General features: G+C 37.4%; 1 protein-coding gene across 1 annotated transcript; it reads right to left on the bottom strand.

Moving 5' to 3' along the window:
* Window positions 1–48747: 48747 nt before the first annotated feature.
* On the bottom strand, window positions 48748–71815 carry ppm1ab (protein phosphatase, Mg2+/Mn2+ dependent, 1Ab). Its single transcript, XM_048206283.1, is given in 4 exon segments — window positions 48748–52465; window positions 53508–53957; window positions 53959–54381; window positions 71731–71815. Coding segments are annotated over 4 exon segments (1029 nt in total). The 5' UTR covers window positions 71743–71815; the 3' UTR covers window positions 48748–52321.
* Between the last annotated feature and the right edge of the window lie 274 nt (window positions 71816–72089).

Here is a 72089-nt window from a genome sequence, read left to right as displayed (position 1 = left end):
TATTTTTTCAAAATAGTGCAGCAGTTTTAGTTATAATATCCAAGCAGTGCTGTCGGATTTTGATATCCTCCCGCCATTGTCATTGTAGTAAATCTCACAACCAAGACTTTCAGCCAATGCCACGATCCAACAAAGTGTGTTCTCTTCCGCATGCATGCACATCTACACAGACACACATCAGTCTCGAATATTATGCAGCAAGCCATATTTTATAATTGTATAAAATAATCGAGAACAAATACGGCTGAGATGCCAAATTCAGCGGCTGGAATTAGCTGAGGTAAAGTGACGGCTCACAGACAGCAGCGGCATCTACCTGTCACTCAAGTGACCACGCCCTTAATTATGCAGAACTTTAAGGCTTAATATAATTTAAACGAATGAGTTAGAAAAAAATTCACCCCCCTCACAGCTGTCATGAAGGGCAACATTAGCAGTATAGACCAAAACCACAATTTGAACCAACTTGTAAACATGTTTTTTTCTGCTATAAACTTGGCCAATTTAACATGGGACTCAGTGAGATTCTGCTCTCTTTTGGAGCCTGTCCCTAGCGGAAGTCACTTCCGTATTGGCTTCACGAGAGACTGGGGGAGGTTGCCGCTTGGTTGTGACACAAAAATAGGGTGAAGTACTTGAATTCCTGCTAGATTCTAGCAAAAATTGATTTCAACATTAAGAAATGTATGTACCTGCTATATCATATTCCTCAACATTTTTTTGGAATCTGCAGAAGCTGTATTTTACTTCAGTCTTATATTTTTAAGGGTTAGTTCCACCCAAAAATGAAAATTTCAGTTATTAAGTACTCACCCTCATGTCGTTCCTAAACCTGTAAGGAATTTGTTCATGTCTTCAGAACACAAATTAAGATATTTGATGAAATCCAAGGGTACTCAGTGAGGCCACACATTAGGCAGCAATATAATTGACACTTTTGCATGCACTTTTGAGGTCCAGAAAGGTAGTAAAGACATTGTTAAAACCGGTAACGTGACTACAGTGATTCAACCTTAAAGGTCCCGTTCTTTAGTGATCACCATGTTTCAAACTTTAGTTAGTGTGTAATGTTGTTGTTAGAGTATAAATAAAATCTGTAAAATTTTAAAGCTCAAAGTTCAATGCCAAGCGAGATATTTTATTTAACAGAAGTCGTTCCATACCATCGTAACGGCCAGTTTCGTTCATTCCTCTACTTCCTTCTTTAATGACGTCACTAAAACAGTTTTTTGACTAACCTCCGCCCACAGGAATACACAAGAGTTGCGTTTGTAGAGTGTGTTTGTCGCCATGTCGCCAAAACGCTGTTATTTTCATCCCGCAGTCCAATCACCGGATCTGATTCCGGCTCAGATTGATAGGGTAAAATCAAAGACATGTTTACAATAACACTGAGCGCGTGCATCTCCACATTATGGTAAGAGGCGTGACTTTTCCGGGCACGGTGCGCTCAGAGCTGTCGAATCACAACACAGGAACCGCTGGCACAATCAGAACTCGTTACGTATTTCTGAAGGAGGGACTTCATAGAACAAGGAAGTCATCAGCCCGTTTTTATGACAGTGGAAACAGCGGTATACAGATTAAGTAAATTATGTGAAAAATACTGTGTTTTTTTTACACGCGAAACATGAACACATGTTATATTGCACACTATAAACACAATCGAAGCTTCAAAAAACCAACGAAAAACGGGACCTTTAATGTTATGAAGCGACGAGAATACTTTTTGTGTGGCAAAAAACAAAATAAGGACTTTATTCAACAATATCTAGTGATGGCCGATTTCAAAACACCACTTCATGAAGGCTTCGAAGCTTTATGGAACTTTTGTTTCAAAAAGAAGTATTCTTCGTTGCTTCATAACATTAAGGTTGAAACACTGTAGTCACATTAACTATTTTAAATACGTCTTTAGTAGCTTTCTGGGCATTGAAAGTGTTAATTGTCTTGCTGGCAATGCAGGCCTCACTGAGCGATCGGATTTTAGGTGAACGAAGGTCTTACGGGTGTGGAACAACATGAGGGTGAGTAATTAATGACAGAAATTTCATTTTTGGGTGAACTAACCCTTTAACATACATATATATATAATAGAAATGTAATACAAAATAATAAAAATAAAAAATCAACACTACTCTTGCAGTGGCCAAGAAAGTGTTTAATCAGTTGTTTTGAGTAGCTGGCTGCCCTTCTGTTAAAGCTGTACAGATTGACCTCATGTGTGACACATGTCCAGGCAGCCTAGAGTAATGCCATCTTAGTACTGCTGAGCCTCTTATAAACTCATAAAGTTCAATCCAATGGGGAGCAGGGAATCAGGAAGGAAACTGGTAATCCACACCATGACCATTTAAAAATATGGTTAAAACCCTGGACATGGTTATATCACCCCACAATTCAGTTCAACAAAAAAACAAAACAAACAAACAATTAAAATAAAATATGCACATTAAGAAGAAATATATATATATATATATAAAAATTGTTGTTTTTAGCCTGCAATTTATGTGGTGGCCTTTAATTGTGCATATGGCTATGATGGATTACATCTACAAAACATATGCTTTTCTTCAAATTGGACTGGCAACTGTCACTTTAACATGGTGTGTACATGGGAAACATGGCTTAAGCCGCGCACACACTTAACGATTGTAAGGCCGATTATGAATGTAAATTGATACTTATGACTGATCGCGCTCAAACGCGTCCAGTCAGAGCCAGTTGCGTTCAGTCTGCGATTACAGTCGGTGTTCAAATTCCATGTGTGAGCATATAAATCGGCTCCAGTCGAAGGAAACAATCGATATGTGTGTTCAGTTCAGTCTTAGAATGTTTCAGCTAATTGTTAGGTGTGTCCCCGGCTTTAAGGATTGATTGTAAGGAAGGAGTGGAGACTTTGCTTGCTAATATGATCAGTGGTTCTTAAGCAGATGCACGAGTAGCTTGAAGCATAAGCCCATAAACGGAGCATCATTGCCTAATCACTTCTGAAATACCTGGGCAAGAAGGCTAAAAGCAAACCACTCACAACCTCATTGTAAATGTGTTGTATATAGTAGTATCAGAGACTTTTATTTTGTGAGTTTTCTCCAAAAAGTTAGCCTAGCACACATCTGCAGAGATCTGCAGAGACATCTGCAGAGAGAGCAATCTGCAGAGACATCTGCAGAGAGAGCAATATATGTGCTAAGCAAATGGAGGTTGACTAGTCAACCCTGATATACCTGGTATGTTGAGAGTTTCCATAGTGTCTATTTAAAGGCCAATTCACACTGCCTGACATACGCAGACCAAGGGCGACAGTCACCAGATTACAGCACTTCACTTCTCAGGCATTCTAATTCCAATTCAGCATGTTCAATTGGCGAAAACATGCTCCAAACAGAAACCAAAAGACTCCAACAGGGGTAACACACTTATCCAACAAAACCCGACAGAGTGTCTGTTGCAATCTGTCGGTGCAGTGTGAATTGGCTTTAAGTTGGACCACTCTAGAAACTCTTCAATTTCTAGACTCGCTGTGATCACTGGTGTGCAGATTGTGATTCTGTGCAGATTTTGCTAATCTCAAACAAACCTAATGCTTAACAATGAACTCTGTTAGAGAGCTACTTTCAAGATTTAGCATTCCCCATGTCAACCTTTCTCGATCGTTGTGACAACTAACTTCTGCCACTCCCAAACCATACATGCATCTGTCACAATGCTGTGTTGTTAGAACATACACAAACATGACAATGAAGATATAAGGCAGTCTTTAATAAGTCTGCTGGCAGATAAATCCAAACAGAGAGAATGGCTTTTAACACATGTAACACAGACAAGACTCAACAACAAATGAATAAACACAGAGGACTTAAATACACATACAAACAAGGATAATTAAATACACACACCTGAACTAAATGACAACTCTAATCAGAAACCATGACAACTAACTCAACAATGGGAAATGGATGCAAACTGAAAACAAAGTCCAAACTAAGTGAGATTGTGACAGTATGCCCCCTACTGGAAGACGCGTTCACACACCATTGAGGAGGGGGATGATGATGAGGCGAAGGGATGGAAAAAGGGGCTGGCAAAAGGCATCGCACAAACAGGCAGGAGGAGCCTGAGGGTGGGCGGAGCTAGCTGAAGCCGAAGGGGTGGAGGGCTGGAGGGCAACGAATGGCAAGTCCATGGTGAAGGTGGTGCGATGTCCGAACAAGGTGGAGTCGATGTACAGAGGGAGCCTGGTGAGGCCAAATGACCAGTGGTCACTGCTGACATTGAAGGTGGAAGGAGCATATGCGTAGGAAGCCAGGGCGATGGGTCGAGGTGGAATGGAGCACACAGAAGTGGAAGGTGAAGCTATGGGCTCCCCACACCCAGGAGGAGATGGCTCCCAGCAGTTCTGAGGTTGTAACCACACCACTGAGAGGAGGCTGAAGTTGGAACTGAGGGAGCTGATGGGAGGCAGCAATGACTGGGTGGCAGAAATGGTTGGGGACTAAAGAGGAGCTTGAAGGGCAATAAAAAAAGCCAATAAAAAATAAAGCAGACTCAATAGCTTCATGGGGAGGTGGTGGGAGAGGGAGGTTGGGCTGGACCAGAGAGTTTGGGACATAACCGACAGATTCAAATGATGGTAAAGGGCCCAAAAAATTAACTTCTCCAAAATCAAAACAGTTCTCTGGTGCAGAGACCAAAAACTCACTCTCAGTGACGGAAGGGTGTGCCCTCCATGCCCACAAATTACATGAGTACTCCCTCGGCAATGGATGGTGCCGACTCGCACACCTGATCAGACACGCATTGTTCAGGCTCCGTGGCGATGTTCAGCTTGGTTGCTCCCGTTGGCGCTGGCTCAAATGTTGCGGTGGAAGTCTCTCACGCTACCTGCGGTGGTGGTCTTGCTGAAAATTATCGCAGTCTGGGTGGTTTTGGCTTGCACTGGGATGCAAGTGAGGCTGGACATTGACGGGTCCAACGGTAAGTAGTGATCCACAAGACGCCAGCACCCACTCCACAAAGTTGGCAAAGCTCTCCTGAGGACCTTCCCTGGACAACTGCTCCTTGGTAGCAGTGTTCAGGATGGTATACAGAAACATGCAGAGGCAATTGTCCGGGAAGCTGGATAGGTTGGTCAGAAAAAATTAATTCTACCAAGTGTTCCTCAAGGGAGCAGTTTTCTTGTTCAAGGCAAAACACTATACTATAGTGATGAAACACTATAGACTGAACATGTAATACGCATGTGCATGTTTTCATAGATTCACGTTTTGTTGTTTACACGGAAACCGTTTTCAAAAACTTGCACTTTGAAACCCGTTTTCAAAAATTTAGCATTTTCAGGCCACCAAAACGCCATTGTCGCGTAAATGAACGGCCAAAAGGCATAAAAAGTTTTCTGTTTTTATTTGAAAACGGTGTTGTGTAAACAGCCCCTAAGTGAGACTGTGACAGCATCACGGTAGCCAGAGCTAAATTTCTCTATTTATGGATATGATGAGACACACACTGGCCAGTGACACATGTATGCAATTTCCCATAAAAAACATCCTGACAGGTCTAAAATATGATTGTACATTTGTTTGTTGAAACTAAACCAAAAAGTGCAATCTTTTATTTATTTAGATTTTTTATTTTTTAGATGTTTTTTATTTTATATTATTGATTTATTAATTAATTTAAATATTCACTGCATTTTGTTATGGTTAGAAGAGCCAAAGAGGGCATGTTCATGAATTGTGTAAGATTTTACAAGCTTAACAGTGGAGGAAAATGATGAAATATGTGTTAAAGCGCCTCTTACAGTGGGCAGGGATTTTCTGGTCACGGCAAGGACAGATGTCATAGCAGTCTACATCATATCAGGTCACTTATAGGCACCGGTCCAGTCTTGTGTTGCTGGCTGGCACGTCAAGGTTGATTTTGCTGGTCAGATGCTTGCTGTCACCAGACCGGGATGGAGGAGCTTAGAGTCCCTCTGGAACCTGTCTTAACGTGGATGTGTAACAGTAAGTGGAGCCAGTGGCGAGCACTGCTGTCCGCATGCAGATATGGAGACTTGAAGACTGTGATGCACGAGACCTAGGGGGAATCATTCTGACCTCTGTGATCATCCATGCCCTGCACACTAAATCCGTAACCCCACACATTATCCTTGTATCCCCAGGATGTTACATCCTATTGCATGTTATAGTGTGATTTGTCTTAAAATTATGTCTGATTTAAGCACTGGGTGGACTGGATAGAATTGGTGCACTGTTTATGACAGTGGTGCTCTGAGACCTCAAACAATGCAAGCCTCAAGATTGTGATATCATGCCATGAGCTCGGAGACGGCTCCACGCTGAAGACTGTGATGTCATCCAACTAGCAACAACAGAAGCTGTTTCTTTTTTTTTCAGGGTAAGGATATGTCAAAAATCATGTTCAGTGAAATGTGCTGGAAAATGAGAGCTGCAATTGCTTGACCTTTAATCAGAACTCAATGTCAGATTTGCAATCAAAGCATGCAAAAGACAAGCATTCTTATTTAATTGTGCAGAGACTTTACAGAAACATGAACCCTTGTTTAATCTGACAGTATTAAACCTTAAACATCTTTACAACTCAAAAAAAAAATAAATAAATAATAATAATCAAATTTTCCAGATATCAGATATTCAGTTCTATGCAAAATCACTATTTTTTTCTACAATAGAGTTCAACTATTGATAAAGCCAAATAATCAAGTAAAATAATAAAATACTGATACCATGTGGTTAAACAACAACAACAAAAAAAAACTTAAGACAAAAACAAACCTTGCAATTTGTGACACAGAAATGTAGAAAATATTTATTTACTCATTCATGCATTCATTTTTCGTATATATAATATACGACATCATAAATCATCATCATACATTTTTTGGACCATATGATTCAGAGGAAATTTTCTCTTGCCATTTTCATCAATAAGTGAACGAATTGAATGAATTTTAGAATAATATAAGAATAGTCAGAAAATGGACCAAATATTTTTGAAAATATTACATAGAAAGTGAAAAGCATATTATTATAATAAATTGAAATATTGATTTTACAAATATACAACTCAAGAAAAATGGTTCTAAACAGTACCATATTAGGGTTCTTCGGCGTCATGCGATGCTATCAGCAGAACCCTTTAAATAGAACCCTTTTTATAAGGTTCCATAAAGAACCATGCTTTGAAAGTGCTATATGACCTCAATAGTGTGATAAAGGTGATTGGTAGGAAACCAGTTACAATTTGAAAGTTACAATTTGTAGACATTTTAAGAAAGAAATTATTTACCTGCTGAGAGTGTGTTGACAGTCTATGTAATTGAATGGCTAAGCTCCAGAAAACCAGTAATGATGTGGCTTTGACAGTTACAGATTTGAAAAACAAAAAGGCGGGAAAAAAGAACCCTAAACTCTGAAGCCGTGGTCACACTAGACTTTGAAATTTCATTGGATGCTGAAACGGTTGTGATCTACAGCGTCTTTTTTTATATAAACATGAATTCAACATATAACATATAGTAATACATTCAAAATATAAAAATATACAACCTAATCGACTTTACTGCAAAAATATCATTCTTTTGATTCAGCCAAGAGGTAATGTTGTGACGAATCATTCATCTACTGGTCGCACATCTTCACGAATTCGCAGGTCAGAGTTCACCAAACTTGAAATCTGGAATGCAGCGAAATGTGAAACTTTTCGCATGAGCTTGCGTTTCCGGTCTGACGCATTTGCATGCGTTTGAATGGAAGTCAATGGAACGAACAGTGCAGTGTGACCGCACCTTAACACGAACCATTTCAGCATAAAAATTGTTCTTCAGGGTCGTGCGGTTTAAAATAGAGAATACGAATCTGACGTCACGCCGCGTTGAGTTCTGGGTAACTTCTTTGTTTACACGCCATATTGACAGGATCGCGCAGCCTTTCCGTCATTGAGTTTAGTGCAGTAATTTGTTTTCTGTCATGAATGTGAAAAATGTCACCATTGTATGTCATTAATGCTGCATTGATAATGGCGATGGTAACTCTGATAATCGTTCTGAGAGAAAACTGGACAACGAACAACGTTTTTTGCCTTTTCTACGTGTAAAAACAGCAAGGGAAGCAGGTTGAGGAGATGACAAGAAGACGCCGGATGGCAAATCTTTTAGTAATGGCACTGATTAAACCCACTGTATATCACTCAATAAAAGAATCACATTGCTAAGTGTTTTTTTTTTTGTTTGTTTGTTTTTTTTGTTTTTTGACATTTTGGGTTAATAATTAACATTACCTTTTGCCAGTCTGACTCACACTCCGCTGGTGAATTAGTAGAACTTGAATGGGGAGATTCAAATGCTTTTAAGAAGAAGAAACGCTTAATGCACCGAGACAAACACAAAATTCTGTACATATTTATTAAAGCATACCGTGTGGAGAACGCGCTGCGTTCAGGGCTCGTCTGCACATCTTTTAATATAATGTTATCATAATACACTAAGCCAGCGTTTTTAAAAGGTGCCCTTGCAAGGACGCACTACTAAACTGTTGACAAGCTCCTAGGGTTTTGATTTTGTTTGTCATTTGTTGAAATAAATATAAAAATACAGTGTGTTCGTGTCCGTCTGTCCGCTGACTGACCCATAATCTCTGATTCTCTGGGATCGTGGAAAGGAATATTTACAGTGACAACAGTTGTAGGCCTACTCAATATGCTCGTTTAAGCATCATTTAAACGTTTCCAAAAAATAAATGAATCGACTCTCAGCGTGTTGAACACATACTTTTATTTGGATATTCATATGATGGCTGAAGCAGCTGCGAGCGTCCAGCGTGCGACACAGTAAACAGATGAACATTGTAAACGAAATTCTACAAAACTTCAGTGAAAAAATAAATAAAATTATCATGCGATGCTATAAAATAGCTTCTGTTCCCTGCAAACGATACCATTAAAAATGTGAATGTTCCACTTAATGGCAGAAACAAAACAAAAGGTAAGCAAGTATCTATTCATTTCAGTGCAAGTAGTAGGGGGCGATCCTGTCAAAATGGCGGCGCCGCCCCGGCATGCAACGCGGCATGACGCCGGTTCGTATTCTCTATAGAACTGTTACTACGTGTAAAGAACCTTCAAAGAACCATCTTTTTTTAGAGTGTACATACATGTAAGTTATACAGTGTTGTGCAGCGTTTCCATTCATTAAACTAATATTTTAATATAGACCAAAGATTTAAAAAATAAATAACTAAAAGATTGTGATTGTGTCATTTTCTGATGACAATAATGAATACAAAAACTATAACCAGTAGGATATAGTGAATATATAATGACAACATTAGCAAATAATAGCCTAAACACACAGTTTCTACAAGTGTTTGGTGCTTGATTGTTCTGAAATATAGCATTCTATTAGTTGGCCTGTATAGACAGAGTTTTTGTTCAATAGCTTTTTGAGAATCACTCTATAGGGCACAAATAGCGCAAGACATTTTCCCCCCTCGCTGGAAAGTCTTTATTTCAGAGTAAGTGGCACAGTATAAGGACAGGATACGGTAAGGAAGAGGGGGGAGAAAAAGCAATCTGACTATCTGGGAGCAGAACGGAGAATTGAACAACGAATAAAGGAGAAGAAAAAGACGGACACGCAACGGTTGTTAGTCACCTAGCAACAAGTCTTCCATCAAACACCCCCCTCATTCCCTCAGCCTCTCTTCCAAAGTCTTCCCACTGTGCTTCTTAATTCAGCAAATGTGCTACGGATGTACTCTACCTCCTCCCCTCGCCTCCTGCTTCCCCTTACCCCGACAAAGCACGTTCCGAGGTGCGCTGAAGGACGCGAGCCTCCACCTCACACACAACCACTCATCCACCCCATTGACCGCTGAGGCCTTTCTCCCGGAGCACAAAGGGGCAAGGCACAAAGCCCTGAAAAGAGGGGCAGGCCCAACAGGGAAAACATTTGCTTCTAATTGTGATTGACTGCATAATTAAAATGATGTTCTTTTTTTGTGGGGGGGCTCTAAATGCTGAGGAGGGGCAGAAGGATGCTTGTTAAAGCCAGCACTTTGTCAGCAAGTAATGAGGAGAAAGCATTCCTGCTGGGTAGAGTGGGCAAATATTGAGATTGCGCCTGGAACAACTCAGAGCGCCTCTTCAAGTGTCTGCACAATGAGAACAGAAAAGCGCTGGGGTCTCACACATGTGCACCACTATTAGACCCATCTTTAAGTAGTCAGTTGCATAGAAATATGAATGCTCGCATAGAAAATTCAAAGATAAACAATATTTTAGCTCTGCTCTGAAAAATTAAGGTTCCAAACTAAGGTTTTTACAGCGATGCCATAGAAGAACCAATTTTGCTTCCCCAAAGAACCTTTCAATGAACAGTTCTTAAAAGAACCATTCTTAATTATGTTTTATTAACGTAGTTCAGGAGGAACAAGTCAAATAAGCTACCCAATCATTACGTCATCTCATTACGTCATCTCAACCAGCTGTCAACAATCTGTAATCAACGTATCTACCCAATCGGCATGAGTTCAGGCCTGTATATAATCACAGTCAAAACTCACCCATGGATCCTCGACAGTTTTCAGAATCCCTCCACCACCCCATCTCCTCACACTCTCTGGGTTACTTCATATAATCTAAAAAAGGGGGGGGGGTACTCTGTGTTCGGGCCGATTACCGAGCTCGGAGCCCTCTCCCCGGACAGCATGCCAAATACGTTTACCAATTTATTTACCTGACTTATTTGTAAGTGTGAACTCGTGAAACTATAAAGGTTTTTCATTGGAATATATGGTTCCATACAGAACCTTTAACATCCATGTTGTTCACACTAAGAAAAAAAAATGGTTCTTTTAAAGGGATAGTTCACCCAAAAATTAAAATTATCCCATGATTTACTCACCCTCAAACCATCCTAGGTGTATATGACTATGGTCACCGTGATTTTGCCAAGTAAGACATGTTCCTGGATCAACATATTTTGTTCATCCTGGAACAACATTCCTATCTGAAAATTTAGTCCTAACCTTTTCCCAACCCCTAAACCTAACCCTACCAATAACTTATCCCTAAAATCAGAGGGAAATGATAGTTGAATAACACTGTTGTGGAAGCACCTAATCCAGGTTGTAAGCCTAAACTTGACATAAATGGTAAACTTGTCCCTCAAATCTGATTGGTTGATTGGAATGTTATACTTGGTGAAATCACATTCACCATATGACTATATTCTTTCAGACGAACACAATCAGAGATATATTTAAAAATATCTTGGCTTTTCCAAGCTTTACAATGGTAGTGAATGGGGCTCGAGATTTTGAAGCCCACAAAAATGCATCCATCCATCATAAAAATAATCCATACAGTTCCAGGGGGTTAATAAAGACCTTCTGAAGTGAAGCGAAAGGCCTTCTGAAGACGGCCGTGCACATCGATTTGCAGCAGAAGAGTAACCCCTGACACATGATGCAATGAAGAACGTGGAAGAGCAGAAAATAGAGCAAAACTCTATTAATTAGAATTAGAAGTCTAAAACGAGAAATCTTCAAGAGAAATGTTGGAGGATTTCGATATAAGATTTTGATATATATTTTGGGAGCTTGAGTTTGTTGCACAGCCCTATTTGTTTAAACCGCGAGAGGCGTCTAAACTTGCGATACTCCTATGTCCTACGTCATACATCACGTCAGGGTTACTCCTGTGGTGCAAGTCTACTTGTAGTTATTTGTAGTTAGCTAGATATTTTAGTTTAGAAAGTTTTAAATATGGATATTTTTTTTACAAAAACCCATCGCTTCGCTTCAGAAGGCCTTTATTAACCCCCTGGAGCCGTGAGGATTATTTTTATGATGGATGGATGCATTTTGGGCTTCAAAATCTCGACCCCCATTCACTCCCATTATAAAGCTTGGAAGAGCCAGGATATTTTTAAATATATCTCTGATTGTGTTCGTCTGAAAGAAGATAGTCTTATACAACTAGGATAGCTTGAGGATGAGTGAATCATGGGATAATTTTCATTTTTGGGTGAACTACCCTTTTAAGAACTAATGGAAAACTGTTCTTCTATGGCATCACTACAAAGCCACCCCAACACCCCCAAATTGAAACCTTTATTTTATAGTCTGAAGAACAATTTAATAATCTAAAGAGCCTTTTTCCAGAACCATTTTTTGTAATGGAAAGGTTCCATCGATGTTAAAGGTTTATCATGAAACTATGTTGATATAGAGCTTTTATTTTAAGAGTGTAGGGAGAAAAAATACCTGAAAGCATAGCAAAATTTGTTGATACTGAATGTGTGGCAAGTAGTATGTTGTTAATGCAGCAAAATACAAGACGGTTTCTGTCATCAGAAAAGCCACATTGCAATTCAGACTTCTACACAAGCAAATTGCAGGGCATTTGCCATCAGAGGTCCCACCCGGGGTGCCACAATAGAGACAGTCAAACACAACCCCCAAAGGTCAACTTGTTTTCACTGCTTTTAAATTTCAGAATCACCTTGGTGACCATTCTCCCCTCACCTCCATCAGTTGCTTGCCTGCACTGTCTCTTCCCTTTGTCTCCTGCCTCAGCGGGTACATGCAGGGTCATGCGCTGTAAAAAGAAACAGACAGGAGGGTGGCAAACATGTGGGAGTCTAATAAGGAATCATTCAGAATGTGTACAGTAAAGCAGATAGATACTGTACATATTGGGCTCCTAATTTTACTTATATTAAATGTTTATTTTTTGCATGCTTCTGAAGAGATGCTATCTATGCTTTCTAGATGAAACAACTTGAGTTGTAAATGGGGAAATGAGCACCAACCAAACATACTCAAAGCAGTAAGAGCTGTGAAAAGAAAGACCTCGGGGAACAATGAAAAGATTGTGAAATCTATTATTGCTCTGGTTTTCCTCAAGCCCTATATGTCCCTGAGCATACTGAGATTGAAATATGTGCTTCTTTGTGCAGTGCTTTAGAGTACACATGAAAGAAACCATATGTGACCAGCTGGTTATAACTTTGAGTCTTACAATACTGAATGCACAAATTTATATTTTACGTATATTAATGGTTTCATTTGAAGGGTAATTGCCATGACAGATAGGTCTCAAGAGTCAAAGAAAAGGAAGGTGTAAATATTTAGGTCATTCTAAATAGATGGTGCCATTTGTACCAGAATTTTCTTTTTTAATTATTTAATTTAATAAGGTTACTGAGCTTTTAATCAATTCTTGGCAGCAAAAAATAAAATTAAATTAAATTAAATTAAATTAAAAATAATTCCTTGACCTTTGATCACCTTCTTTGCCAAGAACATTATTTTTACCTTTTCTGTGAAAAATCAGATTTCCCAAAACAAAGTTGAATTTACAAAGGGAAAAATAGGTGTAATGATAATAAAATATTAATTTAAAATTAATGTAAAAGAAACTTTCCTCTGTTTGTAAAGAAAATTATGTCATTCTCAATATTATGTCAGAAAGATCAAAGCATTATTTTAAGGAGGAGGGATTTTAACAGTATAAGGAGGTTGAAAATGAAAATGAAAATGAGGGGCAAAGTGCATTTCAGAAAAAGTAACATTATGTGAAAGCATGATATTGTTATAAAAAGCAAACAAGGTAGAAATAAGGCAAAATGAGGTAGAATTCAAATTTGTTTAATCTAAAAGACTATTTGCTGATATTCAAAACACACAAACATTTAAAAAAAAATACAAATCATATTTTTATATATTTTTCTTTAAATAAATATAATTTATGATTTTTTTTCCCCCCTTTAGCACTAAACAGGCAAATCTCTCAAATAAAGTCAATGAGCTGCAGTGTCCTGTTAATGTGTATTAATTGAAAGTCATGACACAAACATGAAAATTATCTCATGATTTACTCACCCTCAAGACATCCTTGGTGTATATGACTATCTTCTTTCAGATGAACGCAATCGGAGATATATTTAAAAATATCCTTAGTCCTCCAAGGTTTATAATGGTAGTGAATGGTAACCCAAATTCTGAAGACAAAAAAAATTGAAAATGAATCAATATGACTCCAGGGGGTTAATAAAGGCCTTCTGAAGCGAATCGATGCATTTGTAAAATAACGAGTTTCCGGCGGAACAGCCATATGTATTTGATGTACGTTCAAAAAGCGTTAACTTCCGCAACGTGTCGAACGTCATGGAACGTCTTGTTATTTTACTTTTATTAACCCTCTGGAGTCGTATGGATTAATTTTTTTATGGATGGATGCTTTTTTTGGTTTTGTTTTCAGAATTTGGGCTACCATTCACAACCATTATAAACCTTGGAGGACTAAGGATATTTATTAAATATATCTCTGATTGTGTTTGTCTGAAAGAAGACACCTAGGATGGCTTGAGGGTGAGTAAATCATGAAATAATTTTCATTTTTTTGGTGATCTATCCCTTTTTGGGATTGTTGTCTATTGTGACTGTAAATTATGTCTTGAAATAATGAGCTTGAGTTTGAGTATGACTGCGTTTTCCAACACAGCATAGAAGTGAATTCCCAGACAATTCACAATTCACGTCACCTTTAATTTTTAAATTATTTGACAAAGAGCAGGGACTTATCATTAAAGGCAAATTCAAGGAAGGAAGGTCACGAAGACTGGATGTCCTCCCAGAGCTCCTCGATGTGTCTCTTGGCTGCAGAGACTTCTAAGCTGACACCAATTAAAGAGATTACATCTCAGTTTACAAGGAAAGCTGAAGTCCTCCATGCTGGTGATCTTATCTGACAAGGTTACCAGATGCCAGGCAGGGAGGGCATGACCTCCAAGGCTTTCAAGTGGCCTCTTAAGAGTGTTTTCACCACTCAAAACATCAGTACCCACAGGCCAGTGTCTGAATTACGTCTGAGACACAGAAATTTTTGCATGTGTGAATGTCGCTCGTAGTGGTATACATTTATTTTCTGTCACATGAAACCAGCATCAAAATACATTGTCGTGTTGATGGTAAATAATATAATCAACAGAAATCTACAAAAATTTGAAGGAAAATAAAGTGTCTTGAAAAAGTCTTAAGACCCTTAATCATTCCTTTCATTTGGAAATTGGTTTTCTGTGATATGATTCATCTGAAGTTTTCTGTAAGGAAAATAACTGAAATATACAATTTACATTGATACGCTGTGGGTGTCACACTTCAAATCAAGCATTATGAAGAGCTCTTGATTGGTTCACCTTCATTCTCAGCCAGTGAACTCTGGGCTTATTCAGAGTGATTCTTCACCTCTCTGTGGCCTCGCTCAGTCAGCTTGAGAGAGTTTTGAGGGACCAGCTTTCAAAGGAAGTGTCTGCATGGTATTAGGTTCCACTTCATGATACTTTTGATGTTCATGAACATGTTGTTCCAACTCCATATTATTATATTTTCTTCCACTTTACACAGAATGTCCAAGATTATTCCAGTACACTGTAAAAAATAAATCCATAAAATAACAGAAAAAGAACTGGCACCTCATTTTCCGGATAATATCCAGTAATTTGTACAGACATTTCTGTTAACCCTAAAACGTAACGGAATGAAGTGCAAAGTTCTAAATACAGGTAAAACACCTGTAAAAAATAAATACGGAAAATTCTGTTAAATTAATACAGTACATTGTGCCCTATTTTTACAGATTGTTTTTAGAGCTAGGGCATTCTGTTTAAGGTCTTATTTTTTCAAATTTTTTGTCAAATTTGACAAATTTTCCATTTTGAGTGAACTATTCCATTAGCTATCCAATAGTTATCCAATGTAAAAGTTGTTTTAATCTTGTACAAGGCCAATTATAAGGCAACTGAATACTTTTTTTTAGATGGTTTGGTATGTACAAGTTTTTGCGTCAGTAAATCACTAAGGCGAGATGTCACTTTTTATTCAAGTGAATATTCTAATCAGTTACACTGTAAAAAAAAAAAAAAAAAATCCTGATTTGTTATCACTACATTTTTTCTTTGGTCAAATCAACTAGATAATTAATGTAGTTCAGATAACATAATATTTTGAGTTTCCGTTGATTAAACCAATCACCTTCTTTGTATTAACTAAAATTTTTAATTTCAATGAACTCAAAATTTTAAGGCAACCAGGTAAGCTTACTTTTTAAAGTTAAACCTACAAATTCTTTTTTACAGTGATACTGTACACTCTAAAAAATAAAACATTGGTTCAACAAAAAAAAAATATGTTAACGTTTTCCACTAGAATTTTTAACTTAAGCCAATTGGGAGAATTACATTAATTCAAAGCAATATTTTGAGTTTATCCAATATAATGTTTTAAGTAAGGTGAAGACGTTTTTTTGCCACGATAAAAACACATTTCTAAGTAACATGAACTTAATAATTGTCAACATGAATGCAGCTATTTAAGTTGATCCAACATAATGTTTTAAGCAAGGTGAAGACATTTTTTTGCCACAATAAAACGCATTTCTAAGTAACATGAACCTAAAAATTGTCAACATGAATGCAACTATTTAAGTTGATCCAACATAATGTTTTAAGTAAGGTGAATACGTTTTTTTTTTTTGCCACAATAAAACACATTTCTAAGTAACATGAACTTCAAAATTGTCAACATGAATGCAGCTATTTAAGTTGATCCAACATAATGTTTTAAGTAAGGTGAAGACGCTTTTTGGAGACAATAAAACGCATTTAAATTGAACTTACCAAGCACCGCTTGTCACCATGATAGTAAATCTCCAAAAACCCACATTAACAGAAACTCTTCTAAATTAGCATGACAAAACATTAATTACTGCTAAATCTCCCTTACCATTAATCTTGTGCAAAAAACATTATATAACACTTAATTTTAGCATTTACTCTCCCTTTCAAGTGCCATGGGCAAAGCATGATGGGAAATATAAATCCCAGCCCAGTTTCACTTAACTTAAGTTCATCTAAATTAAAAGAAGTGTTCATACAACTCAAAACAGTGAAACACGTTTACACGTCATCAGATTGTATTTTACATTAACAGAACTTAAAATTAAATACATTTTTGATTAACTGAAAATGTTAAACTATGACAAGTCATGATAGTAGATTGAATCAATAGGCATAATTTGTGTGTCATCCAAGCTCAATAAAATAACAATTACAAGTAAAAAGTCTAACAGCATTTCAGGACTTGATTTTTTATTTCACAACAATATATATATATATATATATATATATATATATATATATATATATATATATATATATATATATATATATATAAATAAAGACTAAAGGTCCCCTGAATTAGTTAGAGTGTATAGGCATATACCTTGAAATTCTGACTACAAAAACAATTATGGACATTTCAACAAATATAAAAGATAACTTACAAAATATCTAACTATTGGTTTTTGGAACAAATTTTGCACATATTTATTACAATTAAAATATATGTGACAATCATATATGAAAAATTAACGCCTTTACTATGAGACAACTAGACCCCATCTCCCCTATTTAAAACAAAAAGTGAAAACTACATCAAAAACAGATATATGGCAAATGATGTATATGATAGTAACATTAACTTGTATGCAAAACAAGGTTAAGTTGCATATTTGATATCTGATTTTTCTTTAGAGGGGGATTTTTTTTTTTTTTACTCCATTTTCAACTCAGATAAAGGTCAGTGTGTCTTTATTTATTTATTTATTTATTTAAGTACCATAGTTCTGTCAGATTCAGTCATACTAGTGTCATTTTGCCAAATTGAAACCCACAGCAGAGGCTAATAAAAGATTTTATGGCAAGGGTTTTGTCAGAGGAATGTCATACACCTTTTTAATGATTTTAAAAAGAGGTCAATAAGTTCCAAAAATCAGGAACCAAGGGTGAATAAAATAGTCTGTGAAAACCCGATGCTTTAGTTGAAAAAACAGCAAAGACTTCCAGTCTGTATTGTTCTACATGAGAATTCAAAGGATGCTGTTGATTTGTCTGGCTGTTTGAAGCATCTCAGCTCTTTGTCTGTCTTGCTGCCCTTCACTGAAGAGTAACTGACCAGCTGCAGAAGTCAAGCCCACCCACCAACCACTTTTCCCCAATCATAGAGTGAAGCGTTTTTCTGCTATACCACCGGAATCATCACGATGCCCACAACACATGAGAAGCAGGTGCAGAGGAGGTTTGTGTTTGTGTGTGTGTGTGTGTATGTGTGAGGAACAGGTGCAGAGGAACTCGTGTTTGGGGGTGGGGGGGTTTGCTTTCACAGTAGCCTACTGACTTGATGTCTCTATGAAATAGGTTGAGGGTTACCTATTCTAAAAAAAAGCTGCATTTGTGCAGGCTTAAATATTGCTTTGTTTGTGGGATTGTAATTTCTCCCAGAAATTGAGTTGCACAACTCAACTCAAAACTGGTGGAAGTATGTGTGAGTATTCAATAGTCTATTATTTCCTTTCCTCTTAGAAATTTGACGGAAGACGTAGGATGACTGAAGTTGGCCCTTTGCCGATCTCAAAATAAGCAACCAACAGTCATTATGATTTAAGTAGACTTCATTCCAGTGGTTGGAATTGAAATCAAAGTCAAGATGAAAACATTTTGCAATCAAATAGTGATAACCAGTGATAATCAAAACAAAATTATGCTTGTTTATGTCACTTGAGCTTAGTGTCAATCCTCTGTTGTATTGTGAATTAGTGCATTAATTTCTCTCACCATAATGTGATTATTAATGATAATGAAATCACTATTAAGATATGGAATATTATTATTAATATTATTCAGTTTATTGTTCCTAAGGCTGTTTGATGTAATTAATTTTAAGATTAATTAAAAATTTACATTCATAAAATAACTTCTACTGACAGTTTACTAAAATAGAAAAATAAAAATTTCAAAACATAATAAAATATACAAATACAAATACAAATTTTAAAAATTATACAAAATATTTCTTCAATCACTAACGTATTTGGGCATATTATAATACAGTTGTCAATGTGAGAAAACAAGTAGGCTGTATGTTTGGAGGTTTTTACATTCAACCTAACAAGAATCATGTCTATTAAATAAGATCATGGTAATTTGGTTTATTTGTACATCCAAGGTCACAGAGTGTGTAAGAATCACAGCTGAGGCAAATATTTGAGTCTCGTCCAATACATAGTGCAGAAAAGAAAAGGTAGTAAACATTACTGACCTTGCTGCACCAACATGAAAGGAATCACATCACATTAATTTGGTTACTTTTTAGTCACCCATGAAAATGGTTTGGAAAAATTTTATTGTTCATATTTTACTTTCTTCTTTTTTTAAAGTAATCTCATTAATGCTTTCGGTGACCTTTGCCAAAATAGCAGTGATTTTCCACAAATACAGCAAGAGTCTGTCCAATCAGCCAGTCACTTTAACTCCCATTGTGGTTTTAATGGAACATTCACCATGGCTTTGCTTCCAAACACTGTTTTTTTTTCTTCTTCTTCTTCTTTTTTCCCCCGTCTGAACAAGACTGAATGGGAACACACTCTTGCACAGCTGTGTCTCTGTTCTGTTAGTGTGCGTGTATATATGTGTGTGTGTGTGTGTATATATATATATATATATATATATATATATAGCATCTCATGTTAGGATATGGTCTTTGTCACATATATGCCAACTTTGAAGAACTTTTGAGATTTAATCTATTAAAAAAATCATTGTTCAGTGGCTATAGTGTCATCTTTATCTCTTTTAGATTTTAGGCATTTAGACATCACTCGTATTGTCACATAGCGGTTACATATTCCCTCATATCTAAAGAAAGGAACAAAATAAAAGCTTTGAAAGCAAGGGATGTGAAGACACATTTTAGGACCTTGAGAGAAAAAGTACCTCTGTTGAAACGGAACTTTCAATACAACCATGGAACAAAGACTTTGTACTTATAGTACAGATATCTATATCTATATCTATATCTATATATATATATATATATATATATATATAGGTTGGTGTGGGTGTGTGTGTGTGTGTGGGGGGGGGGGGTCAGCTTTTAAAAAAAACAAAGTGGAATGACAGAGACAATCTAATTGTTGAAAAGAATCAATTGCAAAAGCCATTCCAGCAGAAATCAAAAGTGATGTATGATACATAAAGAAAAGAAAGAAATTGAGTGGCAGGAAATTTTCCGCTCACAGTCACATTCTGACAAAGACAGCATTCAAACTCCATCAAAAGAATCCAGTGACATGGTCCAATTCAAGGACAATGTACATTTATCATGTATCTGTTGATGATTGTTAGTTTTGAAATAAATTAACAACATATGTCCCCAGGGCTTGACATTAACACCCGCCAACCCGCCAAATACGGGTAGATTTCAGCTGTGGCGGGTAAGACAGCCACTCCCACTAGCGACTTTGGCGGGTTGAATAAAATTTCAGCCTACAGCCAAATGAAAAGTAGCCAAGCTCGTCGTACCACAAAATTACAATTCAGTCACAATTCTTTATCGATTAACTTGCGGTTAGTGAAGGTGGGATAGGCGGAATCGCGCTAAATGACAACAGAAGCGTCGCGCGCACGATTCAGTTCTCCTTGCGCCTGAATACACGCACACACAGATGTCAAAATGCATCGTGTGGAGTATCTCGCGTGAATACAATCGGCTATGGCTTACGGCTAAGTGGACGTAAACAGGTGGGTAAAAACTGGATATGTGTCAGTATATGACGTCCATGCATTCAGCAGCCCCCAAATAAATAACCCTCTGTCATTAATGTTAATCAAACATCAAAAAATTTTAAATACATGTATAGGCCTACATGTAGGCTATGCTAAATAAACATATGTATCTGAAAAATATATATTTTTTAAATTACTATTTGTAATTTGCTTCTTTGTTCTTTTTATATAGCCTAACAAAAATAACTACATACTTGATATATACAATGTAGTTGTAACGAAGCGGGACTCAGGCAGAGATCCATGTGCAAGCTTTTATTCAAAGTGAGCATAGTCGTACAGGCTGGGTCGATCAGGGGCAAACAGGAACAGCAAGGAACAGGCAGAGTCGTAGTCAGAGTACAGGCAGAAGATCGAGGACAGGCAGATATCATTCACAGGACGGTAGACAAGGCAAGGGTCAGGACAGGCAGCAACGGGTCAGTAACAGGGAACAGACAGTAACGGCAACAGACAGGCAGACAGGATATAAACGCTCAGAAATGACACCAGAGTAAGCAAGACTTCGCGATTAGATGGTGTGAGTGAGAGTCCTTTTATAGTCCAGGTAACAAGCTGCAGCTGGGTGTGGTGATTAGTGAGGAGTGTGTGCATGGCTGTATGTGGCGACAGGTGATTGGTGTGGAGTGAACATGTGACTGACAAGGAGAATTGTGGGAAGTGTAGTCCGGGGAGTGACAGGAACAGACTGTGATCGTGACATAACGCCCCCCTCCCGGAAGGCGCGTCCTCGCGGCGTAGATGACACCAATAGGGAGGGGGGGGGGTGCATTGGAGCTCTAGTAGCGGACAGGAACGGATTCTCCAATGCAGGTTCCAGGACCGCCATGGCGGGTCAGGTGCTACGGGCGGCCATGGCGGGTCAGGTGCCACGGGCGGCCACGGCGGGTCAGGTGCCACGGGCGGCCATGGCGGGTCAGGTGCCACGGGCGGCCACGGCGGGTCAGGTGCCACGGGCAGCCACGGCAGGTCAGGTGACTCAGGCAGCCACGGCAGGTCAGGTGGCTTGGGCAGCCATGGCGAGACAGAGTCCGTGAATGACCACGGCGGGTCAGAGTTCATTAATGGCCAAAATAGTTCAAAGGCCGATGACGGCAGTGGCCGAGCAGGGTCCCCACCACAAGCTTCCCACCCCTAGGTATACTGCCCCCCCCCACAAGCTTCCCACCCCTAGGTATACTGCCCCCCCCAAAAAAGTTCTTGGGGAAATCCACAGAGGCCCTGGCGGGTTCATGGGCAAGGAGCTCGGGTGGCGCTGGCAGGGTAAGGAGCTTGGGTGGTGCTGGCAGAGCAAGGAGTTCAGGTGGCGCCGGCAGAGCAAGGCGTTTGGGCGGCGCTGGCAAGGCAAGAAGCACAGGTGGCGCAGGCAGGGCAAGAAGCACAGGTGGCGCAGGCAGGGCAAGGAGCACAGGTGGCGCCGGCAGGGCAAGAAGCACAGGTGGCGCCGGCAGGGAAAGAAGCACAGGTGGCGCAGGCAGGGCAAGGAGCACAGGTGGCGCAGGCAGGGCAAGGAGCACAGGTGGTGCAGGCAGGGCAAGGAGCACAGGTGGCGCCGGCAGGGCAAGGAGCACAGATGGCGCCGGCAGGGGCGGAGCAGGAGAGACCTCTGGAGTGGTCTCCAGGCCCACAGCGGCCTCTTGAAGGGCGTCCGCATCTTGAGGAGAGAAGGATGCCTTTCTCCTCCTCCTCCTCCTCCTTTTCTGAGGGTGAGGCGATGGTTCACTGGTTGGAGCGGGTTCTGGAGCGGACTCAGTGGCTGGAACCTCCCCTGCATCCTTACGCACCGCAGGGGCGGCCATCTTGCCCGTGAGCACTGGCAAAGCAGCCCTTTTGTCCTTCGCGTCCAGGGCGTCTGAGTGCGTCGCAACCAGTGAACATGAGTCCATAGTAACCGGCGAAGTTGAGAGCGTTGAAACAGACGAAGTTGAGAGCGTTGAAACAGACGAAGTTGAGAGCGTTGAAACAGACGAAGTTGAGAGCGTTGAAACAGACGAAGTTGAGAGCGTTGAAACAGACGAAGTTGAGAGTGTAGCGGCCGCCGGGCTTAAGTGCGAAGCGACCGCCGGGCTTGAGTGCGAAGCGGCCACCGGGCTTGAGAGCGAAGCGGCCGGCTGACTTGAGTGCGAAGCGGCCACCGGGCTTGAGAGCGAAGTGGCCAGCTGACTTGAGTGCGAAGCGGCCACCGGGCTTGAGAGCGAAGCGGCCGGCTGACTTGAGTGTGAAGCGGCCGGCTGGCTTGAGAGCGAAGCGGCCGGCTGGCTTGAGAGTTTCGGAATGCCAGCTGCTCGTGCTGTAGTCAGTGGAGGATCATTCGTGCTGGATCGCAATCCTCTCCGCTCTCGGGCAGGACCAGCGACATGACGTGATTCTGGGCTATCAGCGGAGACGTGACGTGACTCTGGGCGATCAGCGGAGACGTGACGTGACTCTGGGCGATCAGCGGAGACGTGACGTGACTCTGGGCGATCAGCGGAGACGTGACGTGACTCTGGGCGATCAGCGGAGACGTGACGTTGCTCTGGGCGATCAGCGGAGACGTGACGTTGCTCTGGGCGATCAGCGGAGACGTTGACTGGTGTTGCTGTTATGGGAGCCGCCATCTTGTGAGTGTCCTTTGGCGCGGCAGCCATTACATGATTAAGCGAGGTGTCGCATTCCTCCGCGACACCCACAGTAAACAGAGAGCCAACAGTCAATAAAGCATAGTCTATGAAGCTGCTAAGTGACAAACGCGGTCCCTCTCGTCTTAATTTATTCTGGAGAGGCTGGTTGACGCCATCACAAAAAAAGTCAATCAGTGCACAGTCCGGAAGATCAGAGAGGTAAGCAATGTCTAGATATTCCTGCACATATTCCTCTAACGAACGCGTGCCCTGCGTACTCCATAATAATAGTTGCATAATGTCCATACCGTGCAAATGCTCTCTGGGAAAGCTGCTGGATCGTGGTGGCGGCGAAGTCTTCTGTAACGAAGCGGGACTCAGGCAGAGATCCATGTGCAAGCTTTTATTCAAAGTGAGCATAGTCGTACAGGCTGGGTCGATCAGGGGCAAACAGGAACAGCAAGGAACAGGCAGAGTCGTAGTCAGAGTACAGGCAGAAGATCGAGGACAGGCAGATATCATTCACAGGACGGTAGACAAGGCAAGGGTCAGGACAGGCAGCAACGGGTCAGTAACAGGGAACAGACAGTAACGGGAACAGACAGGCAGACAGGATATAAACGCTCAGAAATGACACCAGAGTAAGCAAGACTTCGCGATTAGATGGTGTGAGTGAGAGTCCTTTTATAGTCCAGGTAACAAGCTGCAGCTGGGTGTGGTGATTAGTGAGGAGTGTGTGCATGGCTGTATGTGGCGACAGGTGATTGGTGTGGAGTGAACATGTGACTGACAAGGAGAATTGTGGGAAGTGTAGTCCGGGGAGTGACAGGAACAGACTGTGATCGTGACAGTAGTCTTAATTTGGGTGGTCAATCTGCATTTGTAAGTTTGAAAGGGTTTTAAATCTTGTAAATCAAGTAAAATGACTCAAAATCAAGTAATTTAAGCATGCCAGAGTCAACTTTAATCATATAAGATGTAATTTCCCAACAGCAAAATTGTGGCCAGTGAAAATGCTGAGTGGCTAGTAACTTTGGAAAACCACTAGCCACATTGGGCTGGTGAGCAAAAAAGTTAATGTCAAGCCCTGTATGTCCCAAACATTTGTCATTTGTACTACAAATGAACATTTATTACACATCTATAAATAAGTAAATGTGGCTATAAAAATATAAATTGGGTTGAAATTAATTTTTATAATCTTACCTGTATCTTAAAGTTGGCATGAAACAGAAGTTGAAACAGAAGTATTTTCTTCTCTGTTTGGATGTACATCTGAGGGAATCAGATTCTCGAACAAGAAAAATGTAGGGCGGGACTTGATTTTGTCCATTGGGAATTGATTGGATTATTGGGTGGTTGTGATTTGCTATTGCTGTGATTGACAGGTTGTCCCACCCTCACACCATTAAACACATCATCAGAGAAGAGAAGAGATGTTGCTGCAAGAGTGAGAGGAAGTTATTTTGATTACAGATTACGAAGACACATGAAGAAAAATGAAAAGATGTGCACGGATAAATCACTTATAATAAATACTGCAATATTGCATAAAAATTTGAATTGTCGTTTTTGAATTCATGCTGACATTAAAGGGTTAGTTCACCCAAAAATGAAAATAATGTTATTTATTACTCACCCTCATGTTGTTCTACATCCGTTAGACATTCTTTCATCTTCGGAACACAAATTAAGATATATATTTTAATATATCTTTTGTTTCGAATTAGTGATTCGGATCTCCATTCACAACTAAACTGCTGAAATCACGTGACTTTGGCACTCAGATTCACTGATTCGATTCTTAAAACTCTGAAGCAGTGTTTTGAACTCTGCCCATATAGATATTGTTGAAAAGTCGTTATTTTGTTTTTTGGCGCACAAAAATATTCTTGTCGATTTATGATATTAAAATAGAACCAGTGAACTCACATGAACTGTTTCAAATATGTTTTTAGTACCTTTATGGATCTTGAGAGGTGCAGTAACATTGCTGGCAATGGAGGCTTCACTGAGCCATCGGATTTCATCAACAATATCTTAATGTGTTCCGAAGATGAACGAAGGTCTTACAGGTGAGGAACGACATGAGGGTGAGAAATAAATCCTTTAAAGCCTCCACAGCAACAGTTTTTGTTATAAGAACATTCTCCAAATATTCAGTGTTGGTTCTGGGAACATGAAAATAGTTTTGCTTACTTTTGGTCTTTGAAGCATTTTTTTTTTTTTTTAGAAGAAAAGTAATAAGTCAACTGATTTGACAAAAATCATTTGTAACACTGAAGTGATTTGTGTAAAATTGTCCAAAACTATTTGAAGGTTAAGAAGTTAAGACACATTTAGACATCAACAAAAACCTCAACAATGGTGACAATCAAAAAATAATTTAGCTGCATGATTTATTCATGCCACAATGCATGCTGGGATCCATGAATGTGTTTTGTATGCTGGCATGAAGCATGTCACCATTGTTGTGTATTATATGCCGAATGTTGATGTCTGTGAGTGTATAATGGTCACAAAACATGTTTTAAACAGAAAGTCAACAATGACAGTGTTATTTATACACTCACAGACACCAACATTCAGCATCTGAAACAAAACAATGGTGTTACAAATGATCATGATCACATCAGCTGAGTTTAATACTTTATAATAATGCTTCAATTCTGTAAGTCAGCAATTACAGAAAAAGCTTTAAACCACTTTAATGCAGTCATTTGACTGTTAAACAGACATGTTGATCTGCTTTATCAATGCAGAAATGTTTTCTGAAAACCCCTGCAATTACTGAAAAATAAGCAACTTAACAAATGTCAAGGGTCAAGAGCCCAACTAAAGCAAATACTGATCACCATGATGGTGAACTCAAACTAAACATTTTCAACCAAACATCAACATCTAAACCTTTGTTAATTCTCAATAAGAACTGCTGTAGACATCAGACAGAAATAAAGTCAATCTGGTTAGTAATAAGTGAAGCTGGTAATGCTGTTTGTGGAATTGTTTAATCCTCCTCTGCTGAGATCTTCAGAGATTTGGGGCCCTATTTTAACGATCTAAGTGCAGGGTCTAAAGCGCATGGCACAAGTGCACTTAGGGCGTGTCCGAATCCACTTTTTCTAGTTTAACAATGGGAAAAATGTTTGGTGCGCCTGGTGCATGGTCTAAAAGGGTTGTCCCTATTCTCTTAATGAGTAACGGGTGTATTTTGGGTGTAACGTGCAATCTCTCCCATTCCTTTTAAAAGCCAGTTGCACTCGCGCCATGGCGGATTTGTTATTTACATGGCAGAATTCGCAAGCGGAAAGACTGAACACTTCTCCAGAGAGGAAACGGATCTGCTTGTGCATGAGCAGACCATCTACTCTATAATACATTGCATAAACAAAGTTCACACAGCTAATATAACCCTCAAAATGGATCTTTGCAAAGTGTTCGTCATGCAGCATATCAGATCATGTAAGTATAGTATTTATTTGGATGTTTACATTTGATTCTGAATGAGTTTGATAGTGCTCTGTGGCTAACGGGGCTAAAGCTAACATTACACACTGTTGGAGAGATTTATAAAGAATGAAGTTGTGTTTATGTTTTTGCTAGTGTTTAATAATGAAAATAACGACAGGTTTATGTTTATGCTAGTGTTTAATAATGAAAATAACGACAGGTCTCCGTGAATACAGTAAGAAACGATGGTAACTTTAACCACATTTAACAGTACATTAGCAACATGCTAATGAAACATTTAGAAAGACAATTTACAAATATCACTAAAAATATCATGATATCATGGATCATGTCAGTTAGTATTGCTCCATCTGCCATTTTTCGCTATTGACCTTGCTTGCTTACCTGCATAAAGTCTGTTGATTTGGCTGTGCTGCTCCAGATGTTAATACTGACTTGTCTAACGCTTGAACATGGGCTGGCATATGCACATATTGGGGGCGTACATATTAATGATCCTGACTGTTGCGTCACAGTTGGTGTTTTGTTGAGATTCGCCTGTTCTTCAGAGGTCTTTTGCACAAATCAAATTTACATAAGAAGGAGGAAACAATGGTGTTTGAGACTCACTGTATGTCATTTCCATGTACAGATCTCTAATTATTTAACTATGCCAAGGTAAATTCAATTTTCAATTCTAGGACACCTTTAAAGAAACAGGGCATTTTTATGTTCTTGGAATGTTACAAATCATCGTTCCTAGAATGTTGAATTGTTAATCAAAATTAAGTTGAAAGAACCTTTGAGGAACATCATACCTTTTAAAACACATTCCTCCAAAATCAAGAAAACTGGACATTTACCAGTTTTCTTGATGTTTCTTGATGACAACTACAAGACGAACACTGCAACAATATTACAGCACATTTACTGAATTCCTCTTTTACAATACTCAGTAAGTGAGGCGCAAAATGGAGACAGTTGTATTTTAACGAGAGGGATTTTTTGCAGATTTCCGGAAGAGCAGACTTTCACAGCATTGCCACAACGATGGTGAATATTAGAAAATATCAGACTACTGAATGCCACAATTGGCCAGTCAAATTCAAGTATTCCAGAGAACAGTGTAATAATTACAAAGTACATGTTTGTGTAACAATCACTAGCAGGTATGCTATTTATTCGAAACCCACTTTAAATAATTAATACATTCATTTGTGTATGCTTGACTATTCTGAGTGGATGAAGGAGGTTTTCAAACAATAACTAAAAACGCTACATCTTTTTTTGCAAAATCTGAGGAACACCAAGCGGTTTGAACTCAATAATTCAGACTAGGGTTCTCTGCATTTTCTTCAACTCCACATAATCATCTTCAGTCAGACAGATTTCTACAATACAAATAATAACCTAGAGAAGAGCCAACCTGTAAGAGGTTGGTGGGTCACTTATATTACAAAACATTAAAATTACCTTTTGAATATCACAGCCTCTATTCTTTATTATACAGAGTTTATTTGTAGGATTTGCATTAAAAGGAATCACAAAGTGGAAGAAAAAAAAATTGGATTTTTTTTTTCTTCTTTTTTATTTGGAAGTGGTTAGCCCCTACAAACGTAGGTAAAGATTGTATGTTTGTGCAATGTGAGGACCACTCATGACTGTTTCCTCCTCAGACTGTGCATTTAACTGGAACCAATCAGTATTGAGTTCATGCCAAAGTGGTGGAAAGCAAGGAGCAGGAAATACACCAGAGCAATGCTTAATGCAGCATTGCTCTTACACTGGGGGTCAATAATGTACATTACCCTCTGCAGAAGGGGAGCATGAACAAATCACCTTTTATGCATGAATTCTATAGAAAATAATATGAATGGCAGAATAAATTCGGAAAAGTTAAGTTCTGGTCTATAAACTGAATGGTCGTGGTGGTGAAAGAGAAGGATGTGATATTGATTACACTTTATTTGGCTTCAGAAAAAGGTAAAGGTAAATTTTAAAATATGTTAACCAAGGTTTGTTTTTAACAACCATAAAAATATAATGTGTATAAGAGTAAAAATACATATTTTCCTTAAACATTAATTATTTTATTGACCTTGACACAGTCATGAGTCCTCTCTATTAAATGATTTAATAGAGATTGCTTTTTCTTTTCTTTTCTTTTTTGCAATGTTGGTTGCACCATGTGACTTTGATTTTGAGGACAAAAACATTATTATTAAATACTAATAATATTTTTTACAAAAATGTTTCACTGCTTGTCTTTTTTAAGAATGATAAAAGATTATGCCAATCCACTTAACAAAGTTTTCTTTTTAAGAATTTTAACTCCTTTTAATTAGGCTACTTTCTTACTTTATGCCCACAAAAATATTAAAATGAATTTTAATTCAGACATTAAAAACATGCTCATCATAAAAAAGATGTATTCAAGTCTGAATTGCATTTTTAAAATATTTTGTAATATATTAAAAATGTGCCCTAATCTTGATTTAAAACATCTTGTGGTCTTTCAGACCAGACCCTCCAAAAGACTGTGAGCATGTTATGTGCCACATGTAATGTTACTCAGTAGGACCTGCAGCTAACAACAATATTTGTTGCTCATCTCCAGCTCGTCAGCATGCTCAATAAGGCGGCCTTTAACCCTTCCGTGGCCTGTCACTCACAGCCTGGCTCAAGCGGGCCCATGCGGGCAAAGCAGACAATGCCAGCCCAGCTCCAGATGGACCGCAGCTGTGGTTCAGTGGAGCGTGGACAAACTGCCCTCGTCAGCTGCCTGCATTGCAGCTCTGCCGCATGTTACGCAAGCCGCTCTCTCTCTCTCTATCTCATGCGTGAGGAGGGCTCTTAATGGCACCCCGCGACTCAGGGGAAACATGGAGCAAGATCTTTTACCCAGCAAGTACTGCAGCAGAAGCCTCACTTATCATCAGATAGCGAGAGGTACCTGAATCCTTTTTCCGCCAACACAATGAGCGAAAGTCACATCTTACCCTGACAGGAATATTTCATCAAATTCATTCACAGGAAAACTAGAAAGAGACAAAGAACTGAAGTCAATGTGCTTGACTTCACTCAGCCACGTGTAACAGGGGCCATCATCCGGAACAATAGCTGTTGCTAGCCTACAGTCAAATATTAAATAGATAAATCATGAGCGGAGGAAGCCGAAGTGAATGTAAACGATCAAAGCGAAGACTGCAGTGCTAGACTGTGAGAAACAGCCTATGTTTCTACTAAGCAAAATGAGGTCAACTGACATCAGATATGAACTGGGCAATTTAAACAATCTGGGTGAAGCCGCAGGCTGGGATGTAGCAGTTGCATAGAAAATGCCTGTTAAAGAAAAACATTTGCAGAAACAGATAGAGACAACGATCCCCGACAGCTACAGTTTGACTGTCTTTGTCATAGTATTGAAGACATTCCATGTGGATATACATGCATGTTTTATTGAGCAGAGCAAGCGTGCACTGCAAAGTCGACTGGTCACCACAGTGTAAAAGGTCATATTTGGGTGCAATCATAAAATTTTCATTGTTGACCTTGAATTTGTCCTTTACAACGTTTGACTTGGAGGCAGGGTGACAGCTGACTGTCAATCAATAGGCAGTGGACTGGAATCACAAGTATATACAAAGCATAGGCAAAAGACCATGTAAACAATGCACACACTTTCATCCCATCCTCCATTAAAATGATATAATGTATCCCAAGAGTGGAAGTAAACTGCAGGAGAGAGGGCTGACATCAGATCCCTGGGCCTCGGGGTGGAGCAGGCTAACTGCTGCATGGCCGCGTTAGTCACACTTAATGGCCTCAGTGAGATAAACAGAGCATGATGACATGGGCTAAATAACACATGCAGCCCCAGCAAGGCTGATACGGCTGGTTTTAAAGAGTGCGGTGCAGGGGAGGATCACCCCACCAAACTTTGACTTTTCTAAGCAGTTGGAAGTGCTGCCATGGCACAAGGGTGTGTTGATGTGGGTAATTGAATTTAAAGAGAAAAAAAAAAAGAAATTTACTTTGATTTCATCTAATGGAATGAAATCTGTTCATCTCTGCAGAATCAGAAAATATCTGCACTTCGGAGCTCTTTAGATATGTATATTATATGATTTATTAGTAGTGCAGAGCAATTGTTCTCAAAATTTTTGACTCAAAGTCCCTTCATTGTCAAAAGACAATATTCAAAGGTTCCCCTCTGGAACAAGAAGAGTACCAATAGATTTGAATGAATAATTGTAATTCATTTTAAAACAATGATTTAAAAAGTTCTGTTGTTTGTCATCATAAATATTACAATCTCATAATGTGGTTACGTTCACATACAGGGGTGCATTTTCCATACAACGACATACGTCGCTGCTTCACAATCGCTAAAATCGTATTATGCATCGTTGAACAAATCAACTAACTAGTCACAACTGTTTCCCGAAACAGTATTGTCGCAAACCTGTCAGTCACGTTGGTGAATGATGTCACGCAGGTGGTAGAGTAATGGACACTTTAAATGAATCCCTTTGAGATCGAATTAATTCTAGATTTTGGCATCTGAGGACTAATTCTTATTAACTAATTTTTGTCAGTTATTTAACTTTATTTCCAGATTCAATCATTGGCTCGAGCACTTACGCATATGCTCACTCTTCAAAAACGGTGCTTAAAATATGTAAATGACACTTGTATATATTCGAAATAAAAGATATACATTGTACTTAATGTCAGTGTGACGAGCAGGGCGGGCGAGAGCCGCGAGGGAACGGCGCGAGGCCGGTGGAGAGAGTGTTAAAGGATTAGTCCACTTTCAAATAAAATTTTCCTGATAATTTACTCACCCCCATGTCATCCAAGATGTTCATGTCTTTCTTTCTTCAGTCAAAAAGAAATTAAGGTTTTTGATGAAAACATTCCAGGATTATTCTCCTTATAGTGGACTTCAATGGCCTCCAAACGGTTGAAGGTCAAAATGACAGTTTCAGTGCAGCTTCAAAGGGCTTTAAACAATACCAGATGAGGAATAAGGGTCTTATCTAGCAAAACGATCAGCCATTTTCTAAATAAATACAACTGTATATGCTTTATAAACACAAATGAACGCCTTGCACGTGCTTCCACCAAAACCACACTTTCGTATTCTTCAAAAAGTTTGTTCCGTAAGTAGAATAGGGAAGGCGTAGGACGTAAAGCGTAAGCTTTTTGAAGAATACAAAAGTGCGGTTTTGGCGGAAGCACATGCAAGGCGATCATTTGTTTATATAAAGCATATACATTTACATTTTTTTTTTTCGAAAATGACCGATCGTTTCGCTAGATAAGACTCTTATTCCTCGTCTGGTATCGTTTAAAGTCCTTTGAAGCTGCACTGAAACTGTAATTTTGACCTTCAGCTGTTTGGAGGCCATTGAAGTCCACTATAAGGAGAATAATCCTGGAATGTTTTCATCAAAAACCTTAATTTCTTTTCGACTGAAGAAAGAAAGACATGAGCTTCTTGGATGACATGTGGGCGCGTAAATTATCAGGAAATTTTTTTTTGAAAGTGAACTAATCCTTTACCGAGCGTCAGCTGCGCATTGCACCGGTCTCGAATCTCTCACGGAGGAGCTCCGGAACCATAAAAGGGGAGCAACGACAAGTGAAGGACGAGAGAGGACCAGGCCTGGATTTTATGTTGTGTTTTATTATTTTTGTGTGGCCGGCAGACGTCCGTGAGGGTCTGCCGGCATTTACTTTTGTTTTGTATTTGTTTATTTTGAGTGTTATTAAGGTGTTAAACGTTCGCCGGTTCCCGTCTCCTTCTTGTGTTACAGTCAGCTTGCTTATTTTGCTCAAGATAACGATTTATTAAATCCACATGCCATAAAAACAATATGCTTCTAAACACTGCTCGAGAGCTGTCGTTCCAACCTACACAAGTTTGCAATGCAGTTTGTGAACATTCGTATGAACTGTGGTTTCGGGAAACACCAAATCGTTGAAATATATTAGTAACGACAGAACTTGCTATGTTAGTTGGCTAACGATGCTTTTAGGAAACGAACCCCAGTTCGGTTATGAACCAGAGTTTCACAAGTTCACACTTACAAATAAGTCAGGTAAATTAAATGGTAAACGTATTTGGCGTGCTGTCCGGGGAGAGGGCTCCGAGCTCGGTAATCGGCCCGAACACAAAGTACCCCACCCCTTTTTAGGTTATATGAAGTAGCCCAGAGAGTGTGAGGAGACGGGGTGGTGGAGGGATTCTGGAAACTGTCGAGGATCCATGGGTGAGTTTTGACTGTGATTATATACAGGCCTGAACTCATGCCGATTGGGTAGATATGTTGATTACAGATTGTTGACAGCTGGTTGAGATGATGTAATGAGATGACGTAATGATTGTGTAGCTTATTTGACTTGTTCCTCCCGAACTACGTTAGTAAAACATAATAAAAAAAATAGTGACGTTGCAAACACACTGCAGATAAATACAGTCAGTCCTCTTCTGAGTGCTTAATCTCGTTTTACAGAGATTGATTATTTATAAAAGTGACAAATGCATTAAGCCTACCTTAAACCTTCAGTGTTTATAAACCTTTATGAACATGTAGCCTAGATATTAATGATGTTTTTAAAAGTAGGCCTACATCAGATATGTCTCATCACATGGAAAAGGGTACATATGCAAACTTTTCTCTTACCGGTGGTTGCTCCTGTCAGCCTGGCGTTATTCTCATCCTCATGTCATTCCAAACCTGTAAGACTTTCATTCTTCTTCGGAGCACAAATGAAGATCTTTTTAATGAAGACAACCTATGCAACTACCACTTTCAAGCCCCAGAAAGGTAGTAAAAGCATCATAAAAGTAATCCATGTGACTTAACCTCAATTTTATGTGACACAAGTGCACAAAAAACAAATTATTTACAAAATATTAACCTCAAATGCACGTTCACAAGAGTACCATGATGCATGCGTGTTGTGTTGATGCAAGGGCAGAAATTGTTGTGTTAATGCACATTGGAGATTGGCTACATCTTACTGGTAGTTTACATCTCGTTGGCCACATCTCAATGGTTATCTACTTTACTAAATATCTCTCTGCAAATTACTAGTCACTGCAGGGTGCATAAAACTACATTTAAGATTACAATAAAAAACTTAATTGTAATTTAATACATATTTAATTATTTAAAATTATATGTACAGTATTTATTCAGCTTAATTCATTAAAAGGCGTAATATCATCATCATTAGACACACAGCAATCATAAATCATTACAATTCAAGTCTTTCCTGGCAGCGATAGAAAGAACACATTTTTTATTTTCATTAAACAACATACAATGTAACAACTATTTATAATTAAATTTTTCATTTTCTCTTTATCCATTAAAATGCATAATATCAGCATCATTTGCATACATGAAGTTGTTAAAAGTCTTATCATAACTGGTAAAACCTGAAAGCCAAAGAAAGAAAACATTGGTATTTTTTACTTTCTTTAGACAATATACAATATCACTCAATATTACTATTATAGGTAACACTTTATTTTACAGTGCCGTATTTACACATTACTACATGTACTTACTATAGTAATAATAGTAAATTATGCATAATTACAAGTAACTAACCCTAAACCAAACCCTAACTGTAACTGTAACTCTATAGTAAGTACATGTAGTTAATTAATAGTACTCAGTACTTATTTGAGTAATTACAATGTAACTACGGCACTGTAAAATAAAGTGTAACCCTATTAAATACTATGGTAATGCCGAAAATGAGAACATTCTCTTCTCTGCCTTCTCTTATAAAATAAAATTTTTATCATAGTGAAATCTACATATCGTTCCCATCAACTGTATTGTTTAGTGTAAATCATGTTGAAGATTAGCGTACAGGCAGTCGATTCATTAAATGATAAGCCGTTTCCTCACAAAAGTGGTTTATTTAGTGTAGTGAAGCCTCTTCTCCATTGACATCCATTAAAAGGAAGGAGGCCTCTGGTCTCCTTTCCTGCGTACCGACAAAGCCGGAGCGTTATCATTAGCCGTTATGCTTTTTTTGGCTAAGGGTTGCAGGCTTGCCTTCCAGTGGTTTTGATAAGGTATACCCTCCCTTCAAAACACTCTTCAAAACCACGCCTCCTTCAAAACACATCAACGCACACAGCCAGAGCAAACTCTGCAAAGCATCATGATTATGGTGTTAAATTACCTCTTTGTCTCAAAGCACATAACATTACATTAATAATGAATTTAAACAACTTTAAGAGCACTGACCTGTACCACCTGACAGCTTTAGATTAATTTTGTCATTGATAGTGTTGCCTTAGAAACACATAATTCCAAGGACGAGAAAAGCATAAGCTTGTTGTTTTGATTTGGGAGGAACTGTAAAAAGTGGCTGCTGTTTGTTTGCGTCTTGTTGACTTTCTGTCTACAACTCTGCATAGCCTCATGAAATACGCTGATGATGTGTGATTTCAAACCCCAATGCAATGATTGAACAAACATGTTTTTGGTCCTGAGACTTCCATATAAGACATGTGTAGGCCTGCTTTTTTAATATTTAGACCAGTTCTATTATTGATTGCTATCAGGATATGAAGAGAGTTTCAACCAGAATAACAAGAAGTGTTTATGAAAAACATTGCCTACCCTACCTTTAAGTAAAATGAAATTAAATTAACAGTGCAGGGTAAACTAAGAAGGTATTCTGTTTTAATATTCAATTAAATTTAAACAAAAATTAAAAAGTAAAAGGGCCAATTAATTAAAGAAATGGAGATAAACTGAAAGAAAAACGAAAGATTAAATATGCGATAGCATAAGTTTATGATTATGATGAATCCCAATTCGCGTATTTATGCACAATTCTATGCCATTTATACACTACACTACATGGTATGCATAAATACAGTGTATATGTGCATAGTGAATAGTGCATCATTTGGGACACAACTACAGACTCACAATTTCAGGAGTAACACTGCGTCCCAATTCGCATACCAGTATCTGTCCTAAATAGTATTCGAAAATAGAATAAGTGTCCCAGGTCGTAGTAGGCTATGTTGAAATGAGTATTCCAAAGATAACCGGATGGTCAACTTTTTTGGGTTAGAATCCAAAGTGCAGAATGCAGATCCGTGCACACTCTAACATCTAATATTGCCCACAATCCATTAGGAGGGTTAGATTAGAACTACAAACACAAACAAAAAAAGTGTTCAAAAACTACAAACATGGTGGATATGCGAGTCCGACGGTTAAGTAGAGAGGTTTAGATAAACATTGAATAAACATCTAACCTGACGGAAAGATATTTATTCAATGTTATCCACATTATATTTCATCTGCAGCAGCATTGTGAACTTTTGTAAAGATACATTTGGTCATTAACTTTTAAATGCATCATTATGCTATTATGCAAATTGCAAACACGAGGAGATTTCTCCATGAAAAACCAACAACTGGCAGATCAACGTGCTACACTTCTCTCCGAAACGGTAGGAAATTAAATTGAATGTGGAGGCAGTGACAAGATGATTGACAGGGCAGTTTAAATGGTGACAGGATGCACGTAACTATGCGTATGTAAAAAGTATGTAGGACTCCATGTTGAAAAAAAAAACAGCATATGCTGGTTAGGTATGTTTTGAAGCATGGAAGCTGGTTTGAGCTGGTTTATGCTTGTCCTTAGCTGGTTTGAGCTGGTCCTAAGCAACTAGCTCCAGCTCAGGACCAGCTTAGGACCAGCATATGCTGGTTATGTGTCAAAAGTACGTAAAATGTACTTTTTCTTCACAAAACCAGGACATGGCTAGGCTACTTTTAGGGCATATAGCCTAAGTAGGCAAATTGGGAAGAAGCAACACATTTACAGGATTCACTCTGCATTTAACCTGTCCTTATTCCCAGCTAAATTTATATTTGAGTTCAAAAGGTAAAAAAGGAGTTAGCCTACTGACGTATTTTATACAGAGTTGTAAAAAATGCAACCATATTAAGCTAGGGGAAAAATGTGATTAAAAGGGTTTATTGTAGTTTGGTTATACAGATACAGGGTAAACCAGAAAATAGACATGTAATGGTACATTAAGTGCATACCACTGCAATGAATAAAACATTGATTAGCTCTCTCCTGAGCTTCGTGTCCAAAAGTGCATTTCCATAGATCCAATACCATATGGATAAGGAAATCTCAACTTCAATTTTCCCAAAATGCACTGCATCTAATGAAGGACCTATATGGCCTGCATATAACAGCAACAGTGTAGAGTAAACATCAATTATAACACATTAGCCTCTCTCGCCCACTCTCTTAAAAAGCAGTTCAGCGTAATGAGAGTGCTGGCCTTCACTCTAATTTGTGTCTTTCCCTTTCAATCCCAATGTTACCTCCAGCAAAAAAAAAAAAAAAAAAAAGCAGTAATATCTTTATTTTTTGTATTTATGCGTTATGTGAAATGTAAATATGAAACACTTTTATTGACTGCGCCCTGTCTCAGTGTACAGTCAGCCATCTGACTCTTGTGTGAAATAGCCTATTTGTTTACAAGGCATTGGTGCTATTGTAGCAGTCTTCAATAGTGCGCTTTTTAGGTTAAACAAGGCTGAACATATCTATACAAGTACATAAAACGCACCTATACACCACTGAGTCACACCAAGCCATGAAATTACTTGAAAGGAGGGCCATCTCATTTATGTAGTAAAGAAAACGAAAGAGAGAAGGCAAAACGTGGTTTTGTTTTCAGTGGTACTTCAGAGGGAATCGTAAAATAAAACACTTTCACATGTCAAGGAGAAAGTAAAATAAATCGGAGTAGTGACACAGAAAGAGGCAAATAACAATTTAACAAGCAGAGCCGGGGTGAAAAGATAAACGCCGTTCAAGGATGAGAAAATCTCTGGCGCCCTCTAGCCAGAGTAGATGATAGTGCTGTCTGTCAGTTCTTGATGTCTATATGGGAGGAAACGTGTATTTCTGCCTATTATATTATAGGCTAAAATGCTAAGTAAATATATAAATGAAAAATAAATACACTAAATATGAGAGTTTCTGTCTGCGATACAGTAATTTATTCCATTTATAATATTTTATTCTGTACATATTATATGGATTTCTGTTACGTCTGACAAATGATCTGAAAATTTAAGGTGATCTGCAGTAATAAAAAATTTCAAGGCCTGCTCACATTCTTCAACGCCACCAGATGTGTTTGTGCGAGTTTGTTTGCAACGTTACATGCTCTTTCTCCCTTTCCGAATGCTCCAGGGGAGTGCCAAGTCGAGCTTACCACCCCTCACTAGGCTGCCATATGGCTGCCTAGGAGCTCAGAACTCCAGATAGCACGGCATATCATGCATGAGTGATCGGTGAAGCTGCTAATGCTGTAATTAGACAGGCACGGCCAGGTCAGCTGATCCGCGTGGTTCAGACTCCTGATGATCTTATCCTCATTAGTGATACTGAAAACAAAGGGGTCTTTAGAGAACAGCACCACACCCAGGGGGCCCATTTGCATATTATACACAGCAAATTAGGAATAATGGAAGGTCATCGATGTCTAAAGAGTTTAAACAGTTACATTTTTGTTTGGGTGTCCAGTTGGCTCTGTGCTGATAAAACATGACAGAAGACACCAGGCAGAAGTGAAAGTAAGGATCCAAACAATTTTAGGTCTCATTGATATTCAACCTTTGCAGTATTGTGCATGAGGTTATGAAAATAGTTGCAACTGAGTGCGATTATTGTATTGACAAACAAAATATTAAGATAATAAACACTTTAGCATCAAAACTAAGATGAGATGTTGTAAAGCTGATTAACACAATTTGTTATATTTTTTAAATTAATCATAATTTTAAATATTTTAGGGTTGAAGATTGGTGCAAAATGGCTAATAATAGGCTATACTAACAATTATGTGCTTTGTGACTAGATCAATAACCAAGTTAAAGTCAGCATGAAACCGAAGTTGCAATCTTTTCTTTCCATATTGTGACATATCTGAGTGAAACAATTTCTGGAATGAAAAAAATGTAGGGCGAAAAGATTTATTTAGTCCCACCCTCCACCGGGACACACGTCATGAAGAGAACAGATGTCGTTTGGAGGGGGAGGGGAGGTTAATGTTTTTGATTAAAGATTACAAGATTGCACATTTTTAAATAATGTGCATGGATAAATCATTGATAATAAACATTGAAACATTCTGTAAAAAAAAAAAAAAAAAAAAAAAAAAAGCGTCAATTTTGATTTCATAGTGACTGAAAATGGTATTTGCCATATAACAGAGCTTGATTGAACTCAATGAGTTCAGTACACACCACCGTTCACCATTTTGAAATAAGTCTCTTATGCTCACCAAGGATGAATTTATTTGACCAAAAATATAGTAAATTTATTATAATTTAAAATAACCTTTTTCTATTTTAATATATTTTAAAATTTCATTTATTTCTGTGACGGCAAAGCTGAATTTTCAGCCTCATTACTCCAGTCCATATGCTGATCTGCTGCTCAAAAACATTTCTTATTATTATCAATGTTGAAAACAGTTTTTTCTTTTCTTTTTTGGGGGGGAAACTGATACAACTTTTTTATTTAGGATTCATTGATGAATATAAAGTCTTTACTATCACTTTTGACAAATTGAATGCATCATTGCTAAATATTAATTTCTTTAAAAAAAAAAAAAAACATTTGAACTTTGTTATGTGTAATCGTGAAATACTGATAAACACTGTATGAGAAACGTACCTTTTTTGACCAGTATGCTGTATATATCTGATGCCAGCGCTGTCCCCTACATAACATGGCAAAAATATCAAAGCAGCTTAAAGGGAAAGTTCACCCAAAAATTAAAATTCTGTCATTAATTACTCACCCTCATGTCATTCCACACCTTCCTTCATCTTCTGAACACATATTAAGGTCTTTCTGATGATATCTGAGAGCTTTCTGTCCCTCCATACATAGACAGCTATAAAACTACCAATTTGTTGCTTCAAAAAGTTCATAAAGACATCGTAAAACTAATCCATATGCACTGTAAAGGCAGGAACACATCAAGCCGACGCCGACGAACTAGTGGCGATGAAAGCAAACTGCGGGGTTGGCTCACGTCGGCAGCGTCTGGCTCCAAAGTTGCCCTGACACACCAAACCGACAGCCGACGGCCAAGTAGCACGTCCGTTCTGCTCCTGCGTAAGATAAAATGCCTTTCCATATCAGCAGGTGGCAGTAGCTGAACAGCCAATCAGGGGTGAGTTTCCCGAAAGTATCGTTAGCCAACTATGGTCGTAAGTCCCATTGAACTCTATTGGTAACGACGGAACTTGCGACCATAGTTCGCTTTGGGAAACGCACCCCTGAATGGATCGACGAGCTCCGACAAAAAAAAAAAAAAGCAGACAAGGACCAACTTCAGCTGACGGTGTGGAACACACTGAGAAAACTTAGTTGGCCGACGAACAAAAACTGACCGACGGACGACCGTCGGCTTGGTGTGTTCCTGCCTTAAAAAGTAATACGCTATATCTACTCCATAAAATTTTGGCAACAGATAACAAGCAATATTAGCCTATTAATTAAATTCAACAAATAGAACTGAGTTAGAATTATTCAAATTAATTCCGTAAATGTCAACTTAAAATATTTAAATAACATACAGACGTGAAAGATGAATTTAAAACTCTTTATTTTTTGCCAACATTGAAGACACCTGATGATAACAAGTAGAATCACTGAAGGAAAGAGAAACACATGAATTAACAGAGATTTAGATGTTGATTTTATTGAAAATGTTTGGTCACATTTTAAATGGCTGACTTTTAAGGAATTAATTTGATTAATTCTAACTCAATTCTTATATGTTGAATTTAATTAATAATATTGCTTGTAATCTGTTGCTGCAATTTTATTGAGTAGATAGAGCGTGTTACTTTTACAGTGTGAGTTGAGTGGTTTAATCCAAATTTTCTGAAGAGACTTGATCGCTTTATATGATAAACAGTTTGAATTTAGGCTTTTATTCACATATAAACATTCATCAACTCACACATCAGTTGGGGCAAACGGAAGCTCAAGCATGTTTGCAAGAACCAATAAGGTTCGTTCTCGCAGGTCAAGCAAGTTTGTTTGAGCTTCTGTTTATGTTTCGCTGATCAATGTTTATAAATAAAAGCCTAAATTAAGTCTGTTCATCACATAAAGCGATCAAGTCTCTTCAGAAAATTTGGAAAAATTAGTCAGAAATGCGTCAAGTGATAGTTGCCTAGCTGTCGATGGAGGAACAAAAAGCTCTCAGATTATTAATTCGTGTTCCGAAGATTTGGAAGGACATGAGTGTGAGAAATTAATGTTGGAATTTTTGGGGTAAACTAACCCTTTAACAGGAATGATCACACAATCCAGGAACATTTTCTAAGAAATTGCACAATGGTCATTAATTACACTTCAAAGAGTTACATCTATCACATAACGAGGAAGTCAATAGCTCACAAAGAGAGAATGACCCATATATGTGTGAGCACACAGCAACATTATTGGTTTGCTTTCCAGCAGTATGATCCCTCATGATGACTCTACTGTAAATAAACATGTTAATAATAATGTCAACATGAAACACCATATGATGTTTCAAACGATTTTCAACAAAATCAGTGAACAAACATTGCCCAGAGAGTACACAAGCAATATATGAAGCATGGCAATGCATGCAATGCTGAAAATTTGCTTGTCAGATAAAACCATTATGTTCAAGGACACAGCTGATTGACTGATACTTGCTCCCCATGTGTCAAGCACTTCCAAACAAAAAAGAAGGCCATATACAGACAGCCAAATGAGGGACAGAGCATGCCAAAACAATCTCTGGTCTGCAATTCAACAGGCAATGCCAAATACTGTTGATGTTAAGACAGTGCACCTGCAGAGAATTAATATTACACACACGCACACACACAAATAGTATCCCTGATGTTCCACATTTACTGGTATAAGTGTATGCAATTCAGAAAAATAATTTTAACTACATTATTATTTATGATATATATGTTACACATTTATTTTCTCAATGATATAATAAAAAAGGCTGTATACAGTATTATGCTTCAAACAGATGTGTCCATCTCACACACATTCAAAGCAAAGCTGTTTCTATTTTCTGTTCTCTGTGCCAGAGACCCCTCCTTTGATCCTCAAAGCAAAAGGGTCAGCAAACAGATGCCGTACGATTCCTATGATGCTCTGAACTGACCAGCACTCAATAAATCTGAAGAGGCAGCCAACAGTTACTGATCTATGTTACTATAACTTACATAACTAAGCAATAAATAATTTCATAATTTTAGTTTTTAATGATTTTTTTTGCAGGATATGTCATATACTAATAAAAACGATAAAAAAAAATATATATAATATAATATGTAAAATGGCAATTTTTTTCAGAAAAGAAGAATAAAAAGATCAATGATAAAAATATAAAAAGAAAATCCTCCATACCTGTCACCTCTTGACAAGTTCCAATTATATGGAAAAACAAAAACATTATTATGCATAAGCACTCTTATAAAGGTTCTATTCTGTTCTCTCTTTTTTTTGGACCACATTTTATGAATTACACAGCACATAAACAAAGTAGGAGCAAAGTAGTGGGTCCAACCTCACCAAAAACATTTAACAGTATACATTCATGCACAGGTTTATGAAGGAGACCATCCACTGATTCACATTCACTCTGCACACACAAAGTCCCATTCAGAAAATATGAAATATAGGGACATCAGGAAGACTAAGATAGGCAGGACTCTAAGCATCCTTTGTCTACAGATAAATATCTCCATGTTTAAACAAGAGGGTCAAAGTTTAAATGATTCAGCCGGTCACAATGTACTGCATTATTAACCAACAGATGCTGCCGGAGGTTGCAGCATGAATAGGCAGGTCTAAAGGTAGTGAGTCGTTCATTTATTATTCAGTCTGTGGCTATAAATCACTGCATAACTGGTCTCTGGAAGGTCAGACAACAGCAGCAAGGCCAAGAGTCCGTCTGTGTGGCCCTTTCTCTCCTACTTTTGTCTTTATCTCAGCATAAACAGCTCTGAATAGAGATCTTCTGTTTACTAAAGAGGTTTAAAGATAAATTTTTTAGTAAGTGTTAGATTTCGCAAAGATAACCTAAATCTAAAAATGGAGAAAATGAGGATACTATTAAATAATCAACACTAACTGATACTGGTAAATAAAAAAATCTCTTAATATCTGCTGATAATCGATATGGTACATATTGTGCATCCCTAGTATTTTTATGAATCTCAATAGCCTATACATATATATATACCTAACAGGCATAACATTATGAGCACTGACAGGTGAAGTGAATAACACTGATTACCTCTTCATCATGGCACCTGTTAGTGGGTGGGATATATTAGGCAGCAAATGAACATTTTGTCCTTAAAGTTGATGTGTTAGAACAGTGTTTCTCAACCCTGGTCCTGGAGGACCCCCAACACTGCACATTTTGAAAGTCTCCTCTGTCTGACACACTCATTTCAGGTAGTGGAGTTTCTTCTAATGAGCTGATGAGTTGAATCAGGTGTGTTTAATTAGGGAGAAAGACAAAACCTGCAGTGTTGGGGGTCCTTCAGGACCAGGGTTGAGAAACACTGTGTTAGAAGCAGGAAAAATGGGCAAGTGTAAGGATTTGAGCGAGTTTGACAAGGGCCAAATTCTCTCATCTCCAAAACTGCAGCCCTTGTGGGGTGTTCCCGGTCTGCAGTGATCAGAATCGGCGACAGGGTCATGGGCGGCCAAGGCTCATTGATGCACGTAGGGAGTGAAGGCTGGACCAATCCAACAGACGAGCTACTGTAACTCAAAGAAGTTAATGCTGGTTCTGATAGAAAGGTGTCAGAATACACAATGCATCACAGTTTGTTGCATATGGGGCTGCATAGTCGCAGACCAGTCAGATGAAATCACGTTTTCTTTTACATCACGTGGATGGCTGGGTGCGTGTGCTTCATTTACCTGGGAAACACATGGCACCAGGATGCACTATGGGAAGAAGGCAAGCCAGCGGAGGCAGTGTGATGCTTTGAGCAATGTTCTGCTGGGAAACCTTGGGTCCTGGATTTTACTTTGACACGTACCACCTACCTAAGCATTGTTGCAGACCATGTACACCCTTTCAGCAGGATAATGTGCCCTGCCAAAAAGCAAAAATGGTTCAGAAATGGTTTGAGGAACACGAGTTTGAGGTGATGACTTGGCCTCCAAATTCCCCAGATCTCAATCCAGTCTGTGGGATGTGCTGAACAAACAAGTTCAATCCATGGAGGCCCCACCTCACAACTTACAGGACTTAAAGGATCTGCTGCTAACATCTTGGTGCCAGATACCACAGCACACCTTCAGGGGTCTAGTGGAGTCCATGCCTCGACAGGTCAGGGATGTTTTGGCTGAAAAAGAGGGACCAACACAATATATATATAACACTATGTACAGTATTGTGTATATATCTTATACATAGTCAATGTCTCAGTCAATGAGACATTACAAAGAATATAAAACTCCCTTTGAAGACTCATTGATCATGACCTTTTCAGCAAAAAGTGAGTCATAACTCAGCAAACTGAACCATCCTCAGTGTTGGTATCATCTCACGGTTGAATAGGAGAGAAGATGTGTTAAGAATATACACACAGCCATTCAAACATTTGGAGCTTGTATTGGAAGTCTCTTCTGCTTGCCAAGGCTGCATGTATTTGATTCAAAAATACAGTAAAAACAGTAGTATTGAAATATTATTAACATATCTTAAAATGCTATTTATTCCTGTGATGGCAAAGCTGAATTTTCAGCAGTCATTACTTCAGTCTTAAGTGTCACATGATCCTTCAGAAATCATTCTAATATGCTGATTTGCTGCTCAAGAAATGTTTCCTATTATGATCAATGCTGAAAACGGTTGTGCTGCATCATATTTTTGTGGAAACTGTGATATATATTTATTCAGGATTCTTCAAAGAATAGAAAGTTCAAAAGAACATAAATAGGATATTTTGTAACAATGTCTTCAATGTCACTTTTGATAATGTCAATTTTAATGCATCCTTGCTGAATTATTATTTTTTCGTAATCATACTGACCCCAAACCATTGAATGGTAGTGTATACTTATCTTTTATTTTTGAATGTATTTCTTTTGAATGACACCAAATCGTAACATCAATAACATCTTAATTTAGCAATGTTCTTTTAGTGTGATTAATAAGTGTTATGGCCAAAAGACTTCATCACAAACAGCATTCATAGGAGCTGATATTTTCATTGCCAACTGACAAGTCCATGGTTAATATTCCCCTGAAACACACATTTAACTAGTAAACATTGCATTATGGAAAATGTCATAAATTCCTCACTGAGTACATTTTTACCCACAATTTTATCAATAGCGAGAACATGAGCGCTTTGATATCAATAATTCAGTGAGGGGAAGAGAGAATGCAGAGGGTATGAGACAGAGAGAGAAGAGAAAAATTAAAAAAAGTCTTCACATAATAAACATGGTAGAGTTACTTAAGACATGGATATAGGCCACACACAAAAGACGACATGTGAGTCATCCAAACAGTCCTCCAGCAGAGAGGAGTTCTGAGATAAAGCAGTTTATTCATGCACTGCAGTACTCAAACACAGCCACTACAGTCATTATTTCAGCACTTATAACTGAAATACATTTTAACAAAACTATGAGTAATCTGGAGAGATACTGATTGAAGAGTGCAACAAACAACAGCGGCCAATATGTGAGTCACTGCTTCATCATTGCATGAAATGTCCTCCATGACTCATACTCTCTGCCTAAAATAAAGCATGTATTTCATTCAGATTTTGTGTTGGACTTTAAAAATGATTGTAATTTTGTAATTTTTTTTGTAAAATCCTACATTAAAACCCTATTCATTGGTTAATGGTAAGTTCTCACTCTATATGGTGAAAAATTGCAATAGCCTACATCTAATGAGACGATGTAATTTTTCTAAAAAATTTACTTTACAAATACTGTTAAATGTACAGTTTTTGGAAGTGAAAAAGAAGTCATCTTATAACAAAATATATAATAGAGTGGTGCAGTGATGACATCAAAACCAGTAAGACTATTTGTCACTGGTTCCCTCGTTATTTCGAGATATTAAAGTCGTTATTTCGACACAAGTCGTTATTTCAAGATATTAAGTCGTTATTTCAACATAATATCTCGTTATTTCGACATAAGTTGTTATTTAAACATATCTCGTTATTTCAACATGTTATTTCGAGATATAAAATAAATACTTTTAATATTATTAAACACTCATTAGGCAGGTTATTTCCACTTTTATTTTAATTTTTATTGAAAATAAATGCCTTTGTGATGTGATATATGATGGGAAAATAGAGAAGAGAGAGCTTGCCAAAAGGCGGATTCGAAACCACGGCGATCACAGTAAAAGCTTAGACTGTGAGCCAACACACTACTGTTGCGCCAATGAAGACGTTGAATTGTGCACATCTTTTATTAAACTTGATATACAATAACGAGTTATGTCGAAATAATGACTTAATGTCTCGAAATGACTTATGTTGAAATAACGAGATACACTATATTGCCAAAAGTATTGGGATAACCCTCCAAATCATTGAATTCAGGTGTTCCAATCACTTCCATGGTCACAGGTGTATAAAATCAAGCACTTAGGCATGCAGTCTGCTTCTACAAACATTTGTGAAAGAATGGGTCGCTCTCAGGAGCTCAGTGAATTCAAGCGTGGTACCGTGAAAGGTTGCCACCTGTGCAAAGTCCATTCGTGAAATTTGGTGTTCTCTGGAGTGACGAATCATGCTTCTCTGTCTGGCAATCCGATGGATGAGTCTGGGTTTGGCGGTTGTCAGGATAACGGTAGTTGCCTGACTGCATTGTGCCAAGTGTAAAGTTTGGTGGAGGGGGGATTATGGTGTGGGGTTGTTTTTCAGGGGTTGGGCTTGGCCCCTTAGTTCCAGTGAAAGGAACTCTTAATGCTTCAGCATACCAAGACATTTTGGACAATTTCATGCTCCCAACTTTATGGGAACAGCTTGGGGATGGCCCCTTCCTGTTCCAACATGACTGCGCACCAGTGCACAAAGCAAGGTCCATTAAGACATGGATGAGCAAGTTTGGTGTGGAGGAACTTGACTGGCCTGCACAGAGTCCTGACCTCAACCCGATAGAACACCTTTGGGATGAATTAGAGCGGCGACCGCGAGCCAGGCCTTCTCGCCAACATCACTGCCTGACCTCACAAAAGCACTTCTAGAAAAATGGTCAAAAATTCCCATAAACACACTCCTAAACCTTGTGGAAATCCTTCCAAGAAGAGTTGAAGCTGTAATAGCTGCAAAGGGCCAACTCATTAAAGTTCATGTGCACGTAAAGGCAGGCGTCCCAAAACTTTTGGCAATATAGTGTATTATGTCGAAATAAAGACATGTTGAAATAATGACTTATCTCGAAATAGCGATGTCGTAATAACGACTTATGTCGAAATAATGAGATAAGTTTTCTTTTTTTTCCCCTCCTCACCATAAGTTTTCTTTTCTTTTTTTTCCCACCCTGCAATTCAGGGCTTCCGTATAAAATAAAGCTTGTAATAAACATAACTTGATACTTGGATGCTTTGTTCTACAACATAAACTGCACACACTCACACATTCTTATATAGTTAAAAACATATTTTTTTTTAAATAAAAAAAATCAAAATTTGTGTTTTCGATATGGGTGTGTGTAATTTAGAGCAAAGCGTTTTGTCAAGTATCATCAAGTAATGTTTACCACAGACCTTATTTTACTCATAAATTGAAAAACCCCATTGTAAAACCCTATAAGAAAATATTGAGGGAACAAGTGGCTAATTAATCACCTGGGATTTGACATAATCCCTGCCCCACTCTACAGTATGTATGTACATTAGGGTTTTATGTTACAACTTATGTTGATAAATTAATGTTTATTGCATTATTTTAACATTGTGTGTTACCATGATGGTGTTTTGTATTTGTGTGACACCTTCTATATATTAGTATTTCTGTCATGACAACTCAAGAATTTTTGGAACGGTAATGGACATGACAATGTTTGGTCTTGGCGGAATAGATCTGCTACGCTGCTGCAGCAGAGAAAGTACAGGACTTGCTACTGCCAATACATACACAACAAGTTGCTGCTGTACAATATAGCACACATGAATTACCTGTAGCAGATCTATACAGGTGGAGCTGGGGAAGGTGGAGGATTTCTGAAAGCATGTTGCTACTGCTATAGGAATGCTGACCAAGTATTTGAAGGTTGAGCAGCAAGCTCATTGGCTACTGATACAGCAGGAACCAATCAGTTGTGCCCTACAGAGAATGATGTGATTGCAAGCAGATTGAGTTAAGACTGTCTGCGCTATCTAGAGTTTCACGACAGAACTTTATTTACCTCAGCTTGAGTAAAAGCTACTTGTGATTAACTTTGATTTGGTTGTCGGTAAATTATAAAAAACAGTTGTCAGTAAATTATAAAAAAACAGATTTTAATAATTTGGATAATTAACACTTTCACTTAATCAAATATACTTTTTTACTGTAAATTTAAGTCTGTAAAACTTAAAATGTTGCTACTTCGTTTTCTACAGTAAAGTTCTAGCAATCACAGCTGCCAATTTTTTTTTTTTTTACTGTAAATTTCACTTTTTTTTTCTCAGAATGTAAGATTAATGTACAGATTTGGACTGGGAGTGATAGACCATTGCACACATCCATTATCCTGGGCACTGGCCACAAGCTTTCATTAAAAGCAGTATTTAAAGACAAATTTACAAAAAGTCTGGTTAACATCCTTTCATTTTCATACAATTTAACTGAATAATATATTTCTATATAATTATATATATAAAAACTCACAAACTCAGGGTTTTCGTAAATAATTTTATTTGAATCATCTTTGACAGCCAAGAATGACAAGATCACAGTTTGTCTACATTGCTAATACCCGGGTGCTAATGTACAAAAATAAAAACTAAAGAAAGAAAATACTGGGTGCTCACCCTCTAATATTGAAATACTTTTCTATGAAATTGTATTTGAAAAATCTTTCAAAATGAGCTTTATAAAACTGTTACCTTCTGAGAGGTAAAATTGAACAAACACAGACACAAACAGTCTGCTGGGTTAAGAAAGGACCGATCATAGATTATAACCCTTACACATCGTCAACCTTGGACCGATCTACTCTGACAGAAAAGTGAAAAGCACAAACATCATGTGAAGAAACTACTTTGTGTAGATGAACCCGAGACATGGTGCATTTTTTTTAACTCACGTAACTTTCAGTTCACGTGAACTACTCATGACATGGATGTATAACAATAAATACAAGGAAAAAAGAATATAAGCATTTCATTGCATTAGTAGTGCTTATTTGGCTAAATAAAATGGAATGCAAGAACAGTTTCATTCAAAAGAGGTAAAATACTATAAAGACAATAAATAATTCAAATAAATAGTGTCCTCTGTTGCTTGTCAGTTTGGACCTGAGAGGTAAAGACAGAAGTGACACACAGGGACCAACAGCACAACACAGTGCAAGTATGACAATAAGCGGGCTCTGTTTGCCCTAGATTAACACTCCAGAAGATACATTTTGAAATGATCCTGTGTTACAAAGGTGTATTTTATTTGCAGTTGGTTGCTTCACTGAAAATCCAATGAACTTTGTAGAAGGGCACTCTTGTATAGGGAAAAGAAAATGTCAACTATGTGTCAATTTGATCGTGCTACAGTGTTAGAAATCAAGGCAATGTCTTATACAACACTTTTTGGCCCATTTAATGCCTGCTTTGTTTTTCAGTAAGGCAATATTTCCACTAAGAGTCCCACCCAATGTTTGACTCATTGGGGGTTTGAGTTGCGCTTTGCGATAATCTTAGGTGAATGGGTTAGTCACTCGCATGGCACTTTTTTTAAGGGGACAAGTGTGCTCACCAATGCAATTATGCATGAGTGGACTAAAATATTACTAAACAAACAAACAAAACCACCTCAAAAGATTAAGAAAGTTAATTGAAATGCTACAACTGGCCATAGACTCACTCGTAGGCACAATTAAAGGCTCTCCCAGAAGGACCTAGTCACTCTTTGTAGGTATATAAACACGTGACATGTCTCATCAAAGCATACAGATCTCAGATGTGCTATTATGGAAGAAAATTAAGGCTAATTTAATAAACAGTGGATTATCGGCAGGTGTGTCAAGCCATGTCAAACAGTGAGGAAATACAGCAAACCAAGCAAAATGAAATTGATATGGTACAGGAACAACCTACAATCATTTTAATCCCAAGAGTTCTCTCAGAGCAGGCACGCTATGTTTTTCATTCAGTTAAACATCTTAAAGCTAAAATATATATCCTGGTAAAATACAAGACAAAACATTGGGGATCTTTTGGCTGTAAGGGGAAATTTAGATAAATAAAAAGAACACCCCATCCTTTACCAATGCAGCCAAGAAAATCAGTTTGTGTTCTTATTCCGTGTCCTAACCAGGTGCGAAGCGATACAATGCTACATTTTGTTGGTAGCATGGCTCCTTTTTCTGTGCCAGTCGCCTCGTCCACAGACTGAAGTGCTCAAGGATATCTACTTCATGTATATTAAACATCAACCACGGATAAGGAGAAACTAGTTGTGGACGTTCGAATCATTACATATTCTATGACAAATGGAGCAAGCAAACAGTGGGAACTGTTCTGATTGGCTAAGTTTTGTGACTGATTGTGTTGCATCAAGCCCCATTTTTAGTTCTGCCAAAAATGAGAATTCTGTCAACATTTACTCCAAACCCCAAAGAATTTCAAATATCATGAAACTCAATGGGATCCAAAGATTTCAATGAGTTTCTATGAGCTTGGAACGACATGAGGGTGAGTAAACGATGAAAGAATTTTCAATTTTACGTGAACTATCACTTAAACGACAGACAAATTGCTTGGCGTTAAGTTCTTGATGTGCGTCGCACCATGTTAGGACAAGTCCAAGGGGTTCAAAAATATGAACATTAAATGAAATGCTTGCAAGATCTTAGGTACAGAAAGAGAAAACAAAGCCAAATCTTGTAGGGTTTTAAAGAGCAGGTGTACAATTATTGTACTATAAATATTACATCATTGTTCCAACAAGGATCTACATCTCAGAAAGTGCTGACAGGCTGAATCCCACTCTACGTACCTAGAATTTCCTAACTACATAATATTTCTTAATAGTTATATAGACAAACCAGAGGATTGACAAATTGTCAGTTTGAGGCAACAAGTAGTAAACAACTCGGAGAGGATTGTAAAACATTGACACGATCTTTCAAATACTATGTTCAGTTCACACGGACGCTGTTCCTCAGGGGTTACAAATGTATACTGTACAAAGTGTAAAACTTCTGTCAGACCAACTTAACTCTAAATAAGATCTATCCCTGTTTTTTTTAATGTAGCGTACATGCAGGAGGTGTACACAACTTATCGTGCTATCGGTACTGTGCATGCTTTCAGTACCATGTGTCCATTGGATTTAATATTACTCTTCCAAGCAGCTGGAGTTAACCTACTGAGTCTAATCAAGGTAGTTGCTGTAAATTAGGACTAAGGCAACAATGTTCCATATTACAGAACAGGAATCATGCAGATTAAAATGCTCATGGCCACTGCTGTAGACATAAAACTGCACCATCAGGCCATGTACAGTAGTGTCAGCTACAATTTCAGGTAATCAGCAATGGAGGCCTGACATTCACTCTCATCTAGAATGACTTTTCAGAAAGATGCAAATGAAACGGGTGCCAGACTTAAACACAAACTCGTACGAGTGGATGAATACAACTATCCGAAGAACAAACGCAAAACTACACTTTGTATTAATCCGGTTTTGAACACATAAACATATTGTATTCTAACTGAGATCTCAAATTTGGTCTCTCTCTCTTATTAATAGAAGATGCCTTTAAGTATAGCAGCGTTTAATGACAAAGTGCAGAACCAAATGTTGGGTTTTGTCATTCCTTTTTCCTAATCTACAATTGCACTTACCATCACTTAGTAGCTAATAATACGCCAATACAGACGTGTAATACGCACAGGAGCGGAGGATTTTTGGATGCACTACAATAAAACCTCAGATAAAGCTACAGGCTACATCTAAATTGTGTAAGTGCTTTTCAATATTGGCAATAAATAATCAAAGGCCTCTAATTATCAATACAAGCTCAAATAAATTCACACCGTTGTGATTCGCTCTGGTAAAATTGATCCTGAATAGTCCTAACTGTGCTAATACAGTACCAGTGAGTCTTTCCTCTCCAATATGGGGATTCGTTAATTGGAAACTTTACGTTAACTGTAACGTATATTTAATTGGCAAGTGTAAACTGCCCTCTAACAAACTCACCTAATTACGAATGCTCACTTTCTATAACCCTCTCTCTTCATCTTTGTAATACATTATTTATTCGCCTTTTTACATGCTCCACCCTCTCTGTTCTGCAGGTACTTATCTAGCTCCGCCTCTCGCTTCACGGCTTCTGGGTTGACTTTTGGAGCACCAGGAAAACATACCAGCACCACACTCATGTTGTCTCGACTACCCTGTTGATAAACAAGAAGGAACAATCAAGTTAGATTAATGACATGTTCAAACCACTGTAAAAAGTATTTGTAAAAAAAAAAAAAAAAAAAAAAAAAAAAAAAACGTGAATTATTAATAAAAAAATAAGAGACGCATAATTCCCTGTTTTAGGTTTTTTGTGTATGTTTCTGCATGTTGGTTCTGCACATAACTTTGTTTTGGTTGACAAAAGCTTTTAACTGTTAATTGTATTCTTTTAATGAGACATTTTTTACTCAACGCCTCTTTCTAAAAATATCATAATTCAAAGGGGTTATGAACTGTGTTGTTTTATTTTATTGTTTTATAATGTTTAATGGGGTGCACTTATAATGTTAGTATGATTTTTTTTTACATCAAAAACTGTCATAATTTAGAAATAAAAGACATTTTTCCTACCCTGATTTTAGCCCTCTGATTTGAACTCTGTTTTAAGGGGCGTGTCTGCTGTGAGACTTAAGTGTAAACGCCCACTGCTGTGATTGGCTAACATTTTTGCCTATGAAAATAGCTAAGTATTAGTATTAGTATTATTTAAAACTTTAAGCACATTTTTACTGTTACAGTTCTCAAGGTTAATAGTGAAAAGTGTTGATAATAGCATTATATTTAGATCATGGCATGAAAGGTTGCAGTGATGAGCATGTAGCCGATCACAGACATGTTGTTGAGTGCATGAATGCAATGATCTCGTCATTGTAACAAGATTTCTCCATACTAACGAATGCTTTCATCATAACTAAAAGTGCAAACACAATATGAATAAGGGATTCGTTGTTTCTAACGGGAGTTTTGGTGAGAGTCCAGAACACTTGCGCTGTTTGATTGACAGCTCCAGCAATGGTAAAGGGAACATTCTTTGATCGCTTTCTAATTTAATCAGTTTAAATAACATTTTCATCCTACTAAAAGAATCCTGAATTTTACGTCATTTTATACATGAATCGCTTTCTTAATGCATTTTTGATTAAATAGATGCAGGTAAAAATGACTCGAACTTGAAATGCTTATAACTGAACTCACCTTGTACAAACAGGTGTCTACAATCTCATTACACACTCTCTCCAGGTCATCTGTCACTTCCAAGCGCGAGCGCACAAAATCACACAGTTCTTCATTGGCCATGACATCCCATATACCATCGCAGGCCAGCACCACAAATTCATCCTCGGCATCAGAGCGTTCGATCTCATACACTTCTGGCTCAGGGGACACCAGCTGCTCAGTAGGACCTTTCCCATGCACGCACTTATAGTCGAAGTCGCCGAGAGCACGGGAGACGGCGAGAGAGCCGTTGACCCTCTGGATCATAACAGAACCACCTGCATTCTGGATTCTCTCCTTTTCCAGAGGGTTACACGGCTTGTGGTCCTGGGTGAAGAAGTGAACGCGACCCTTGCGGCTCAGCAAGGCTCTGGAGTCACCACAGTTGATGAAATAGAAATGATGAGGGGAAATCATCACGCCCACCGCCTGTGGAGCCACTGCGGTCCGCCCCATGCTTGCGTTCGGACATGGCCCGCATGTGCTCGTCGATTTGCAGGAAGCCTGTGCGGATTCCACATTTCACACTCTCCACAGAGGGCTCGGCAGCAACTAAATCCGCACCTCCTGAGCACCCTCCCCTGAAGTCTGGGTTGCTGGTAATATGTTCCAGCAGATGCTCACAGCAGTAACGGGCAACCTGAGAGCCTGCGTGCCCATCGTAAACGGCAAAAAAGGACCACAGGCCGAGGCCGTAAGGCAGCCCCATCACAGCAGTGTGTGCGTCCTCCATCTCCACACGCCATCCCTGCATACTGCTGAGTCCATAGCGGAGGCCGTTTCCCTCCCCGTGAGCATTGTGCTTCTCCATCTTTGGCTTGTCTAAGAACGCACCCATTCTTCTTACTTTGCTCTAACATAAACATAACGAGAAAAAAAGTGAGTAAAAGGAGCTTCATTATGACATAAGTGACTCTTATTTATTCAATACTAACAAAATGACAACATATTCATTCAAACATGTAATGGATATGGCATGACAATTTTTACAATAAGCCACAGGTGCAGCAAGCATCCAGTAACAAGTAAACTGTTTAGGTAAATGTTTATCATCAAATCAATGCAGTAAACTTATTTGCCTACAAACCTGCGGTTGTTTACATTTTAGCTTCCTTTTAAAATCCATTTCAGACGCCAACGCAGCAAAATGAACAAACCTGTATGACGTTGACAACAACTGTGATGTTTTTACTGATGAAGCCACTAACGTTACCCTTATCAGCATAAGCAAACTGCTGCACGCCCAGATAGCATTAAGAGGCTAACTGCTACATTTTATGTACGTCAGAGTGACATAATATCACTTACCCAGTTTCTTCGTGGTCTTTGCTGGATTAAGAAATACCGAGGCACAAAACTCGCGGGTAAGAGCCTTAATATCAGTATGTTGGGCCGGAGAGCAAACACTATAAACCAGCGCTGCGCTCACAGCCACAACACACATCAATCGATGGCTAGCCAATTAGCCAGCAAACTAACGTCAAAACGGCCAGATATCGATTTCGAAAATAATTTAAAAATAAAAAAAATAAAAATTATAACCATGAGAAAATCATCACATGAGCCTGTTAAGGCAGTCCGCAGCTGGGCGGTGGGGCATTTCTGGCTCCGGTGTTTTTGTTTTCCCGAGGGCGGGGGGGCTACAGGAGCCTCGCGCTGAGAACATCTCTCTCTCCGCGCCGATGGGATTGTTTGGAACCCGGATGCTGCAGCCGATAGTGCGCGTTCAGTTTTCACTATTACATCATCACTGCCACGCAATTGAGGGCTGGAAATAGACCCATTGATGAGAGTGAGGGAGCGAAACTCTTGCTGTTCATTTAACAGTGCTTAGTAGTTTTTCTGCAGAGGTTTAGCCTTTATAGTCATTATATGCAGAGCTGGATAGATTTCTTATGAATTGTAATCAGTTACTGATTACAAATTACATGACAAAATCTGTAATCAGTAATATAATATCTTAGATTTCACGTTTGGTAACGTAATCTAACTACTTTTGGATTACATTTAGATTACTTTTGTGCTAACACTTTTTCGATGTGACATATATTGTAGGATAATCTTGTACTATTTTGACAGATACAAAGAAAAAATATATTCCAAAAACATAAATTCTATTCACCAACAAGAGCCTCAACAGATTCTTGTGTATTCAATGTATGGACAGTTAATACTTAAAAATAGCCTACTAACACTAATGTACCTGTTAGTGTTTGCTGATAGTAACACTGAAAAAAACAAAATCACATCTTACGATTTTAAAACATATTTACTTAAAATTAAGTAAATTTAGAAAACAGCAACATTACAAAAACAAATATTGAAAAACATGAAATTCACAGCAATATCACTGCTACATCAAATATTTCATCTATATTTCATATATTATTATCTATATTTCCCCATTACCGCCGGAAAAACTCGAAGAATCACAAACGTAGGCCTATATAAGCATCAGGTTTATTATGAAAAAATATAAATGTAAAAAAAAAATTGGAGAATCAATGAATTGTGAAGAACTTACTGCCATTGTGTAAATAATATGTAATCATGTAATTAAAAAAAGTAACTGTAGTCTGATTACGAGTATTTTAAAAAGTAGTTTACACTAATTACAAGTTTACGTCGAATTACAATTCAATTCAATTCACATTTATTTGTATGCTTATTTGTATGGCGCCGTCTCTTCATAGGTGTTGGTCATCTGAGGTCTTCTTAAGAGGCTGGATCTAAACTGAAGCTGATGTCCTCTCTAGTCACCCTGGGACGGGTGTCCCGAGGTAAAACAGAAAAGCAAATGGAGAATAATTAGAGTAGCTGCTGTTCATAACATTAAGCAAAGATAGTCATGTGCAATTGATCTGGTATGAGATGCATTATGTAAATGCTTGGCTAAAGAGATGCGTCTTTAATCTAGATTTAAACTGGGTGAGCGAGTCTGAGCCCCGAACATTATCAGGAAAGCTATTCCAGAGTTTCGGAGCCAAATGTGAAAATGCTCTCCCTCCTTTAGTGGACTTAGCTATCCTAGGTACAACCAGAAGTCCAGAGTTTTGTGATTACAAGTACTTGATCTTTGGAATCTGATTACGTAATCCAGATTACATGTAATCTGTAACTACCCAGCTCTGTTTATATGTTTACAATAGAGCACATTGTCCTATCATTGGCCGTTAACCAATAGAAATAATGAAAATAAACATTTTAACTCTTTGATGGAGAAAAAAAAAGATTATTTGTCAAAAGTCTCAAAGCCCAAAAGGCACTAAATTGTGGAAATGACCATGTATGACCACCTCATTAGTTCATTAATTGATCAGGCAGGCAGTCATTAACATAGGCTTTTAAAATTAAGAAAAACAGAGCACATCTATTAAAATTTGACACAATCAATATGATAAATTATCAATTGTTATCCACATTATTTTTTTTAACATAAGAGCAGGCACAGACATTTTATCTTGCTGTAGCTTATTTTTGCTGTAGATACATAACAGCTCATTATGAGTTTGATATTGCAAACTGGTATTTGTAATATTATTTTAATTTATTATCATAATCATCAACTGTTGTGTAGTGCACATAATTTTACTGTTTGTTATTCTTCTAGTTATTTATAGCGGCTAATAAATCAGAAGTCTCATGTATTCACAGGAAATGGCCTTATTATGCTTTGAAAAATTAGGTGGATTGTGCTCGTTTTAGCTGCAACACAAATGGCACAAGTATGTGAGTAGCCTGTTTTTTTTTTCTTTTTTTAGCTGTTAAACATTGTGCTTTTATACACAAGATGTATTCTTGGTGTTGGGGGTAAGCGCATTACAAGTAACTTGAGTTACGTAATCAGATTACTTTTTCAAGTAACTAGTAAAGTAAAGCATTACTTTTTCAAATAAGTAATGCAAGTTACTTTTTTCCTGTCCCTATGTTGAGAGAAATAAAGTGCAGAGGTGTTGTGTGCAATGTGTAAACATGATGGTTATTGTAGTTGTAGACTAAACGTGACTAAACATGCACAAAAACATTCAGTATTCCTCAAAATGAATAACTCAGAATGTTACACAAACCTGTAATATTTAACTATATTAAATTTCACAAATATACTTTATGTATTTAATCTCACTTTATTAACCAATGTCTTTGCTGCTGAGCTTCAATGATCTAATTCAACCGTACTAATAAGCAAAAATGACTTTAGATTAGATTTAGAAATAAGAGTGTTGAACTTCCTTCTCCTGTATCCTATTCTTCTTTAATTCAGAATGGTAGCAAGGCTTGTTTGCGCTCGCCCTCTACTGTACAGGCATCAATATGCTTTTCCTTCAGCCTGAAGCTTATTCGTTTATTAATTTTTATTCTTTTGATGTGAAAGGGCCTTGACATATTCCAAAAATATAAACTTTTTTGTTGTCATTAAAAAAACAAACAAGCAAGCCCAGCCTAGGTGAGAAAAAGTAACGTAAAACTAATGTAACACATTACTTTTCACAAAAAGTAACTAAGTAATGCAATTAGTTACTTTTTTAGGGAGTAACGCAATATTGCCACTTCGACTGTAAAGGACAGGTTTTTTAAGTTGTTTTGAGTAGGCACATGTAATAATCAATGACATTTTTACATAGGCATCAATTAATAGAGCTACAATTGAATATCCACATTTAGTTACAATCAAGCTGTTAATGGCAAAATAAAGAGCAATAGAAAAGGCAATGTTTTAGGGAATGTTAACATGTTATGGCCACCCTTGAACACTGATTCCACAAAGTATAGTTTGTATAATGTCTGTAAGTGTCATCATGCTTTTGTATCATGGTATATACAAGATTGGAGCCACTGTAATGCTAATGACTGAGGGTAAATAATTCATACAGGCCTCAAAATCCAAATTAAAAGCTTCTTTTAATATATGCTGTCTGCAGGTTGACTTAAGTGTGTTGCTCATAATGCGATGTGCACTTAGGGTAAGTAGCTTCTCGCTCTAAACATCCAAATGCATTAGACCTGAATGAGTGAACCTCCAGCTAGATTGGCACAGTTATGCTGAATTGCGTTGTTTTTAATATATGTCAAAACAAATATTGCACTAAAGCTATTGCCAGGCTTTTCCACTGCACTGTATATAAACATGCTGAAATTATGCTGAAATTTTTTATGGCTATATAGAATATAATGCAGTGGTTCTTAACTGGTTTTGCTTCAGGACCCATGTTTTACACTGAATATCAAGTGGTTGACCCAACATAATACCAAAATTGTTTACCATACAAAAATGACACAAAATACACTTAAAGGCACAATATGTAATTTTTCTCCACTAGAGGTCGCTTATTCAAAACAAAGGCGTGACTTGAGAAGGCTTGATTTTATGGAATCATGGGAGATGTTGCCTTCACATCTACAGCCGGTGGAAAATAATCCGATGGGACTCGGGAAAAAATCGTATTCATGGATGAGCTAATGTATTAAAGATTTATTAACATTAATGTAGTATGAAGTAGGGTGTGGCTGAAAGCCATTGGAGCAGATCGAGGCTGCTGGAGTGATGTACAACACAAGGCTCGAGAGCAGCGGAGATTTTATTATGCCACAGATGTCCACTTCTGCTTCTTCCGGTCATGCGTATATGTGGGGTAAAGCAGCGCTGTTTTATTATATTAGATACATTTGTGTGTTGGGTCCCAAATAAGCAGAGCTGATGCTCTCATCAGGTGCGGCGCAACTTGTTACATGTAACAAACATGTACACGTAGCCTATATAATATCGTTTGCCAAGCCATGTTGGCCTATATATTATAGGTCAACATGGCTTGTCAAACAATATGTTCAGATAACGTCTTCTTCTGGCATTCCAAAGAAATGAATAAGACTGGAAAATTTCTCCCTTCTACCATGCGCTCATGGTTCTCTGTGGTGTCTCCTCCTAGCAGCAACAAAAGTCATGTTGCAAAATGGGTTAAGACATGCTTTTTTTGGGCATTAAATAATGGCGCAAATACCAGTAAATTGACAAGGACAAATATTAGTAAATCGCTTTGCGTTATTCATTTAAATATTCTCCTCCCATAAATTTTTGCGTCTGAAAGGGAAACTCCTACAAATGCATATGCAATAAGGTCAGCCGCAAAAACAACTCAGTCCTCGCCTTTTCAGCGCTAATTTTGCACTGCATATCTTTAGTAAATCCCGGGAGTAGTTTTTTAATGCCAAAAGATGTTAGTAAATCTGGCCCTAAGACTTACTGTGTTGAGCTATATAACATTAGTTTTCTGTCTATGAATGTATCCAAATTGTTGCTCACCTGTCTAATAAAACACTTAATATATCAAACCGTCTTTGGCGGAAATCGAGGGTAATGATGTCATTGATAGGCGACGCATGGACACAGTTCGTGTCCTGGTAAAAATTGCTTATTTCATCTGGATTTAAACGTAGGGAGCCCTGCACATGACATGCAAGAAAAAAAAAATTAAATTGTGCGCACGATTTACTAATTCGTTCCCTCGATTTACTAAATCATGCGCACAACTTACTAATTCATTCCCTCGATTTACTAAATCGCATGATTTATAATTCGAGAGAATGAAATAGTAAATCGTGCGCAACATTTTAGTAAATTGAGGGCACGAAATAGTAAATCGTGCGCACTTTTTATTAAATCGAGGGAACAAATTAATAAATCGTGTGCACAATTTAGCCTACTATTTTTTTCCTGCATGTCATGTCCAGGGCTCCGTATAAAGGGTTAGTTCACCCAGAAATTATATTTCTGCCATTAAGTACTCACCCTCATGTCGTCCAAACACATAAGACCTTCATCTTCGGAACTCAAATTGAGATATTTTTGAGGAAATCCAAGAGGGTTTTTTTTATCAACATTTTAACAATTTCTTCTCTACCCTTTCAGATTCGTATGCATTTGACGCAGTGAACACAGTTCAGCACTTCCATGTTTACATCCTGAACTTCGGCTCAGTATTGGCCTGACATTTTAAATATTCTTGGAAACATTTGGGATAAGCACACGTCAACAAAATATATAACATTGTTCTAGTGGTTTTGGGATATTTTAATATAAAAATCTTACATATTGTGCCTTTAAAATCAAACATCATAACTAATACTGCAAACTGTATAAGCCCAATGGTATACAAAATTATTAACATAATATAGGCTGAACAGGAGAAATGATAAATTTGGTTTCTAAATGTCCATTGAATTTTTAAATGTTTCATACTCTCGGCAGCCAATAATTCACTGCACAAAAAAAATATTTTTTGTTGCTATCTTAATTAGCTGCATTTTATCAGAACAGACCTGCTGCAACACATTTTTGGGTTGCGACCTACCAGGTAAGATTCACTGGAATAAGCTATAAAAATGCCATTCTTCTTGATTCTCTGACCATTTGAAACATGTCAGATATGAAACAAGTATGAAGGTTATGTACAGAATGGCAGCGTGTTGTTGATTTGAATGGAGTCATGAATGATAGAGGAAGAAATGGATGAACACCAACTACCGAATTGTCAGACTGCCTGCCAAATTGCCAACCACAGGTGAGGTATCCAGAGCAAATTAAGTGCCACAACAATGCTGCCCTCTTTTCAAATTCCAGACAGTGTATTTGGACTTTGTTGTCTAAAACAATAACAACAACAGCTGCCATGAAAGTGGCGATGTGTGAGGCAAACCAAGTGAGTCACAGTTTACTGTCATCACTCTTTAAAAACATCTTCTGTCTCAGGAAATCATACAAACGGAAACACATGAAGAAACTGGTTGAAGCAAACAGGAGAAAGCTAGTGATTTGCATAAAATAATTGGAATAAAATGAAAACTAAAAGACTTTCAAATCACATGAGCCAATATTATATTCACAATAGAACAAAGATAACATAACAAATGTTTAAACTGAGAAATTTTACAATTTTATGCACAAAATTAGCTCATTTCAAATTTGATGCCTGCTATAGGTCTCATAATAGTTGGGACGGGGGCATGTTTACCATGGTGTAGCATCTCTTCTTCTTTTCAAAACAGTTTGAAGACGTCTGGGCGTCTGTTTCTGGAGTTTTGGTGTTGGAATTTGGTCCCATTCTTGCCTGATATAGGTTTCCAGCTGCGTTGGTTTGTGGTCATTTTTGACATATTTTTTGATTAATGATGTGCCAAATGTTTTCTATAGGTGAAAGATCTGGACTACAGGCAGGCCAATTCAGCACCCGAAGCCAAGCTGTTGTAATGGCTGCAGTATGTGGTTTTGCATTGTCCTACTGAAATACACAAGGCCTTCCCTAAAATAGATGTCGTCTAGAGGGGAGCATATGTTGCTCTAAAAACTTTATATACCTTTCAGCATTCATAGTGCCTTCCAAAACTTGCAAGCTGCCCATACCGTATGCACTTATGCACCCCCTAAGAAAAGTGAGAATACCATCAGAACCTAATAAAGAGTTGGGGCTGCGCATAAATGGTAATTGATAACTAATTTGACGCTTTACCTGATAATTGAAGGCTTTTCTAAGCAGCCCTAGAGGTCTCCAAATCTCCACCATAGGAAACAACATATTTTGTGCTATTTTATGCGTTTGAGACATGGGTTTTCCTCAGCATAACTTATTTTTCACAAGTTTATTCTCCACTGTAAATGTTAGAAAGTCATGCAAAATTTCCATTTTGCTACTAAACGTTCGTCACAGTGAAAGCGCTTTAAACAGACGGGACTAGAAGCGCATAATTCTGACTAAAATATACATTTTGCTAAAATATTTGATGTTGGACATATGTGTCTTAACAATTTTCCACAAGTAAGTGTATTTTTATTTCAAAAATTGTGGGGCAAATCAATTTTTAGGCCAACTACTGAGTTTGATTAATACCAATTAAAATTTAGCCTTGGTCCATAGGACATGATGGAGAAAGAAGAAAACCTGTAGGTTACACACACACACACACACACACACATATATATATATATATATATATATATATATATATATATATATATATAGTCAAACCAAAAATTATTCAGACATTTTTATATATTTTTACAAGTTCATTGATATGTAGTTCATTTATGTAAGTGAGGATAGCAAAATAAAATAAACTGTGACATAATATACCCAAAGATGATTCATACAGTGGTACTACCAGTAAAATTGATAAAAATTTGGAACCAAAAATGATTCAGACACTTTGACTTGACCCTTGCTTAAGTGTTATCTGACATAATTAAGATTCATTTCTGACACAGTTTAACTCCTGAGATCTTGTCATATTTTATTACCATTTTTTTTAAATATTCAACTATTGTGAATAAACTGTATTAAAGGTCCCGTTCTTCGTGATCCCATGTTTCAAACTTTAGTTGGTGTGTAATGTTGTTGTTAGAGTATAAATAAAATCTGTAAAATTTTAAAGCTCAAAGTTCAATGCCAAGCGAGATATTTTATTTAACAGAAGTCGCCTACATCGAACGGCCAGTTTGGACTACATCCCTCTACTTCCTTCTTTAATGACATCACTAAAACAGTTTTTTGACTAACCTCCGCCCACAGGAATACACAAGAGTTGCGTTTGTAGAGTGTGTTTGTCGCCATGTCGTCGAAACGCTGTTATTTTCATCCCGCAGTCCAATCACCGGGTCTGATTCCGGCTCAAATTGATAGGGTAAAATTAAAGACATGTTTACAATAACACTGAGCGCATGCATCTCCACGTTATGGTAAGAGGCGTGACCTTTCCGGGCAAGGTTCGCTAAGCTGCTGTCGAATCACAACACAGGAACCGCTGGCACAATCAGAACTCGTTACGTATTTCTGAAGGAGGGACTTCATAGAACAAGGAAGTCATCAGCCCGTTTTTATGACAGTGGAAACAGCGGTATACAGATAAGTAAATTATGTGATAAATACTGTGTTTTTTTTACACGCGAAACATGAACACATGTTATACTGCACACTATAAACACAATCAAAGCTTCAAAAAAACACGAAAAACGGGACCTTTAATGAATGAAATGGTCAAGGTGTCTGAATAAATGTTGGTTTGACTACAGTGGGTAATGCTGACTTTATTGTGCTTTGACTACAGTGGGTAGTTCACAACCATGCATGTCACTTCTGTCACTCTTTTCATAGCTTTTGCTGGATCTGAAACACTTGCTTGGTATTTCTCCTGCTCTTTGTCTAGCAAAAAAAAAAAATCACTCATCACTTAATGAAAGCTTAAAAATGAAGGCCTGAGTGTTTCTAGGGGCCTTGTCACAGGTCTATTGATTTTGAAATTCTGTTTTGTTTTGTTTTTTGCTATATTTCACACTTAAAACAATGATTTGGTAATCCTCTTGTACCACTGTCCTCTTTTGTGCTAAGAAATAAATCTCCTGACAGTTCTCTCCTAAGTGCTTCCATTGTTGTCAGCAATAAAGTCTGAGAATGATTCAGTGGGCTATATAACACTTAATTTTTAAGAAATTACTTCTCTTTAAATGTTTTGGTTCATCATACTTACCTTTTCATAAAAAATTGCCTTAAACTTACACCATTTTTTTTTTAATTTAGCTCTATTTAGTAAATGTGTGTGTGTGTGTGTATATATATATATATATATATATATATATTGCATCCAATAAAGGTCTTTGGCCTTGTCCCTTATGCAGAGATTTCTCCAGTTTCTCTGAATCTTTTGATGATGTTATGCTGTAGATGAGATTTGCAAAGCCTTTGCAATTTGACATTGAGGAACATTGTTTTTAAAGTATTCCACAATCTTTTCACACACTCTTTCACAGCTCTGCCCATCTTTACTTCTGTGAGACTCTGTCTCTCTAAGACCCTTAGCTTTTATAGCTAATCATGTTACAGACTTGATATCAATTAATTTAATTAGTTTCTAGATGTTCTCCCAGCTGAATCTTTTCAAAATGTCTTGCTTTTTCAGCCATTTGTTGCCCCCGTGTCAACTTTTTTGAGATCTGTAGCAGGCATTAAATTTGAAATGAGCTCATTTCATAGTACAAATAATGTACAAAACATCAGCATACCCAAATAACAAAATATGTTACAAGAATGTTTTGCTAATGTTCATATTATGTTAAAAACGTTATTTCTGAATGTTTTCTGAATGTTCAAAACATCCAGCTTTTAAAATGCTTTAAAAACATTTTTTCTTGGTTATATGTTTAGGTTAAGGAAACATTCCATTTGATAATTTTGCAAACATTATAGGATACTTTTGAATGTTCTTTGAACAAACAAGTAGTAATTTAAAAAATGTTATAGAATGTCATGTTCTAATGTTTTGAGAACGTTATTAAAGGCCAGATAACTTCGAACAAACATTCTATTAACGTTACTAGAAGAATGTTGAACCTTGCCAGAAAGTTCTGAGAATGTTCCCTGTTAGTTGGGTAGCAACAAGACGAACATTGCAATAGCCTGTTACAGTAATATTAATAATGAAGTCTTCTGAGGTCATTTTTCTCTACAATCTAACATAATACAGAATTTTACAAACTTTATCTCTGAGTCTTGTGCTTCCAAGCTCTGCTTTTCATTTAGATCATGAAAACTGCACCTGTGATGGGCTGTTGCCACGTTCTTTGCCAAGCAGTAATTGAAATGTTATTGTCAGTTTCCCTCTTACATCTTTCCTCCTCTCCACCTTTTCTCAAGGGCAAAGGAGTCACATTGCTGTCAGTTTGCACATTGAAAAGCTCTCAGTAAAGATACTGTTATTTTTGTTTAACAAAAAAGGCCATGATTTTGCATTGTTGACATTCATTTTTAATGTTTTCGTATTATGTATTATTATTTTTTGCTATTGAATTGTCTGTTTTTTCACTCTTCTTCCAAATTCACAACAAACAATTCCTGTCTGTATTTAGGATCAACATTAGCATGTAATCAGATGCTTTATTTTATTAAAAAAATACATTTTTATCACTAAAATCCAGATGATGAAAACCCTTCCAAAACAATTATTTTAAAGTGTTTTGCTAATATTACAAAACTAACATTAAGATTAGAGATTAATGCTCCATATTCAATCTTCACATGACCCCTCTCTTTTGGTGCATGTGGTTTAAACAACAAAAGGAGACATCTAAGCTCTTTTTGTTGTTGCACCCTGGTGAGACCAAATGGACATCACCCAAATGAACAACTACAATATTGAATCTAGTAGACTTAATGACATAAGTTCATTTTTGGTCTTATTCCTGTGTAAGAGTCCTTTCCAGTGTCCTTAATTCCAACAACAGATTACAATCTAAAGACACTGTGGATTATCAATACTGACTGAGCTCCTCTGTAATATGGTCCAAGAGAAATGGTACACACAAATCCATGGCCTAATTTTTACACTTGCTTATTTGCAGTAATTCTAATCTGACACAGAGAGTTCTGATGGTTTGTGCTTTGAGCCGTGGCTGCTGACCATGCTGTTGACAGTTTATTTCCTTGTAAAGATGATAAAACAATAAATGATGTGGATTAGCTGCCTTTGTTCTTTTGTTTTTCTTTACCTCTCCTTTTATCTTTCTCTGATAACTGCAATGTACATTACTAAAGACAATCTGTCTTTTATGAACCAATTAAATTTCACTAAAATGCTTTTCGTTGATACATTTTAAATTTGATACATGTAAAATTGGATTTTAAATTATATTTATTTTATATTTTAATAAATAGATGCATTTGAAATAAGTCTGTAGTTTAGACTGTAGAAGTGAAAACTTCAAATACATAAAAAATAATATAATTCGTATTAAATAAATAAATATAAGTGCAGCTATTTTATGATAAATTATAATCTTGAAAAAGTTCCTCTTTTATTATGACATATACTAAGCAAAGATTATTTGAAACCTTCCATTATAAGACTAAAAATATCAAGAATTTATGGTTACTATGTTGAAATGATGATTGTAAATATCACCTTACTCTAAAAAATGCTGGGTTAAAAACAACCCAAGTTGGGTTGAAAATGGACAAACCCAGCGGTTGGGTTAAATGTTTGCCCAACGTGCTGGGTAGTTTTATTTAATCCAATGATTGTTTAAAAATTAGTATATGGTTGGCCTAAAATGAACCCAAAATAGGTTGGAAATCAAAAATCAGACACATAATTACTAGAGGCAACAAAAATAATCAAAAGGTGAACATTTATTAATTAGCAAGTTTAATTATTATTCATTAAACTTATTAATAAATGTTAATTTAACATTTTAAGCAAGCAATATAGTATTTTTTAAACAATAGTTGAGTTAACTATTATAGTAAATTTAGTAAAACTACCCAGCAGGTTGGGCAAACATTTAACCCAACCGTTGGGTTAAAACATCCTAATTGCTGGGTTTGTCCATTTTCAACCCAACTTGGGTTAATTTTAATTCAGCATTTATGACACCATACAAATTCTCACTTTAACATCAAGAGAAGTGTGTTTTATGCACTTTGAGAAATCTTTATTGTTAAATACAATGAAATCAGAGTTTTATCAAAAATATATTTTCACTTTTGCTGTGAACTACTGAAACACCATATTGTTATTTTATTGGAAAGCTTTTGAAGATAAACAGAGGAAAAATTCCTTCATACATACAAGATCCGGTCTACTTTTCTGTATCTCTAAAAAAATGCTGGGATAAATATGGACAAACCCAGCGATTGGTTTGTTTTCACCCAGCCTTTTTTTTTCTCCAAACAAATTTTAGGTTCATTTTAAGCCAGCCATATTGTATTTTTTGTAATCAATAGTTGAGTTAAATAAACTGCTTCAAAAATTATGGATTTGCACAAAAGATTAAGTTGAATCAACTCCACAGGAACTACATACATTTATCCACTAACTATTCAGAAACTGAGTCTCTCCATCAGTGTCTGACTCCGGTTTGAACACTGTAAGGCTGAACACTGTTACTGACAATCATCATTTTGGCTGCATGAGATTCTCCGGCTTTGTTGTTGTTGTTGAGCAACAGGCTATATGCACGGTTACTTCCTGGTTGTCGTTAAGCCAGCTCGGGCATTTCCGATGAAGCTGTTCATTCTGTACTCGCTGTACATCGACATAAAACCATCAATGGTTGACTTTTTAATGTTGTATTCAGGGTTGGGCAAAAATACTTTAAAATATATTTTAAAATAAAATACAAAATACCTTAACTTTAAATGTATCAAAATAAACTACAAAATACAGCAGCCACAAAATGTATCAAAATAAAATATTGTATTTTTGTATTTTAAAAATACTAAAAAATAGTTTTACAAGGGAGCATGAAATTTCTTCACGAACCTTTCATCAATTGTCCTATTTGACCTATCCCTTCACCATTACACTGACTCAGTTGATTAAGTAAACAATGTTTGATAGCAACAGCTTTTCTCTGTCCGTTTCATGCAATAAATCTGACATATGCAACCAGTTAAAGGCACAAATATGTAGGGTTTTTATATTAAAATATCCAAAAACCACTAGAACAATGTTATATATTTTGTTGACTTGTGTAGCCTACTTACATTATCCCAAATGTTTCCAAGAATTTTTAAATCCAGAGAAATATGCAATTTTAACCAGGACATGGACCATGACATCAATGACATCATACTCGCGTTACCCTCGATTTCTGGTTTTATTTTATAGAAACCATGGAAACACCAAAGACGCATTATATTCCTCTTCTGCCTAATAAAATATATTATATGTTTTATTAGACAGAGGAGGAACTGTTTGGATTCATTCATCGACTGAAAACTTATGTTATATAGCTTCGTGTTTAAATCTTGCTTTCTTGATTTACTGTGAGTACTATGTTTTACCATGACTAATATCGATCTAGTTTACTGCAGTGTGCAACAAGTGTCTCATAGCAGCTGCCTAGTGAACACACAGAGTAGCACTATAACAACTTTCAAAACACAAATGTATCTAATATGATAAACAGCACTGCTTTATTCCAACATACGCTAGACCAAAAAAAGCAGAAGTGGCGACGGCAGCATAATAAAAGTCCGGCTGGCATGTGTCGTGCTCGTCTCTCATTATCAATCTCTCCCTGCTCTGCTTCTTAATAATCTCGTCCATGAACATGATTTCTGCCCGAGTCCCATCCCTGTTCTTTTCCACTGGCTGTAGACATGAAAACAACACTGAATAAGTGACCTCTAGCGGCTGGATTTAACAGATCAAATATTAACATATCCCTGTGATCGCCCAGATGAAGGATAGTTTTAAAGCAACCAACAGTTTAATTTTTAACAGCTTGCGAATGACTTATAATTGTATCCTAATTTAGTTACTTGATGTTTGGTAACGAAGGGCCTACTTTGCATCAGCAACACTGACTCAGTGAGAAACAAGTCATTCATAAGAAGACACTGATGGCACCTGTATTGATAGCAACTACAGTAGTTTCTAACTAATTAATCAACTGATTGTTAATCATAAATATAGGGGGCTGCTGCTCGGTATAATAGTTTTCAAGAACATTATGTAAATTGAAACTATTTAGCCTAGGCTACTAAAACGAACACCAAAACTTAACATGACCAAAACTGTTCTGAACAAGTCAGGGGAAACCACTGAGTAGGCACCAATCAGAGGCCTGCATTTTTATGATGTTATCATGTAGACTTCTAACAAAGTATTTTACAGTATTTTAAAAATACAAAAATACAAAACACTAAAGTATTTTGATACAAAATACAATGCCATTTTCATCAACCCCTATCAAATACAAATTACAAAATACTATTTTGTATTTGAAATACGTATTTGAAATACATGTATCATAAATACAGCCCATACCTGGTTGTATTCATATTTTAATCCAGTTATCACATTTACCTAATTTGCCAATAAACCAGTTGTATTGATTGCAATAAAGAAGAAGCTATTGGGACCGTTTAAAAATGCTGTATCTGTAATTAGACACGCACACGCTTCCACGCCAAATGTTATTTTTAATGTGATGACCACAAACATTATTTGTCCACCCTTCTGAGATTGTCCCCATTGTAAAACCGAACGTTTAAAAATTTAGGAAATTCAACATTTGATAGGAAACACTTGTTTAAAAATAAAAAAGACAATAATTACCACTTTAAGCCAGCAGGTGGCGGCAAAGTAGCATTTATTGGCGCAATATATCAGCCATTTCCTCTAATCGTTTTTCACTTCGTTTTTGACTAAATATTAAACATTATGTTAAAAATACATTTTGTCAATGTGAAGTATGAAATACTCAAAAAATCTTAAAACAATAACTTTTCTTGTGAATAAATGACATAGAAAGCGAGCACCGCGCGAGCACCGATGAGGAACAATGAGGTACGTCTTTATTTATTTATTTTTTATGCTGTCTTACGTTTGAATAACTAAATTGAATGCTATGCCTGACTATTTAAGTGACTATATTCTGATTATAAAATAAGTATACATTAATGATGCTCAACACATCAGCAAACGACATCTCACCGGAAGTTTTCGCGCTGGCTTATTATTGCAGAAGTTCTAAAGAACGCTCCGTGCATCAAAGAATATACACTAACAAGAAGCGACACTCAATAGAACGTTCCATTGAAACACCGGCGCCCTGCGTTTCCGCCATTTTGGGGTGAAAGCGAGTCGGCAGTCCACTAATTTCTATGGCAATATCAGCTGCTTTGTTAAAACAAAACCTACATTAAAGGCTGGAATCCAACCTGAATGATGACAACACAGAATAAAATAATATCACTAGTGATCATCAAATCCTTTTTACTGTTTATTTTACACACTTTGTGTTTAAATCTTCCACTTTTTTCACAAAATCTTTGCTATCTAAACATCTAGTCAGTTTGGGTTAAAATTCTTTGAAGTTCAAGTATTAGCATTATAAACACTGAATTAATACCAACATATGAAATTAAATGTAGGACATGCATCAGACAAATTGGGAATGTTGGACAATAAATATATGAATATAACAATATAATTGATTTTGCAGTTTTGTCTAATGTCCGCTAAAGTGTTCAAAAGTGGGAATTATGCGATAACGGACACAGAATGCTTCATATATTATAAGATCGTTATTTTTGTAGCGCGATCCATTAAAACGTACAATATAGCCTATTTCAATTCAGACCTATTATTAGCCTACTCCACTAGGTCTGAAATATATTGTTCGCTGCAAACATGATGATCTCAAATGTATTAATTACTAATTTACTATTAATAAATGTGTAAAGTTGCATAAAATGGAATTACTCAAAGTAGGCTAACTACATTAACTCAGATGGTTGAATGGTTGGATTCCACAACTGGTAAATTAAGACGATACAACATTTACTGTATAGGAGCCATACAATTTATGTACTTAATTTGAAAAAAACTATTGCGCTTCTATTTGGCAGTGAAATTCGCCATTTTGGGTGCGTAAGATGTAAAGGATTCTATGATCCAGTTAGTATTTTCACCCCACAATGGCGGCCGCGGTACCGGAGCGCCATCTAGTGGCTGTTGCCCAAAAAATATCAGAGTGTCGCCTCTTGGGTTCTACTCTTTGGTGCGAATAGCCCACTGAAGCGGGAGCTGTTAAAGCTCCGCCCTCTTGTTGAAAGCGCGCTGGGAAATGCAGCTCATTTGCATTTAAAGGGACACACACAAAAACTGCATGTTTTTGCTCACACCCAAATAGGGGCAAATTTGACAAGCTATAATAAATGATCTGTGGGGTATTTTGAGCTGAAACTTCAGACACATTCTGGGGACACCAGCGACTTATATTACATCTAATATTACATCTTTAACCAAACTGCTGGGTTTGTCCATATTTAACCCAACGTGGGTTGTTTTTAACCCAGCATTTTTTAGAGTGTATAACGTCCTCCACTAAAACATTGACTTTGTAATGTTCCAGTTGTAAATTGCAGAAAATGTATGCACTGTGTCTGCTCATTCTTCCTCTCTGGTTACTTCTAAACATATATGTAAATGTTCACACATCACAATCTGACCATTGAATAGCTCATCATCCATGCACAGCAGGCATATAGAGGAAAACACTGAACACTGCTGCAACTGATGAACTATTCATGCTCTTTATGCAAATTGAATCTAAATTAGTGGGAAGCAGTAGCTCAGTGACATGTTCATATAGTCAGCTTGGGACTGCATATGTGCAGGCATGCATATGTGAATTAATTTAGTACTCTCTCACTTGATTGTCCATCTGCTCCGACTGATGTGAGGCTGCATAATCAGAATGGTGAGCAAATCAAAGGGCTTGATTCCTCATGCAGTTTCCATAGGCAGCCCACTAATGCAGAAAATGAAAGTGCACTTATTACTGAAAATTAAACTGTAATTATTACTGATGCATATGGCTGACCTGCCCATATTATTAAGTCCTATTTGTGTTTATTACTTTTGACAGATGCAGTATTTCTGTCAATGCATTTGTGCATGATTAACTATAACGTTGTACATTAGTTAAATTGTACAAATTCATCTATTTTCAGTAATTATTATTTTGACTACACTGATTTACCATAGCCTTGATATATTTAATAGTCCACC

Source organism: Megalobrama amblycephala, linkage group LG11, assembly GCF_018812025.1.
Source record: "Megalobrama amblycephala isolate DHTTF-2021 linkage group LG11, ASM1881202v1, whole genome shotgun sequence".
Taxonomy (NCBI): Eukaryota; Metazoa; Chordata; class Actinopteri; order Cypriniformes; family Xenocyprididae; genus Megalobrama; species Megalobrama amblycephala.
This window is presented reverse-complemented; position numbering and strand designations above follow the sequence as displayed.